Raw genomic sequence first — 72,089 nt, forward strand, 5'->3', positions numbered from 1 at the left:
GTTTCCAGCTTGTGGATCTGCTACTTTTGATACTTTGGTGTGACGCTGTAGTGTGATCAAGTAAGGCACTAATTTACTAAAAAATTAAACGTTAAAATACTTGTGATAAGAGGTTTCTGCCCGACATAAACTTTATGGATATTAGGGGTGTCGGAAAAAATCGATACGAATCGCGATTCTACTGTTGGACGATTCAGAATCGATTCTCATTTTTTAAAAAATCTATTTTCAAAAATAAATAAACATTTTTTTTTTATTTTTTTTTAGGATCTTGGATTTACCTTTGTGTGTTTACATTATTATCAGTTGATAAAACCTTTACAATTGTAAAAGCTACATAAATGTACTCTGTTCTCATGCCAGCAGATTGGAGTAGATCCTGAAATCCTATGTTTTGCATCAAGAATCGTTTTGAATCGAGAATCGTTTTGAATCGAGAATCGTTTGAATCGGAAAAAAATCGCTTTTGAATCGGAATCGTTTATTTTGAAAAAATCGATAAAAATCGGAATCGTGACCCCAAGAATCGGAATCGAATCGATTTGTGAGATAGCAGACGATTCACAGCCCTAATGGATATATGTAATGATGTGTCTCTCTCCTTCCAGGTTTGTCTTCTCTGCTGCACAGTGTGACTAACCCCTCCTCTGCCCCTCCCACCCGCCCCTCCCCCGAGTCGACAGCCGCTAAAACCCCGCCCACCCCGACCACCCCGACCACGCCCTTGTCAAAGGCCAAACTCATGGCCGCCCTGGGCACCAACAGCCTGAAGCGAACCGCCTCTGCTGCGACGCCCGCCCGAGACTGGCTGAAAGACAGAGAGTCGTCCCCGCCCCCTCCCCCGCCTCCCTCCGGCTCCGCCCCGCCTCCTCGGTCCCGCCTCTCGGCCCCGCCCCCCGTCGTCGTGGCCTCCTCCCCCAGCCTGGAGTCCAAGATAAACAGTTTCCTGCAGGGCAACCTGGGCTTCAGCCTGGGCCTGGGCGACGGCAGCCCCGACGCCGCCGCCGTGGACGGGACCCCCGTCAGGGACGAGGCGGCCGGGACCCCCACCCAGGACGAGATCATGGACACGCCCCCGCACGACGGGGGCGACGACGACGGCGGCGGCGGCGGGGGCGTGTCGCCCACGGCGTACCGCAGCGATCCCTGGGACGCCGTCATCACGCCGACGGGAAGCAACGCCGACGAGGACTTCCTGTCGCCGTCGTCGGCGTCTTCCCGGTACGGAGCAGCGGCGGCGAAGAAGAAGAAGAGCGCCCCCTCCAGGCCGAAGGACTCGGAGACAGAGCCCATGGTGAAGAAGGCCAAGAGAGACGGGCGGACGACGGAGGGAGGAGGAGGAGGAGGAGGGGGAGGAGGTGGGGGGAAGGGGGAGGAGCAAAAGGCTAAAGGTCACGAGGGAGGAGGAGAGGAGGCCCGTTACCACCGCATCGAGACGCTGGTGTCTCCCTGCTCCAACCGGCCGGCCTCCACCGGCGAGCGCATCCAGACGGTGGAGGGCATCCGCATGGTCGGCCGGGGGTCTCGGCGAGGGGGCGGGGGGGCCGGCGGCCGGGTGGGGCCGGCGGGGGGGGGGCGGGCCCATGTGGTACGAGGAGGAGGAGTACATGGAGAGCCAGCGAGGCCCCCCCTCCCCCTCGCCCTCCTCCGCCCCCCCCAACGACATCCACACGACGCCTCCCCCCTCCCACCCGCCCCCCCCCCCCGCAGCAGCAGCACCACCACCTCCCCCCTCCCCCCCCCGCCGCACCACCACCTCCTCCCCCCTCCTCCCCCGCCTCAGTTCCACCACCGCCCCCCCACCTCCCCCTTCTTTGCCAACGCGCCGCCCATCCCCCGCCCCCCTCCCCCTCCCATGATGCTCCAGGGCGCCCCCCCTCCCCCCCACCAGCACCCGCACCCGCACCCGCACCCGCACCCGCACTCCCACCCGCACCCCCTCTCCTTCCCGGGCGCCCCCCTGTCCGCCGTCATGGTGGGCGGGGTGCTGGTCCCCGTCGACCGCCCGCTGCCCCCCCCTCCTCCCCCCCGGGGGGTGGAGGGAGGGGGCGGAGCCAGAGGAGGCGGGGCCGGCGGCGGAGTGGGTAAGGCGGGCCCCCCTCCGCTGATGGCGTCGTTGCTCGGGGAACCGCCCAAGCTGCCCCACCCCCACCCTCATCCCCACCCCGTCCCCCACCCCCACCCCCGCCCGGGCACAGTCAAAGAGCCCCCCCTGCGCCACGCCCCGCCCCTCCACCGCCCCGGGGCTCCCGGCGCCCCCCCGCCCCTCCTGGGCCGGGTCAAGGAGCCCCTCCCTTCCCCTACCCCGCCCTCAAACTCCTCCCCCACCCCTCCCTCTCCCTCCGTCGACTCCGCCCCGCCTCCCCGCTCGCCGTCTCTCCAGAAACCCCCGCCCGCGGGCAAGCAGGCCGCTCAAGCCGCCGCCCCCCCTGCCCCCTTGCTCCGCCTGCCCACCCCCCGCCCCCCCATCCTGTCCGTGCCCATCCCCCAGAGGCCTTTGCTGCAACGCGGCGGCCGGCCCCCCCAGCACCACCACCAGCAGCAGCAGCAACAACACCACCACCACCAGCCCCACCCCCACCGGCCCCTGCCCCCTCCTCCCCCCCGCGGAGGGAAGCGCCCCGGGGCCCAGTTTGGCGGAGGGTCCTTCCACGCCAAGAGACCCTTCATGCCCCCCCGCTACTGATCGGCTTCACCACAGCTATAGTGTAAAACGTTCTGCTGGTATGAACCCAGTTACTACTACTCCTTATGTTAGCATAGCAACAGCCCACGTATGTCCAGTTTAATCTCAAGCTAACTAGTTAGGCTTGGTTTATCCCATTGAGACCTGAGGCTCATTTTCTAAATCCTAACAGTTTTTCGGAAAAAAATGTAAAAAAAAAAATTTCACGATTTTTCAAAAATAGCAGATCTACAAGCTCGTAGCGCGGCACTCGGTGCCGCGCTATGAGCTTGTATATCTGCTATTTTTGAATAGCCTAAATAAATCTAAAAGTGACACAGATGCGTTCCAGGTATTAATGGGTTATACTTAGCTGTGCATCGCGCACTGAAAATAGCTCCATCTATAAGCTATCTTCGGCGCGCGCAACTACGTATAAATCGCCCTTCATGCCCGAGTTAGTTGTGTGCGCGTGTCGGCACACCAACAATATTTTTTGGTATGTGACACCCGAGTTACAACTTGAGTTACTCGGGCTTTTAGCGTGCTAAAACCTCAACCAGTTAGCCTGTTTCGCTCGTCAGTCAATCAGCAGCTTAGCAGGCGTACAATGTAAAATGTCATTTCAAACGGCTCTAAAAGCTAAATGTAGTTTCAACGCTTCTTACAGAGGAAAGTTAAAGAGGAACCAGCAAACCGACCGACGTCTAAAATGGTCGAAAAGCACGTTAACTGGACTGCTGGTGCCAGGTGATGTCACTATCGGCTCACCTGGCACCAATGGCAGCCAATAGCAGAAGAGCAGGTCAGTAGCCTGCCTTTGGCCTTGCGATGTCAGGCTTTTTTTTTTACTCGGATTTGGTTTCGTTGGTTTTGGTTCCCTTTAAAAAACATTGTGAGTGGTTTACATGCTCCAGTGTCCGCCTAACATCACAATATTTCCAGGGAATTAAAGGGATATTTCACTTTCAAACATATTTGGGGTCTTTGTAACGTCTGCTCAGGCTTTTGTGTGCACCCCAGACCCTTTTTAAGTTGCTTGATTCACTATGTAGATATTTGATATTCATTTGATCAGACACGCCCCCTTCCTATACAAACCCATTGTAACTTCATTCTCCATTTTAACCATGATGATGATAGATTCATTGAAAACACCCGTTCTTGGTTCTTGTGACCCGTATTGTCCTTCTAATACGTGAGTGGGCTGTGTTTTTTCAACTCGATTTTTCCTTTATTTTTATTTTTTTTTTTGGGGGGGGGGGTAGTTTCATATAAAAAAGGCCAATATCAGTAGCCTAAATAAATACTGAATCAAGCAAAAAAACTGTCCGGGGTGCTCACAAAAGCCTGAGGGGACGTTAAAATGACCCCAAACATGTTGGAAAGTCAAATATCCCTTTAATCTCAGTTTATCATAAGCCGAGGTTGGTTACCTGGGATTTGGTGTTTTTAAACTGGCAGTTATGGAGAGCATGTCGACCTCTGTGAGCGTCAGGCAAGCCTGAGGTCAAACTAGGAGGAGAAGGCGAGGAGAATAAACCTAACACACCAGTTTGAATCTCTTATCTGCCTTCCCCAAGAGCAAGCTGTGATCTATGAGAGAGAGAGAGAGAGTGGGGTGGGGGTCTGGGTGGGTTGGGGTGGGATCGTCGTACGAGTGGACGATGAGTGTATCATATTGTAAATAATGTCTCCCACACTTTCTTCTTCAAGCCTGTTCTTCTCTCATGTATGTTTTCCTTTACGCTTTTTAAATATCTAGACTGAGGAGTCGATCAAGTCACCGCTGGAAACCACACCGCTAGATTCCGATTACTAGTGTGTTGTAGTGTGTGCGTGTGTGTGTGTGTGTGTGTGATTCCATTAAGTGTGCATGAGAGTCTGTACCTGTGTGGACTAGTAGTATGTGCACATGTATGTGTGTATGACATGATGTGTGTGTGCGCGTGTGTGTGTGTAAAACCATATAAAGTTATTCTTGGTAGTATATGGGGGAGGGGGGGGGTTCAGTTTGACCTTTGATCCGCGTTAGGCTTTACTGCCGTGAATAAAATCGTCAGTGTGAATTGAACCGTGGGGATCACCGTTTCAACTGAATGCAGAGTTACCCGCTGTCATTATTGAGACATTTCTTTTCTTCTTTTTTTGTGGGGTAGGGGGGATATCGATTTAGTAGAATTACTGATTCTTCTTCCATGTTTCAGCTCCTCGAACACATGAAGGTGTTACGGATCTCGTGTAAACAGGCGATTGGAGATCTCTGCCTACTGATGACACCTGGTGACATTCAACGTAAAACTGGGTGTAAACCATTTGGAAATGAAATTTCTTTGTGGTTTTCCTCAGTATTGGGACGGTGAGATGATTTGGTTTGTCAGTGGATGTCACCAAACGTATCAGTAGGCGGGAGATGGCGAGAACTCTGATTGTCTGGCTACGCGAAACTAACTCGCACACGTGAAGATGTTTTTTTGGGGAATGTCGGCTGTGTCGTTCTCTCTCAAGCCTGTGTGATAGTTGTCTGAGCGCACATGTACCTTTTTTAAAAGTTGAAATTGTACTCCGGAGTTAAACTTAACGGAATGAACACAGTCCTGCTTTCTGCGTTAAATGACGGGACCGACATCACTACCTTACAGCTATAAGGTTTCACCATCTCAATTTTTTGTGTTGTAATTGAGTTATTTGAATAGCACTCAAGTCAAATTTTTATATAAAACTCTGGACGGTAATTTTTGGTGAAAATACAATTTTGGGGTCCATTGTTAATAAATACAAAAAGGTGAGATGAGACCTGCAAGCCTGATTTATACTTTGTTGTACGGCGGTATCATGTGGCGAAAATAGCCAATTTACAATCTCACAACGTGTCACATTTGCAATGCATTGTAAGATGGTACTGTAAATAGGCTGTTTTTGGCACGTGACGCATAACACGAAGCATAAATGAAACCATCTAGCTGTAAGGTAGTGACATGTTCATGTCTCATCTCCACAGCGAGACCAGCTGTTTTCTACAGAACCCATGGGTTCTGGTGTTGGGTTTCTATGTGTCAGTCTCCAGTCTTTACCTTAACCTTCATTTCTCTCTATATTAACTGGTTCTACGACACGATGTGAAGCAATTTTCTCCCTCTGTATTTACTGGTATTGCAACATGTGACATCATTTGGTGTGAAAGTGTCTGCAGAGACTTTGTGTGTAAGGTTTATGATTGGAGACGAAAGCAGAGCAACACCGAAGAAGATGGAAGTAATTACTTTTTGCAACGATGTACTGATCTGTAAAATGACATTGTGTGTGCATTCAGATCGTGGAACAGTGAACAAATCTGCATAAAGGTTTGGTATGTTCATTCAGCTAACATGTTGACTTATGTAAATAACCACAACATAGATTTGTATTCTTCCGCTCGAGGGAGTGTTTTTTTCTTTTCCTTTACTTGTTTTTTTTGTTTTGAAAACTTTTTAGTTTGATGTTTGCTGAAGAAGTGAGCAAGCTGATGTGTGTAAATTGTTCTTGATTAGTTGCATTATTATTATTGCTACTACTGCTGTTCTTCATCAATGATGATACATCACTGGTGTTTGAGTGTCCAATCCTTTCAGGTGTGACTGTTTTCCTCTCTGTCAGGTCAGCACATCATGCAGTCGCTTTAATATCACACTTATTACTTAGATTCAAGTGTTTTATCTCAACATGCACACACTTTAAGACAGCGGACACCTTACCTCATGTACAGAATGTCTGTTTTTGTTTTGTTTTATTTTGACAAACCGCAATCAGCTTAGAGCCTGACCGATGCCGCATTTTTGCGGTCCGACCCCTATTTTGTGTCCTAGACCACCGATTACTGATGTTTTGATATGTATAACTTTGATATGTATACGTTGTAGAAAAATAATACGGCAACATAAGCCGTTTTCTTTTTTTTTTACTTGGAACACATCCGCTGCATAATTGCCGATACAGATGAAAAAATGGCTCACATATCGGTCGGGCTCTAGAACTGCTTTATCACAAGAAACTGTTCTGTAAGGACAAGTTCAACCCTATTCATTTCTGAACGGTTTAAATGTTTTATATCCTGTAAGCACACAGCGATGCACATAATACTCATGTTTTATAGTTGCACTGTTATGTTTTGGCAGAGTGGTATTTTCTACCCAACCGGGGTGCTAAATTGACCCATTTTGACTTTCTTTTTTTAGTTTTCAATCACATAGAAACATCGTTTGAAACCTGAACATTATGAGACTGACTTATCTGAAAGAGGCCGTTTGGAAATCAAAAAGGTCCCGGATACAATCCCTGAGCTGCCTAGTCCGCGGTGTCCCTAAACAAGACACTTAGCCCATACAGTGAATACTTCCCTGGGTGCTGTATTAATAGTTAGGAACAGTGGATGCCATTAATACCCATCCTATTAGTCAAGATTGGGTTAAATGCAGAGGACAAATTTCATGTGCTGTATGTATAAATGTACAGTGACTTATACCCCAACACAAAACAACATTGATATAAGGACATTATGGCATTATGAGAAGTGTAACTGAAGGTGTTTCATCACTTTTCCTACAGAAACGGTTGGGAACAATCCTCAACAACCCTTTTTTTATTTTGTTCTTTAAACACATTTTCTATCATCCAGTTGTTCAGTATGATACACATGAAGTTGAAATATTGTCATATATCAGTACATACATTCAGTTCACTGCTTAACAAGATGTACCTGTTCAACCAACCTTAAATATACCGTACATAGAAGACACATTATATAGACCAGTGGTTCTCAAACCTTTTCACGTCAAGGGCCCCCAAATTGACACATTAGCCCACGGACCCCCATTTGAAAATAAATGCCAGGGACCACCATAAGAGACTATTTTTATGGCTAGCGGTGATTCTGAACCATTTAATTTCAAGGACCTCCAGCATTTGATATGCATTAGACCATGGACCTGAATTTGATACCATTTTGATTTCTGGGACCCCCCAATCTACACTGTAGTATGATCAGTGTTCATTTAACTCTGGGAGCGTACACATGGAACCAAATGGACCCTAATGGGCCCATTTGGTTCCATGTGTACGCTCTTGGAGTTAAAGACCCCATAAGGGTCCATTTCACTCCTAACTATCAATCATTTGGACCCCACTTAGAGAGCCACTGATGTAGACAGTTGTACACACTGCATACAGCAGGTAAAACAGCCTCACCAAGGCAAACAGTAACTAAAGGTTACTTTAATTTAAAAGTCAGCTTAGAATTGTGTAATCTGAAAAAAGTATAACCCATCTATAATTGATGCAGTATGTGATGGGAGATGAAGCTAATATGTTTCATTGTATATGATGACACTGCAGTTGAGTCTTGTAGTCCAGAAGTTAAGCACACGTCAGTTGGTTCTTCATATAAATATACTCTACATCTAATATAACACCATGGCTTAAATATGTATCTCTAAAAGCGTTACTATTTAGGCAATGGAAAAAAATCTGTTTCAATGGTGCTGTTATCATTCAGTCACAAACTCGTTAAAGGTGATTATTTTTTTATAAGGTTTTTGTTAGAAAGTTAAATCCCTATATTCTGATTGTAATCATTGCCATCTATCAGATTTATCCTATCTGGAAGAGAACTCCACAAAGATCATTTATGAGTTTTGGTGTTCCAGCTCCAATTTTGCTGTCCCATTTTATTTTGTCATCACTTCCACTTTCATTTGTTTATCCTGTTTGAGATCAATTTGTCATCCTGACCTGAACATGTATTTTCTGTTTACTGAAAAGCTTGAGAGACGGGGCGACCCCTGTTACTGAACACTATAGCAATGATTATTATCAGAATATAGACCTGTTTAACACTTAATTTAACAATACAATATAATTTACAGCCCCTGTAATAGGCATACTTTTCATTGACCAATGAAAAGTAATAAAGGAACATTAGTAAATTATTATAGGCCTACATATTTTTTTACAAAATGTTGTGAAACCCACAGGCAGACAACTAATTTAAATCTGCTATCCCTGTTTTGGGCATGTCATTTTCACATACACGAAGTAGCAGAGGGCATTCATTTATGGAAGGAAAAAAAAAGTGAAAAAATTCAAATATATGATGTGTACATATATAAATAATGTCCACTAAACTCTTATGTATAAATAATGTCCACTAAACTATGTTATGGACTCTGCTCTATTCATAGGCTCTGCGTTATGATTGAATCTATGAACTGAGACGGTGTAATAGCCTGCTGTAATACACGTGCTTGATAAATCGTTCTTTCACTTAGGATCACAGCTGGTTCACTTTATGAAATGATTAGATCAACTTTAGCGCAACAGTAGTCAACGTTAACGGCCCTGTGCCGTTAGAGCAGCAGCCAGCTCCCCTTGGTGGCCATTTAGTGGTACTGCAGATTTAATAACAAAATGATCGTCTATTCGCCATAAAGTCATCATCACCACCTACTTATTTATTAAACTAAATACCTAAAGTCAGACGATTTGATGACAACTGACCTGTCGTAATGTTTAAAGATAACTACCGAACAGCGGGAAATATGCTACAATACCCCAGTGATTACTATATTATTAGCATCTTTCCTGCCATATAAATATGTGGTGTGGATCATTTGATTAGAACGGTCTATCGATCCATGCATTTATTTTACACGTCAACATATTTAGCAAACTAACCAAATCTAGCCTATTATGACAGTAGATAAAAATTAAAAAAAAGGAAATCACTTCAGATTAAAAACAGGAATTATGGATGAACGTATACTCCGTGGTTGGACGATGTCGCCGACACCGTCTTACGACGAAGTATATTAGGCCTACATTAATACAGTGGTGGAAAGTGCATTTAAGTACATTTACTCAAGTAGCTACTGTACAATTATGAGGTATTATTTATTTATTTGACTTTTTTTCGATTTCGTTATACTGTACTACTCATAGGCCAATATTGTACTTTTACTCCACTGTAATTATTTGACAGCTTTAGTTAGGCTAGTTACTTTGCAGATTGAGATGATCAGTGGTCAGTTTTGAGGTATTTGTACTTTACTTGAGTATTTTCAATACTTTTACTTCTACTCCACTACATCTCGGATCCAAATATTGTACTTCAACTCCACTAAATTTATTTGAAAACTTAAGTTAGTGGTTATTTTGTAGATTTAGATTATTACAAAACATACATTAACCACTTCAGCCCTATATGCATTTTGGCCATTTTGAAAATCTACAAAATCACAGTGTGTAGCATCTTGAGCTTGTAGATCAGCTATTTTCAAAATATTTTTATATTGAAAATACATTTGAAAACTTGGAATGGGTATTCTGCATAATGAGTACTTATATTTTTGGTACTTAAAGTACATTTTGATGTCAATACCTTTGTACTTTTACCTAAGTAAAAAATGAGTAATTTTTCCACCACTGGAGATGATTAATAGGCTACAAAACATATAATGACCACTAAAGCCCCCATTATCCAATATATATATTTGTTTTTAAGAATTGTGAAATTGGATATTCTGCACAATACTTTAACTCGAGTATAACATTTAGAATTTATAACTTTTACTTGTGACAGAGTAGGATATTTCCACATTGGTATTGCTACTTCTTCCACCACTGTTAATCGCAGATAATTGTAGCTTTGTTATTAGTATTTATTGCAATGGTCCTCAAAATGGGGTCCGGGGACCCCAGGAGTCCTTGAGTGGATTCCAGGGGGATCCCCAGTAAATGAGTTAATATAATTTAGCATTAAAATCAGTTTAAAAGGATAGTTAATTCCCAAAATTACTTTTTATGTGATCCAATATTCCAGTAATTGATGAATTGAAGTAAGTAGTAGGCCAACTAAGCTTAACAAGAGCAATACTGTATTTGAAACATTCCCTTATTACCTCCACAGTAGCAGTCTTCCCTGGATTACACAGAGAGTTGTTTTGGAGTTTATAAATGCATTTTCTATGGGTTTTTTTTGCCTTGGCCTGCTATAGGCTCTATTCATAGCAGCCATATTATGAAGACATTCACAGGTGTTACCAATGATACTAATGAAGGCTCTGTTCCATTCTGGTCAAACAGAGTCAAGGTGCTGATATTGTGCATGTTGACTCACTGGAAACACTCTGCTACACCAGTGGGTCTACAGTTGGGGTCCAGGGACCCTCATGGGTTTCCAAATGGCCCCTTACAGGTGTGTAACTGAGAGTGTACAAATGGAACTTACGGGTCCAATTGGTTCCACTTGTACACTCAGAGTTATGGGGTCGTGGAAACCACTGTGCTACACTAAATGGAACAGAGCCTTCATTAGTATCATTGGTAACACCTGGGAAGGAAGTGATAATATGGCTGCTGTGCATAGAGCCTATTTGGATCAGGATGTGACAAATATAAAAATCTCCATGAAGTCAATGCTTCCTGGGGTGTGTATTAATAATGGGGGTGGTGGCGGGGGGGTCATTTAACCATGTATACATTGGCCATTGAATTTTTTTTATAGCAGATCTACAAGCTCAACGCATCACAATGCGTGCTGTGAGCTTGTCGATCTGCTATTTAAAAAAAGAATTTGAAAAATCTTGTATGGGGGTCCCTGGCACAACATATTTTAAGAAGGGGCCCCCGCCAAATACATTTTAATTTGGGGGTCCTTGACATGAGCCACCGCTTTGATGCCCAGACTCTAGTTCAGTGGTGGAAGAAGTACTCAGATATTTTTCTTCAGTAAAAGTAGCAATACCACAATATACAAATACAAGCAAAAGGCCTGTGTTCAAAATGTTACTTGAGTAAAAGTACAAAAGTATTGACATCAAAATATACTAAGTACTAAAATGTTTTAAAATAGCAGATCTACAAGCTCACAATGCGTTGCATCGCGACGCGAACGCGTTGTGAGCTTGTAGATCTGCTATTTTCAAATAGCTTATGTATAAAATTCGGGCTAAGTGGTTAATGTATGTTTTATATTTTTTATCTGCAAAGTAACTAAAGTGTTCAAATAATTGTAGTGGAGTAAAAGTACAATATTTGCCTCAGATGTAGTGGAGTAGAAGTAAAAGTACTGAAAATTGCAAATAATCCACTAAAGTAAAAATACCCCCAAAAAGTACTTAAGTACAGTACTTAAGTAAATGTACTTAGTTACTTTCCACCACTGCTCTAGTCTCAATCCATCCACGCAGTCAGACGTCTCTTCCTGTGTCTATGTGCACGCGCACGCCTCCCAGACGCTCAAGAACGCGCACGCAGGGCGTTAGGTCCCGCCTCTTTCCCTCTAGTCTGACCAATGACCGTCGGCAGCGTCGGTGTGACGTCGTCGTCGTTGGTTCCGGTGTCATGGCGCGTCGCAGTGAAGGAGACACTGATGTGATGTTATGCCATTATTAATGATAATAGTAATGTTATTATAGGATGGTTGCCATGGCAGCGGCTCCGCTTAGGACGCTGCTCAGATGTAAAGCGCACGGGACGCTGCTGCGCGTGCACAGAGCCTACAGCCAGGTGACTCATGCTGGATCTTCATAACTGCTGTTATTATTGTGTGTGTGTGTGTGTGTGTGTGTGTGTGTGTGTGTGTGTGAGTGTGTGTGAGAGAGAGAGATCAGAGACTGTGTGTGTGTGAGAGAGAGAGGGAGATCAGAGACTGTGTGTGCGTGTGTGTGTGTGTGTGTGTGTGAGAGAGAGAGAGATCAATCAGAGACGGACTATGTGTGTGTGAGAGAGAGGAGAAAGAGAGACGGTGTGTTTGTGTCAGAGAGAGAGTGATCTGTGTGAGAGACTGTATAATGCTAGTGCTTCCTTCAGGACTGTGTGTGTGTGTGAGAGAGAGAGAGAGAGACAGTGTGTGTGTGAGAGAGAGAGGGGAGAAAGAGACGTGTCTGTGAGAGAGAGAATGTATAATGCTGGTGCTTCAGGACTGTGTGTGTGTGAGAGAGAGACGGTGTGTGTGTGTGTGTGTGAGAGAGAGAGGGGAGAAAGAGACGTGTGTGTGTGTGAGAGAGAGAGAGAGGAGAAAGAGACATGTGTGTGTGAGAGAGAGAGAGAGAGGAGAAAGAGACGTGTGTGTGTGTGTGAGAGAGAGGGGAGAAAGAGACGTGTGTGTGTGAGAGAGAGAGAGAGAGAGTATAATGCTGGTGCTTCAGGACACTGTGTGTGTCTCTGTGTGTATTATAGGTGTTTTAGGACGGACAGTTGCATTATGGGATGGCAGCCAGGTGAAAATTAATAGCTGTAATATTAATAATGTTCCTGGTGTGGTCAGGATTTCGAGAAACGTGTGTGTGTGTGTGTGTGTGTGTGTGTGTGGTAACATTGGGGTTGTAACACAGACCTACATCATGGGATGTGACGTGTCCACACGGATGGACATTGATGGAAACATGCAGACCCTCCGCCCCCTCGTACCAACTCTCTCTCTCTGTTTAGTTGATTAACAATTTGTGGTTTTCTCTAGTCACAATTTTCTCCTATAATGACATGGCCAAAATAGGGATGCCAGGTTGTGTGTTTTTTACTCTATACTAGGGTGTTTTCTGTTATTGTGGTGAAAGCTTTTGCTGAAAATAGCAGATCGACAAGCTCACACCTTGTCCATCTGCCATTTTCTGAGAAAGCTTTCCCCACAATAAAGAGGCTGGGGCTAACAGGGACGTTTTCATGATGTTATTTTGACAGATCTCTGTCAATCCTCCACTCCCCTCCAAATCTGTCTCCTCTCCTCTCCAGTTGCAGGTGTCCTCTGTTGTGTCAGATCGTCTGAGGCTCTTCGAGTCTCTCAGGGAGAAACGGGCCAACAAGACGAGAGGCGGAGCTACAGAGAGACCCCTCAGCATCCGATTGGCTGATGGCAGGACGGTAGAGGGCAGAGCTGGTGTGACCACGCCCCTTCTCGTGGCACAGAGCATACGGTGAGATCTGATCTCACAGTCCAATCTCTTTGTATCTTTTTCATTAATCAGACAGTAGGACAGCTGAGAGGGAGACTGGTTAGGGGAGACGGACAGTAGGACAGCTGAGAGGGAGACTGGTTAGGAGAGACAGACAGTAGGACAGTTGAGAGGGAGACGGGTTAGGAGAGACAGACAGTAGGACAGTTGAGAGGGAGACGGGTTAGGATAGGGAGACAGCTGAGAGACAGACGGTTAGGAGAGACAGACAGTAGGACAGCTGAGAGGGAGACGGGTTAGGAGAGACAGACAGTAGGACAGCTGAGAGATAAGGCTGCAACTAACGATTAGTTCCATAATCGATTAATTGGGCGATTATTTAAACCATTAAACGGATTATCGCACGTATTTAGCAATTACCTTATCATTTAGATTTTGGGTTGTTATAGGCATGTTCTAACAATAAAGACAGTACAGATGAATAATTAATTAAAACGTACATGTATACAATTTTGCACAGCAAAATAGTTAAATGCATATCAAAATAAATAAAAGCCACCTATGGTACCTTTTCTCTTCTGACTGCTTGATTTGATTTAAAAAACATATTTAGGCTAAAGGGTAACAGTACTCTTTTAAATGGATACAGGATAGGTGGGCACTAGGGACATCTGGGCACCTCGATGTAAAATTGCCTATTTTGTCCAAAATGTTAAAAATAAAAATATTAGAAAAAAATTCTTAAGTAATGTAAAGTATAATTGATGTGAACATGCACGGTAAACATTATCAGACTCAAATTTCTCGTTTATGCCCAAAACGACTGGATATACAGGTTTTGCAGCAATTTGTAGTAATTGTAGCAATATTAGACCTTAATTGTCAAATGTTTAAGCATGTTCTAATCCAGTGGTCTTCAACAGGGGGTCCTCAGAGTAATTACAGGGGGGGGCGTCAAATGTTTGTGATAGGATTTATTTATTTTTTACATTAACCACTTGAACCCTAGTATCCCTATTCTGAGGAGAACTTTAACCAAATATAGCCAATCTACAGTGAGCTTGTAGATCGTCTATTTTCGGCAAAGAGGTTTGGTGTGAAAAAATAACACACCAAGTACAGAGTGAAAGGTCAGGTTTCTAAGTATTGACAGTTTAAAAATTAAAATACACATTAACATGAATCCAACATCATGAAATCTATGAAAAAGTTAAACTTGCAACACAATTTTATACAATATGTAGTGGGGGTCCCTGCTTCATTTCTCTTTCAGCTAGGGGATCCTTGGCCTTGAACGTTGAAGACCCCTGTTCTAATCATGTATACTTTACTTTAAAAACATTTTCCCAATACTAAACTTTTTTTTTTTTGGACCATATAGCCCATTTTAGATCGAGGTGCCCAGATGTCCCACCTATCCTGTTACCTTGCAACCTTGCGGACCCTACAGCAGTTTAACAGACCCCATAGCCTGTGGGGACTGCGACTGCGACTACAGATCCTATGACCACATACCCCATAGCCTGTGGGGACTGCGACTACAGATCGTACGACCACAGACCCCATAGCATAGAGTTAAAAATAATAGAGAGGGCACCCGAAATCTCCTCCCATCCACTTGCATTGAGTTGCTCACCCAGCGCATAGTCCTAAATCACCCCTTCTTCCGGGTTGGAAATTTGGTGGGCGCGGCCTATTTTGGGCCCCAGTGCGTCACTTCTGTGACGCGTTTTGCGTCACAGAAGCGCGCAGCCCCGTGCGCATGCTCGTGAGTCGAGCCCATTGGTCGAAACCGTTTTCGCTCGTTCATGTTGAGGCCCCTAAGCTGCAGTACCATGAATGGCCAGCATGTCCATTTGGCTTCAATGAAACCACTGGGTTCTGGGGGCTTGCCCCATAGTCTGTGGGGACTGCGGCTACAGATCCTACAACCACAGACCCCATAGCCTGTGGGGACTGCGACTGCGACTACAGATCCTACAACCACAGACCCCATAGTCTGTGGGGACTGCGACTACAGATCCCTTAGCCTGTTGTGAAAATAATTTTATAGTAGGTTTAGGTTTTAACACAATTGTTATTCTACCTCTGGCCTGCAGGGTGAAAGGAGCACTGGTGAGCAGAGTGAATGGCGAACTGTGTGGTCTCCTGCGCCCCCTAGAGGAAGACTGTGAACTGCAGCTTCTGGACTTCAACACAACTGAGGGCAAACAGGTATTTCATCTACTGTATTTCACCTCTACATAGAAATATATGCAGTTCAGTTTATAATCCGTTTCGACAGCTCATTGTTCCAAAGTACCGTTGGTCTGACGACACACATAAAAAAATAAAAATAAAAATAAAATCAGAACCCAAGATATCATTATCTGAAGATGTGCAGCTCCATCCACTCTTTGTTTAACTTATAACTGAAAAAGGCTGTGTCTCGCTTCCTAAGCACTTTTTCTTTACTTTGAAAAATAAATAAATAATTGCTGGCAGTTTAGAAAACATATTTTTATTTCATTGGCACTGAGAGAGTTAAAAGACATTTTCGTTATTATATTAAGCCTTTAAATGTCTTAATGGCCTTATGGATCAAAATGATCATGTGAACAGTTGTGGCTGTTTTCTGAGTGTTTCCTTAATTTTAGACAAGTGGGCTAGTCGTTTTTACTGTAAATATTGTTTAAACCAGTGGAATTGCTGCATATGATGCATCCATGTCAAGGGCCCTTTTAATACAAAAACCCACGGCAAATAAAGTCTGTCTACACCAGCCTTCATCAATAGTGTACATTCAGTGGTAAGGTTCGTTCAGAAATCAATTGAAGAACGCAGGAGCGAGCTTTCCATATATAGCCATTTCCCCTCGGGTTTTTTTCGGGCTTTCGGGCCTAACATGATGGTAATAGTCGGGTTCGGGCCAAGCCTCGGGCCGGCCCAGTTGGGCCCAGTTAGGGCCGAGCCTTAATTTTCAGGCCCGTTGAGAACTCTAGCACACGCACAGACCAACACACGCAGTGCCAGTGATACTTCTCTCTGTAATCTGTGTAATGTTAAAGATTACCCTTAGTTCTGTCCATTCATCAATCAACTTCTAAAATTAACATGTTTACATTAAATTAAAATACAAGCAGCTCAACCTGTCTTAAGACTTTTGCATCCCATCTCCCATAGTACAACATACATTACATCCCATAGCCCGAGGAGACGGTCGGGTGCGGTATCCAATAACGGATTTCAATATGACTTACGTCACTCCTTCTGACAAAAATAATACACAAAGGATACACTTGATTTATCCACACTCCAAGCACCTTGCGTAGCCTCCTCTCTCTTGGCTCCTTGAGAAGCAAATGACAACTTGCAACGCGATCAATTTCCGGGTCAAGGCTGCAGGAGGGCAGAGGTGAAATCTGGCTTTTCTGGGTCAGGGCCCACTTGAAAATCTTGGAAGTGTTCGTGGTCCATCTGAACACTTAACACATTGAGCGCCAGAGGTTTTTTAAAACGGGGTACAGCCAGTGCCAGCGTTTTTTACCGTTTATTGGCGATCTTTTTAGAGCTGCAGAAGCCACAACGAAGACCCGGATGTAAACAAACTGTGTCCGGGCGATGGCCAAGGGTCTCGTCTAACGACTGGATCAATAACATTTCTACCGCCATCCGCCATTGCAGAGAGATCGCCCGTTGAAAACGGCTTGTTTTGAACACCAAAAAATACCTTTTTCTCAAGATCCCATCATTGGGGCGGATGCACGTCCGCTTTTTGGGGATGACGTCACATCCATCCATTCCCTTTTTAAAGGGTCCTAGGATCATTCCTAAGTAGCGTTAGAGCGCCCTCTTGTAGAAAAAAATAATTTAATGTTACGTTTGTATTACGGGTGTATTTGCAAAAACGTAACATTAGCCTTTTGGCACTCATTGTGTTAACGTTAATTCTTTAAAATATTAATGTTATATTAGCATTCAAATCTTTGTGTTTTGCCAATTATTTGGAGGCCCACTTGCAATATCCTCACGGGCCCATCAGCGTTCAGAATCACTGATTCAGAACTAGTACCAGGTCGGTCCTGGGCTGTAAAACAGGAGAACTTAAGGTGATGTTTGTGCTCTCTTCCTCCCAGGCGTTGTGGAGGACGGCGGGGTGCGTGCTGGGAGGGGTGCTGGAGGCGGCGCTGGGTGCTGAGCTGTGCAGAGAGGGAGTGACGGAGTTGGGTCTCTACTGTGACCATCTGCTGGAGAACAGGTGACCATGTGATCAGTGTGGCTCACAGGTTCACAGTGTGCTCATAATGTTAACGTCTAATATTTGTATTTAGATTAAGCCTTTTATTCGTTTTTGTGGGGGATGTTTGATCCCTGAGTGGCTGAAGGGAAAAGGGTATTTCATATTCTTTGTGTATGTCTGTACATAGGGATTTATGGCCTGAACAGCAGAGAAAAGGAGGAAGAAAGAAAGAAAATACAAATGGAAATAGATTTTAGTGAATCAGATTTGTACCACATTCCTAGGTGGTTTGAAATGTGATTCAAATCTGAATTTCTAAACGTGTGTGTCAGTCTGGAAACTCACATACCGAAGCCTGATTTATACTTCATATTATGGGTGTTGCCAGCAGAAAATAGAAGATCTGCAAGCTCCCAACAACATGGTGGTGATGTGATGCGTTGTCAGCTTGTGAGATCTGCTATGATAAAGTATAGGGACGGCAGGTTGGAAGGGCTTAAGTGCTCCTCCGTTCCCCTCATGAACACCCCACACTCCTCTCTGAAAGCGTTGACTTTTTAAACGGTTAGCAAGGAGTTTTAATTGCAGCAGCAATAAAAACATTTAATGTTCTACTATCAAATCCAAAATAATGACACTGTGATTTCAGTAAACAAACCTCCTGTTGAACTCAACGATTGCGGTTTCTAAGCATGAAAATGCAGGGTTGTAAAAAATAACCACAACTCTCAATCACTGTTTTATTGCCACACGGACGGCCCCTGGAATGGAGCCCATAACACAACATTAACGTCTCTATATCGTCGCTGTCACGTGGAAACCTTGTATTTCCAAAACTGTTGCTTTTCAGGAAATGGAGAAAAAAAAAACATCTTTGTGCCAAATAGATACAATGTAGTTATTTAGTCACAAGCTCTTTTTAATACTTTTCATTGGTTCCCACTGGTTCCCACTTGGATCTTCTTCTACAAGCTCACAATGTGTCACGATGCAACCCGTTGTGAGCTTGTGTATCGGCTACTTTTGTGTGACACTGTAGTATGACAAAGTAGGGCGTAAATTTAGGAAAAAACATACGTTGAAATATGGAGATACAAGGTTTCTGCCCAACAGCAACGATGTGCTGCTGACAGATGTTTTGAACCTGTACCTTAAACACTATTTTGGGCATGTCTTTACAGGCCGAAATGTTCGAATGTTTTAAAAGAGATTTTCACAAACTTTAAAAAATACCATAATCTGCAAGCTCACAACGCGCCACATTGTGACGTGTTATAAATACGGCTATGAATAAAATAAAGTTCTGTTTTTTCTTTTTTGTATTTACTTGTTAACTCTCTCTCAGTGCCAATGAAATAAAAAAATATGTTCATGCTGTGCCAGCATTTTTTTAAGTAAAAAAAAGTGCTCAGGAGCCAAGATACAGCCCTTTTCAGTAATAAGTTAAACAAGAACTGAATGGAGCAGCAAATCTTTGGATCACGATATATTGGGTTCTGAACATTCTTTTCCCAAAAAAAAAAAAAAAAAAAATATATATATATTTTTTTTTTATTAAAAACTCGGCATAACTCGTTCTTGGCACTGATGGCATTCAGAAAAAACTCAGGATAACTCGTTTTTGGCACTGAGGGCATTCAGAAAAAACTCAGGATAACTCGTTTTTGGCACTGAGGGCATTCAGAAAAAACTCAGGATAACTCGTTTTTGGCCCTCAGAGAGTTAACACATTGACTGCCAGAATTATTTCAGATTTTTTGCAGTTTATTGCCAGAGATTTTTCATTGAAAAAAAAAAAAGTACTCAGGAGCCGAGATACAGACTTTTTAAGTTTTAAGTTAACAAGGAAGTGGATGGGAGTCTAGATCTTCGAAAAATCATATCTCCTTGGTCTTTGGGTCAAATAATATTATTATTATTTTTTAAACAAAAAAAAAACTTTTTTTTCTTTTTTCTAAAAACGAGTTAACTCGTTCTTGGCAATCAATGTGTTAAATGTTCTTTTCATATATGTTTAATATATCCTACTTTATAACATAAAGGAACCTCTGTCAGTCCGTCTGATCTGCATATTTGGGTTGAGTTATTCATCTGAACTTACACACACAGGCATTGACCGTTAGTATGAAGACTGTGAGGAAGTTTTTCACTTCACAATCAAATGAGTTTGATTTATCCGCCGTGTCCACAGACATCCTTTTATGAGCTGAGGGCCGATATCATGTCCATAGCACTAGCACGCACATTGACACGCTTCCGTGCCGGCTCGTAAATGGCCGGGTTGTCACACACACACCACACCACAGGATGAAATGATGAGCAGCACTCATCATCAAAAGTGTAACTATGCAGAATTGAGCGCATAACCCGAAAGCCTGCATATAGTTCAATCCCCGCGTATGGACTAGTATATCATTGCTGTCGGGCAGAAACGTCTTATCTCCATATTTTAACTTTTTGTGTTTTTTTGTAAATTAACGCCCTACTTGATCATACTACAGCGTCACACAAAAACATAAAAAGTAGCAGATCTACAATCTCAAAACTTGTGTATCTGCAATTTTGCTATTTTTTATTTGAACAGTTTTGGACTGGTAAACGTGTATCTTATCAGAAAGTTAATTGTTTATTTTCATTATTAGTTTGGTTATAGGTATAGAAACTTGAATCAAATCTAAATCTAGCAATCAATCGATAGCTAGATTTTGCACCTTATTGTAAAAAAGTTCACAATGTGTTCCCTACGGAGGGGGGGCGGCGTGTGATCGGAACGTTTTTCACATGAACCAGTTGAACCCCCTAGGAGATCTTGCGTAAAACAAACCTGTTGTCTCTCCACACAGCTCTTTGTCTCTGGTGGAGGTGGAGGACAGATGTAAGGAGGCTGCGTCTCTCAGACCTGTCCTCTCCACCCTGGAGCTCCAGAGGCAGGACGTCCAACAGCTGTTCCAGGTCAGTGACGATGAGAAGACCCACTTCTGTACTTTACGACTGTCTACGACTGTCTGCTTTAATTTCCAGAAATATATATATTTTTTAAGTTTAAGAAATGGTGAAAATAGCAGATCTACAAGCTCACAACGCGGCGCGAAGCGACGCGTTGTGAGTTAGGGAACCACTGTCCTGAAATATAAAACTCATACAGTGTAGACTAGGATAAACAAGTGAAATTGACGTGATGAAACCCAAAATAAATGAGCAGACAAAATTGGGAACGGAACGTTCTAACGTTTAAGCTGATGAATGATCTTTGTGGTTCTGTTGGTTTGTGTTAAACTGATGGAGTGTCAGTCCAGGGTGTGATGACTGTTTGTTTTGCTGTAGAGCAACGAGCTGAGACTGCAGCTCATTGAAGAGCAGATGACCGGGCCCAATGTGACAGTGTACAGGCAAGTACACACACACACACACACACACACACACACACACACACACACACACACACACACACACACACACACACACACACGTGAATCCCGTGGCAGAGGTTAACAACATCTCATATTAAAGGAGTAGTTCACCCAAAAAAATTATGTAGTCTCCGTTGACCAGCCACCCCGTCATCGAATTATTGGCCCCAGAATGTGACAAACACAAATAGATCTCCATGAATTCAAGGCTTCATGGGGTGTGTAATTGATAGAAAATAAGTAATTTTTCAACCACACATCTCACATTAACAATACCTCAAATTAAAAACATGTCACCGCTGTCAGGTGGAAACCTTGTGTGTAGTGACGCATATTATTTAGTGACACTCACTCACTCTCTCACTCACTCACTCACTACATGCTGTTCATCACAGACATACTGGCGCTCATTTATCAACGGAGCGTAAAAAACGGCTTATATTTTTCCATAAATGCGGCCCTACACCAACGTCGAAGTCACATTTATCAACGAATCCTATACAGCCAATCCTAGCGTACATCGGGTCGGAGCTTTGATAAATCTCACGTCTAAAAACGAGCGCCATTTAAATAACACGCCCTTAAATATTCTCGAAACACCCCGATTTTACGACATGAAGAACCAGAATACGACCAAACAAAGCATGGAAAGCCAATAAGAAAGAGTTTCGCCGCCTCGCCTCGCTGCCTGTCAAGTCACACACACACACACACACACACACACACACACACACACACACACACACACACACATGCACACGCCTCCCTCTCTCTCTCTCACACACACACACACACGCCTCTCTCTGTCTCTCACACACACACACACACACGCCCAACTGTGTCTTTTCCGTTACGGTACAGTCTTTGTCACGTAGGCTTGTAGCCTACATGAATGACATATTATGATACCAATCACATCGCCATGAATGGAATACGTTTGTATATTTATTTACCCCATACAGAGCAGTGCGCGTTCGAGTTACATTAAAATAAAGCAGTCATGTAGGCTATTCCCCATGAGACTCGGGCGGGTGTGCAGTGATCCCTTGCTGCCACGTTAATAAGAGATTGGAATGTTGGGTTTATATCCTTAACCCAGCCAGGTTGTAGCCTTCATAACTCTCTATGACATAACTCCATACCATAGAACAAGCTACTGTAAGTTTGTAGACCTCACTGTCCATGAAAAGATGGTCGGGAGTCCCGACTCATGGAAAGCGCTCGTATATTTTGAAAATGGCAGATCTACAAGCTCACATGTCAAACGTCATGATGTGACGCTTGTGAGCTTGTAGATCTGCTATTTTCAATGCAGCCAGATCTGCAATCTTATCTGAATGACTGTTAAAGCAGTTTGTTTAAATTACTTTATAAAATGTTATATTTTCACAGGGATTATTAGTGTAGATATACATTTTGGAGTGGATTATGTGTCCAGATGCCTGTCAGACAGTCAGACAATGCTGCTCCGCAGGTCTAGAATGGAATAAACGGGCGCAGCCATCGTCAACAACTGCTATGGACCAGACGTGAGATCTCAGCATACCGTAGGCTGAAACCAACGTCAGGATATATTGATAAATGCCGAAAGTTGTGGTGATCTCGCCGTACGCCCATTATTTGGTCTGCACCGCGTTGATAAATGAGGGCCACTGTGTTCTATGAGCCATGTCATGCTTACTTTGTGTGTGTGTGTGTGTGTGTGTGTGTGTGTGTGTGTTTTCCAGATGTGGAGACAGTGTAGGAGTGTGTAATGGACCTCTTCTTCCTCACACTGGCCTCATCAAGGTCTTCAAAATGTTACAGGTATGTGTGTGTGTGCACACACTGACAGTAGGCCAAGAAATATTCTGTGACCCAGGGGGATAGCGCCCTCTAGCGGCAGTTATGTAAGACTTTGGTGCTCTATAGGCCAAGAAACCAACTCCCAGCATTTTTCCCCATGTTCTATATTTTTTTATATATTGTACTTTTATTTCATAAATAATGTCAATGGCATACATTATTGCATAATTGTATTTTATTATTATTAACTATTATTATACATTTTTATCATAATTGTCATAACCGTCTTTGCATAATTTAGTAGAACGGGGAATCACCTTGGGAAGCCATCTTGAATTTGCCAATAAACAATTAACTGATAGTAATTACACTGATTCTGTCGCATACCTTGAGCTCTAAAACCTAGGGTTAGACTAAAAGAAACACATTTCTAGGTTGAACAGTAACACCAATTTAAAGCTCCCGGCAGCCATCTTGAAAATGACACCTTTCCAGAAGTTAGATTTTCTCAGACTTTTAGTATGCTATTTAGCATGCCCAATAGTAACAGAATCCAAAATATTTTCTACCAATTATTTTTGGGTTCAACCATATTAACAGGCTTTTGACATACCGACTCAGTGGAGTTTAACCTTTGACCAGGCAGGCACCAGGGGCCTAATCAGCCAATCATAGTCTTCGTCACAGAGTCTACTACTGTTGGTGGCGTCTGATTGGTAGACAATAACCGTCTCATCATCTCCCGTCCAGGTGTCTCCCGTGACCTTAGCCAATCAGCCGCAGACGTCGGGTCTGATGCGGTTGCTGGGCGTGGCGTTTCCAGGAGAGCGGGAGAGGAAGGTGTGGGAGGAGGAGAAGGAGGAGGCGAGGAGGAGAGACCACAGACGCATTGGGACGGTAATTATGTCACAATGACATCATAGTAGATAGCGTCGCTGTCGGGCAGAAACCTTGTATCTCCATATTTCATCTTTTTTTATGGCGTGGCTCTGCAAGTAGCTAGCCTTGTGTGTGTGTGTGTGTGTGTGTGTGTGTGTGTGTGTGTGTGTGTGTGTGTGTGTGTGGTGCTAACCTCACAAAACGCTGGACCGCTGAGCGCCAAACTTTGTATGCACACTGCCAGCAGGCCACAGAATACCTCTACAATGTTTATATATATATTATTCATGTATGTTAAATAATTTTACTGTGTGTGTTTTTATTGTTTATTGTTGTTTATGATGTGTTGTGTTTTTAGGACCAGAGTCTGTTCTTCTTCAATGACGTCAGTCCTGGAAGTTGCTTCTTTCTGCCCAAAGGAGCTCATATTTACAACACACTGACTGACCTGATGAAGGTACACACACACACTTTATCAAGGAACACACATGGTCGTTCAGTTGGTCTCTCTCTCTCTCTCTCTCACTCACTCACTCACTCACTCACTCACTCACTCACAAACACACACCCCCCCACACACACACACACACACACACACACACACACACACACACACACAGCCATAGCATCCCCTAAAACTATTAATTTTTTGCAGACATTCTCAAAGACGGCAAAAATAGCCGATCTACAAGCTCACAACGCCTTGCATTGCGACGCATTGTGAGCTTGTAGATCGGCAATTTTTTTGCAGAGCGATATTGTAAAAAATATTACCAGAGAACCTGGGTCATGAGAGTAACCTTAGGGCTTAAAGCTGCACTATGTAACTTTCCTCTTCTACCCCGGATTTGAACCTGGTTTCCTGCGCAAGTGCTGCATTTTAGAGCTAATAGAGCCTGCCTGCTTGCTCAGGGGATAAATTGAATCTTTCTTGACCATCAGGTCAAAATGCGTGTCAGATCCTGTGTCTAGGTGAGACATGAGCTTTGACACCATCTAAATGTCTCAATAGAAGAGCAGGGAGACACAACACAACCACCCCGATTTATATATGTCAGTGGTTCTCAAACCTTTTTAGCCCAAGACCCAAAAGATGAATTAGACGTTTGCTCGTGACCCAAACTAGTGAAAATGGCAGATCTACAAGCTCACAGCGTGTTGCTTTGCGCCGTGTTGTGAGCTTGTAGATCTGCGATTTTCTCTACTTCTCAAACTTTTTTTTCTAATAAATCATATATTTTTTTTCATTGTATTTATGAAATACATTTGAAAAAATTAGGATTTTTTTTTAATTGATGGAACGTTTTGATTTCTTTGGTAAACCATTTTTTTATGTTTTGAAATAATATATCTCTGCTGTCCGGCAGCAACCAGCTAACTCCATTTTGACGCTTTTGCATTTTTTTCCCATAAATCAGGGCCATTGAACACCCTTTACGTCTGTGTGTTGGTAAAAAAAATATTTAATCAATGAAAAGCATTAAAAAGCGCTTCTGACAAAACCAGCTAACTCCATTGGATCCTCAAAATGTCTGCTAAACCAGCAGACTCCAGGCTCCACCCCCTTTTGACCTCCAACCTCATTGTGAGCTTGGAGGTCCATTCAGCTGTTCTTATCAATGATGAACAAAACCTCCTAACTCCACTTTTTTTCATTTGAATGAACACTTTGGAGTTAGCTGGTTTCTGCTGGACAGCAGAGATATATATTTTTAAATGTAGGAAACGGAAAAAAGGAGATATTTCCTTGCGACCGGAACCCGAAACAGTGGTATAAGTTATATTGTATTAACATACTCTACCATGCAGATTAGACAAAATTACATTTTATGCATTAAAAAAAAAGTTACCTAGTGATGCTTTAACACACTCACCGTTAAAGGGGAGAATTCTCCCCTTTTCAGTCAATGGTGTTTACCGCCAAAGGGGAGAATTCTCCCCTTTTAAAAAAAAAAAATTATTTTGTTTTTGAATTTCTAAAAGGTTTCTCAAATTTGAGTATAATTTTCCGTTATTCACAACGAATTAATTAAATTAATTAAAACATTTAATTTAACTGACAAATAATTCACATTTTTTTCGATAAAAAAAATTAATGAAAACCCTGGCAGTGGGTGAGTACATTATGAATAAACTCTGGCAGTCAATGTGTGCAGTTAATCATAATAACATGGACATTACTGCAGTCAGCCTCAGATGAACTGCAGTGTGCTCTCAGATTACATCTACAACAGAACATATTAAGCTCATTGCTTTCATTTCATTTCCTACAAAGTGTTTTTCCCCCTCCTATCATCTGTCCAGCTCTTATCCTCATATCTCTGCAGTACAGTAGGGAGGATTGTTGTAATGGATAGAACATGGAGGCAGCTGGTGTATGTTTAGTCAAACACTTAAGCCCATTAAAAGAGAAATACTATTTAGAAAAGGGGGGGAAGAAATTACATGAAACTGGCACAGCTAAAATATTGGAAGATCAATTTCATATCCACCCAGCTTGTGGATAGGCTATTTTCAGCCAATGTTCATCCCTGAATAGGGACAAGGGTTCAAGTGCTTAATTAATTATTTTATAGTATGATTTAGTCATGTAATTAAATTTGTGTTTTACTTAAATTTGTATTATACTATGAGGCTTTATCAGTCTCTCTCTTTTCCTGCCGATGGTATAATTCAGGATGAATTATTATTAATATAATGTATTCTAATTTGTCAAATGAATGTAATCAATCAGTCTCTCTTTCTCCTCTTCTAGAGTGAATATAAGAGGCGGGGCTTCCAGGAGGTCGTGACCCCGACCTTGTACAGCAAGGCATTGTGGGAGCGTTCGGGTCACTGGGAGCATTACTGTGACAACATGTTCACCGTGGCAACCGAGGACAGTCACACCTACGCTCTGAAACCAATGAACTGTCCTGCACACTGGTACACACACACACACACACACACACACACAACTTTTGAATTTTGACCTGGTAATGACCAGTCCAGGTCCATTCGTCCTGAAATGAGTTGTTGCTAATTCTTGATGCGTGTGTGTGTGTGTGTGTGTGACTGTGTCTGTAGTGTGATGTTTGAGCAGGATGTGAGGTCATGGAGGGAGCTTCCTCTCCGCTGGGCAGACTTTGGAGTTCTGCACAGAAACGAGTTGTCTGGGGCGCTGAGTGGCCTCACTCGGGTCCGCAGGTTCTGTCAGGACGACGCCCACATCTTCTGCATGCCAGAGCAGGTACACACACACACACACACACACACACACACACACACACACACACACACCATGCTGTCGTCCATTGTGTCAGTGCAGTGATTCTTTTTCATTTCAAGGGACCCCCATTTGATAAGATGTTGTTTTATCTCTGGGAGCCCAACCCCAAAGAACATTTTTATTGTTAGACAGTTTCTGGAGTCTGGGATTCTGGACCCAATGACAGAGACCATATTGGACCAAATCGTGTCTCTGTCTGTCTGTCTGTCTGTCTGTCGTCAGTGTACTGCAGGTATAGGCATAATCAAAATAGACATTCATGTACATTCTCTGGTACACTAGGCTTGCATAGCCAGACAACTATTCCACAATCTCTGAATGCTATATAGAGTCTGGGAACTACACCTATTTACAACTATTTATATTTACTTTAGGACAAAACCTTGCAATATCCTCACGGCCCACCGGCGGTCCCCGGCCCATAGGTTGGGAAACGCTTCCGTAGAGGCCTCGACAAAACACTGTTTCCGTTCTTTAATAAAAAGGCTGGAATTACTGTGGCCAGAACAAAGGGCACTCAGCTCAACTCCCCTGAATAAATAAGGTAGTGATAGTAAGTTAGTAATAAAGAATAAGTGAGGGTTAAAAAAAGGGACCGGAACAGAGTTAATGTTAGACCAGTGGTGTGCACACGTCACACAATGCTGTGCGGAAGCCACAGTTGATAACATTAACGTTTGTTATCCTCATTGAGTAAATATACACACACACACACACACACACACACGCGCGCACGCGCGCGCGCGCGCGCGCGCGCGCGCACACACACACACACACACACACACACACACAATAGAGCTGTGGTTCGCAAACCCTTAAATTTCAAGGACCCCCGTTTTGTATGCATATTAGGGCAACAGACCCCCATAACTCTGACGATGTACAAATGGAACCAAATGGACCCTTAAGGGTCCATTTGTTTCCATTTGTACACTGTCAGAGTCAAAATATACCCACTTTGACTGTGTACAAATGGAACCAAATGGACCCGTAAGGGTCATATACGTATATTTCAACATGTACAGGTTTTTTGTTGTTGAATAATATAATGTCGAAGCACTGTAGAACTAATCAGGAAAGTGTTGCAAACATTAATCATAATAAAAACTAAAAAAGAGGATATCTTGGGGATCAATAAAGTGCAATCCATGTTAATGGTACAATTAAAAATCATTTAAAAAATACTATACTCTATATCGTTGCCATCGGGGAGATGTTTTTTCCGTATATGAATGCCCTACTTGTCAGACTGCGGTGTCACGCAAAAGTAGCAAAAATAGTAGATCTACAAGCTTGAAACGCGTCGCATAGCTTGCAGATCTGCTATTTTTGCTACTTTTTATTTAGAATTCTGAAAAGTAACATTTTTGGACATAATGGTTTCCACCCGACAGCAGCAATATTTTAAATGGTCAAATGAAATCAACAAAAGTCGTTACTGCAAGTCTAATCGAAATTCATCTTGCATTAAAGAATGTTTGGGAAGAAAATACTATAATAAAACGTTCTAATGTGATTAGAATGTGATTTTATACATCCATAGTGTTGTAGCATAACTTAAGGCTGATTATTTTTAAGACTATAATAATTTTTACCATCAATATATAATCCGTACATCCCTATGCATTGTAGTGCGTTTTGAGCTTGTTAATCTGCAATTTTCTTGTGGTATTTTTGAAAGAATTGTGATTTATTTTTATTTTTATAGAATTGACCTATGTATTGGGAAATGTGGGAACACACGCTACTGATATAGTCAATTAAAAAGTAATTCATAAAATTTTGTGTAGTTTAATATATTGCAATACTAATGTTGTGGTTGTCACACCTGGACCAGCGTGGAAAGTCCCCAGCACTAATAGTTGTCCTGTGTTCTCCTGTTAGCATTGAATCACATGAGCGCTGATGTGTTTACCTCTACTACACTGTGTGTGTGTGTGTGTCTGTCCATCCACAATCATGTTATTATTCTTGTGTCCATTAGGGGGCACTCAATCATCTGAGAGAGTTAAATATTTGCTTAAAGGAAAAATAAATGAATACATAAACTCTTTCAAAGGTGTTTATTTAAGATGCCAGACAGGAACACACATAATCATATCGAGACATGAATTTCAATAAAGTACATTCACAACATGTGTGCATACATAAGACTGTCAAAAGGAATACAATTCAATGAGTAATTGTGTGTGTGTGTCCTTGAATTACTATACTATACAAGTATAAGGGGAGTTAGCCTTGTAATAATTAGGTAAAGATGCAGGTTAGGATTAGAATGATGCATGTAAAAGTCATGTTTAGGGGTTGGGGGTTAGAGTTTTCCCTATTTTATACTTAGTTGTGTTGCTGATGTCACTCACCGAGAAATTGTCGATCTACAAACATAGAAATGTGTCGCAGCGTGGCGCGTTGAGTTTGTAGCTCTGCCATTTGTCCTCTGTTTTTTTTTAGCTATTTACAATGGTGTGTGTGTGTGTGTGTGTGTGTGTGTGTGTGTGTGTGTGTGTGTGTGTGTCCAGCTAGAGGAGGAGATGTCTGGCTGTCTGGACTTTGTGAGGAGTGTTTACCAGACATTTGGCTTCTCCTTCCACTGTCTGCTGTCCACCCGACCTTCACCCTGTCTGGGAGAGCCGGAGCTCTGGGACAGCGCCGAACAGGTACACACACACACAAACAAATTAACCACTTAAACCCCATATGGTTGAGCGGAGTTCCTCTGGGCTCTTTTCTGTCATTGTGGGGAAGGCTTTCGCAGAAAATAGCATCTGCTATTTCCTGCGAAAGCCTGACCCCAAAATAAGGATGCTGGGGGTTTAAGTGGTTAAAGTTCTCTTGGATTCCATAGCGTGCCAACATGTCTTTCTCTTTCCTAAAGGATGATTTATACTTGTTAATAGTTATACCATGTATACCAAGAATAAATCAAGGCATAACCCCTGACCCATGTGGCTGGTCAAGTCAAGCCCTACAGGAATATTAGATATTACAAATATTTGTATATATTTGAACTGGTCAAACCAGCAAGTATAACATGTTCAGAAGCATCTTCCGTAAAACACTTAGTGTCTTGGATATTTCATAAAACAAAGGTTTAAAGCCTCAATCTGTGATGATACCAAAGCATCATAAGTGTACATACTGTGTTTATAGTTTAGGAAACAGAGGGCTAGTGTGGAGGACTCCTTTCACACTGTTTGACTAATCACAGATTGGGACCTTATATAGTCATGAAACATTAAAGGAAAACACACACACGCACACGCACACACACACACACACACACACACACACACACACACACACACACACACACACACACACACACACACACACACACATATAGGGTATTTTAAAGTGCCCTCAGGCCAGCTGGGATTGATTGAATTGGGGTCAGTGTGAAGGTGGTGTTGTCAGAATGAATGATTCATTCTTCTCTCTCTTCCTCTCTATCTCCCCCATCTCTCTCTCTCTCTGTCTCTCTTTCTCTCTCTCTGAGTAGCAGTTGGAGAGGAGTCTCCAGGCGTTTGGAGAACACTGGGAGTTGAATCCGGGAGACGGAGCCTTCTACGGGCCAAAGGTCAGTGGGGGCGGAGCTTAGGCCTCAAACAGCAAGCGCACCCTGGGGTCGCGACGTTGACAATTGATCGGTTCAGAGAATGAACTTTTAGCCTCCTTCACAAGCGCTCTGATCCGCACACATTGGGGCAGCGAGGCCTAAAGGTTAGAGGAGCGAGTTTGTAACCGAACGGTTCCCCGGTTTGATTCCCCCGGACCAGCAGGAAAAACGGATGTCCTGTCATCTGCGTTATTTGCACAAACAGCTTAGCTGAAACAATGTAAAAACATGGACCTCTTGTGGTTGTAGTAATGATTCAACATGGGGTTGTAAATTATGGGGTTTGTCACATTCTGTAACATCAGGAGGATCAAATGACAGGCGCTCCTCTCTAAAAGCTTCCAGTTTCCATCTTGAAGCGCCCCGGGGGCGCTGCACCAAAAACGCCGGGCGTCGGGAGAGCTGAAGTGCGGTGGTCAGCGCTGAGCAGAGGAGCGCACCAGGGCGTCTTTACCTTAGACATACATTGAAGACTGGCGCTGCCAACTCGTTCTATGGTGGCCCCTAACTAGGCCTGTCACAATTATTGCACAAAGTGACGTGTTGTAAGCTTGTAGATCAGCTATTAACACTAGTTTTACACTTTTATGAAAGTATAAAATTATTAAATATGTCTGTAATTTCTTTGTATATTTAAGTTATTATTCATTTGCCCCGTTGCAATTTTTGATTACGAAGCCTAAAAGGCAAACAGAAATTAAAAATGTATTCATAATATGAATCCGCGGACCCTCCATCTCAAAATATTTTGTTCCAGGGACCCCCAGAAGCAAAGATTTGAGTATTTTTTTTTACATATAATATATTCAAACAAGAATAAATATGACTTGACAGTCATATTATTAGCAGCTGCATGCTGTATTGTGTGTGTGTGTGTGTGTGTGTGCGGCTTGTCAGCGTGTGTGTGATTGTTATCATAGACCTGCTTGTTTCTCGCCAAACCTGGCAGCTGTGCGACTAAATGCTAATTATGTTATTTATATAAGTGGTGGCAACATTTTTAGACACCACACAGGTCTTCCTAACAATAGCGAAGATTAAAGTAACGGTGAACATGCAAGGGATAGGTTAATCGTCCTGAAGGGCTTTAAATTTCAATAATGACTACCTCCCCATGCATTATCCCGCTTATTACACGGCTACTTAATAAATACATAAATAAATTTACCCAAAAGTAACAACAAAACAAAGTATTTCCTTGCTTACGGCAATGAAAGTGTTCCATAAGTATTGGGCTGGGCGGACAAGTTCGCCTCGGAAAACAAATGACAAAATAAAAAAAACTCGCCCCAAAACACACTCGCCCCCCATTCTATATACTGCCGATTTGCCTGTAATACCGCCGGATTTGCCCCGGGGCGACTGTGTTTTGGGCGAGCGTTTTGGTATTTCCCCCGTTGTTGAGCCACGATAAACAAGGAAGTGCAGTGGATCAAATAGAATCACTTTTCGGTTATTGCATCGTCTATTTCTCACTTCAAATGTTTTCAAAAACATTCTTGAGAGCAACGTTTAGTTGTAAATGAAATTGGTTGTTTACATGGCTGTCATGTTGGATAAAGCATAAAACCAAGCAGCGCAGGTTGTTATGAGCAGGTGTTCTGAGTCTCTGATTACACAGTTTCCTCGTCGGTCTCACCGGTCATTATCATCGGTCATTATCCAGAAATAATGACCGATGACTGACCAATCAGAATCGAGCATTCAACCAAGCCGTGTAATAAGGCCAAATAATAACTTAATAGTCCAACTAGGTCTGAGGAAGCACGCTAGCATTTAAGCTAACTCTGTAGTCCGCATTCAGGACTGAGGAGCCTTGATTTCCTCAGGGAGGGGAGGGGGCGGAAGGGGTGGTACTGCGGACGACGGGCCGTCTCCCCATTGGCTTAAACGGGGAAGTGTCCCCAATGCTCCCCATTGGCTTAAAGTAGTGAAGGACAGCCAGGACAGCCAATGACAAATAGGTGTCGCGGATGAAATAGGGGTCGCGGATGACGAAGTCTCTGTCTCTTTCTAGAGCAGCTTGCAGCTGCTAAAAAATAGCCAAAGAAATCTAAAATGACACAGTATGCGTTCCCGGTCTTAACGCATTCCATGCCAGAGTTTAATCTCATAATGTACTCACCAGTGCCAGCGTTTTATTGTTGTTTTTTAGTTTTTTTCATGTCGCCACAGACCTCGCTAAATAAGTTAAAAGTGCGCGTTCATTTGGTTCTAAACACACAGCGGATCCGTGAGAAACAACCAGCGAAAACAGTTTCCAAATCCGTGCCGCCATCTTGAAGCTACAGCCGACCAACGGTAAACAGTGATCAGCGAGGAGAAAAACAACAACCAGAGAAAATCGAGTTTTAAACAGGATCCCAGACAGGAAGCGGATACGATCGAAAAAACCGGAACCCGAATAATTCCGTTTCCGACCGGAAACCGGAAACGGAAATGGATAAAAAAAAATCGGAAAGTGCACCTGGGGCACTTAACATGGGAATCGGCGGTTCGCGTAGATCTACGCGACTGGCACGCTGCGGCTTTAAATAGGTTCGCGTAGATCTACGCGACTGGCATGCAATGTGTTAATAATGGCTTAAAATAAAATAAGACTTTGAGAATCACTGATCTAATAACATCAACAATGTGTTGAAAGACGTTGGAGATGGAGATGATAGAAGGAGCTGTTCAGATCTCAGGCCTGGCGGAAGCGCTGATCAGAATGTGAATGAGAGGATGTACTGTTACTGTTAAGAGGGGCTGGAGGGCAGGAGAGCGGAGCCTCGTCTGACATATCACAGCGATACGTTTTCGGAGACAGGAAATTCTATTATATTGAAATTATTCAGAGAAAAACCACAAAAACAAAAGCACCAGATGGGGAGGAGGCGGCGTGTGTCTGTCGGCATGACCAGGACCAGATCAAATGATCCGTAGAGTTCGATCTGTTGCTAAAATCAGATGAAAAGAGGCAGCAAACATGGATGTTAAAAATTCACCGACAAGCTAAAACTCTGTCATATTGAGACGTAAAGATTGTTAAATGCTCTCAACATTGTTCTATAACAGTGGTTCTCAAAGTGGGGTCCAAGGACCAAAATGGGTTTAATACAGCGTCACAATCATTTTAAACCACTTTATCCATGAGTTGGCTATTCAAAAATAGCAGATATACAAGCTCACAGTGACCAAATACAGATCAATTTTGGGGGTCCTTGACATGAAAAGGTTCGAGAAGCACTGTTCTATCAAATCTGAGGAAAGTTTGGGAGGTCTAGTCTGGCCTTTAACCACATGAACCCTAGCGTTGTTATTCTGGGGAGAACATTATTTTGGCTTATCTTCAAGCTCACACGTGTACTTTTCAGTTCTAAATGAAAACAAAAATGTCAAGGTTTTCAAGAAAGAAAAAAAATACTATTTAGTATATATTTTTTAATTAATGTTATATTATCAATAAAATCTTAGCGTTTTGCTAAGTATTTGCGGTATTTGCTCTTGCAATATCGCCACTGCCCGGCCCAGGTAAAATCGCTGTTTTATGGTGTAATTTCATCGCTGTGTGAATTTTGTGATTGTGTAATTAGTGTAGCAATTAGCAATTGTGTAATTAGTCAAACTAGGAACTGAGGCTCGTTGTTCTCACAGTCTGCTGTAGACAGCAAGATTTGTGAGAATAGTATGAGACTGATGATAATTGACCCTTGGGGGACCCCGTAAGTGAGGGAGATCAGGGGGAAGGTGAAACGATATCCTATCTGATCTCAACAGAAATAGGTTCTGTGTTCTCGGTAGGAGAAAGTTTAACCACTTAAACCCCATAATTGTGTCTCTATACTAGTGTATTTTCGGTCTTCTGTTATTGTGGGGAAGCTGGGATGGCTTTCGCTGAAATAGCAGATCGACAAGCTCACAACGTGTCGCCCTGCGACGCATTGTGAGCTTGTCGATCGGCTATTTTCTGCGAAAGCCTTCCCCACAATCAGGATGCCGGGGTTTAAGTGGTTAAAACTTTTCCCGGTGTGCCAACCCCATGGTTGAAGTCCTGAAATTAAAATGTTGTGGTCGACCGTGTCAAACGCAGCGCTGAGGTCGAGCAGCATTGAAATAGCACAGTCACCTGAGTACACAGTTAAAAATCGGTTATTTGTTACTTTTAATAGCACAGATTCACGGCTATGTACTTTGAATGGTAATGGTAAAAAAATAATCCACCTTTTTTTGCCCTTCTCCTTGGTTGAATTATTTTGTAGCTTGAGACTATTTTCTGTTTTGACATAGTAAGCATTGGAGTATTATTTGTCAACTATTCGATTTTGAGTTATGCTTGAAGATAGGGACAGGTATAATAAGATTTCCTTACTCCTGCTCCTTTTCATTAGTGGAATATGAAAAAAGAAAAAAGCTATTAACAAATGAAATCACGTTTGTAAAACCATAAATGAAATGAAAATAAATAAAAAATGAAAAAGCTAAGTAGTGCTCTGAACCCACACTGGAGCACTTGTAGGGATGAGTTATCATCGATAAAGCATTGTTGTTGGCCAAATACAAGCTTTTTTAGAAGTTTTGTCAGTGTCTTTGTGAGGAATGGGGTCAAGGTCTGTGTTTTTAATAATGAGCCGAACCACAGCGTGTTTAAAATATGACAGGACACGGCCCTAGCCAAGACAGCTGTTTATAATCGACTGGACGGACGCCGAGGCCCAAACTGTCCAAAAAGCCTCTTTAAGGAGGCGTGAGGGAACAATGTCAAGCAGGCAGGTTGCGGCTTTCATATCGTTGCTGCATATAACCTCGTCTCCATATTTCAACTTTTTATGTGTTTTTGAAAAAAGAATGCCCTACTTTGTCATACTACAGTGTTACACTAAATAGCCAATCTAGCCAAAAATAGCATGTCGATCGGCTAGTTTTGCTATTTTGAAAGTGAAGGTGAAAGTTTGTCTGTGGGTGTTTATAAGTATTGAATCAATGAAAACTATTCAAAAGAGGCTGTGACTAAATAGCTACATTGGATCCATTGGAACGCAGGTCATGTTATTCCCCCCATTTCCTGGAAAATGTAACGTTTCGGACATGTTCCCACCCAGCAGTGACGAAACGATATCAGGCCACAACAACTGAAATGAGACGGCAGTAGACACAGGGGACACACAATGGTCAATAGAAGAAGCCACTGAAATGAGACGGCAGTAGACACAGGGGACACAGAATGGTCAATAGAAGAAGTCAGGTGAAGTGTGTGATCTAATGTCATCTACATGGATTAAAGTTCTCTGTCGGCATGACTTGATTTCAGTCATTTAGATTCCATAGAAGCCAGCATGTCTTGTATGAAAGCATGTTGCATAGTGAAATTAGAAAATCTACAAGCTCTCAATGTTATGTTCCGTTATGAAGTCGTCAAACTAGCAATATGTTCAGAAGCATCTTCCATAAAACCCTCTAAACGCTAAAGTTAAAGCCTCAATCGGTGATTTTTTTCCACTTGGTTGACAGTATGTAGGTTAGCAGGAACAATATTACAAAAACATAATTTTACATATTGTGGTAATTTTATGCGATTTTATTTTTGCTTTAATCCATCTACCTTCTTTATATATATTTTTTTTAGAAATTGTTCTTAATTTATTTTCATTAAAGGAATAGTTCACCCAAAAAATGACAGACATTTTCTATCAATTACACAGCCCATGAAGCATTGAATCTATGGAGATGTGTTAGTTTTTTACGCATTCCTCAGCCAATAATTTGATGACCAGGTGTATTTCCGGAAGGAGATTCAAAGAGTCTACTTTGAGTTTCCTACCCGATACCGTCTTTCTGCTGGTCATCAAATTATTGGCTTAGGAATGCGACAAAAACAAACAAATATCTATGAATTCAATGCTTCATGGGGTGTGTAATTGATAGAAAATAAGTAATGTTTTGGGTGAATCAGAATCAGAATCAGAATCAGTTTTATTGTCACATCACAGGTTTACAAGGTAAAAAAGTGGGTGAAATTCTTTTTTGTACATCGTTCCCATCGCAACGTTAGTTTCCATAGAAAGAAGAGGGGGGGGGGAGAAGAAGAGGTTGGGGGGTAAGTGGGAAGGAGATCAAAACAAGAGAGCAACAGAAGGCCAGACAAGTTATCTACATATTTACAAATTACCTGAGATAATAAAAACTAAAAAAAACAACTAAACTAAACTAAACTAAACTAAGGTGCCTGAGCATAGCAGCAATGTATTGTATACTGTGCATGTTATACTTTTACTGTGCATGATAGACAATGGACGTTAAGGTGCTTAGAGGAAAAGGAGCACAATAAAAAAAGACCCAAAAAAAAAGTCAGTGCGTTATTCACGGGATTAAGGTGCAAAAGGTCAGTGCGTGTCCACCTAGAGTGGACTGACCCTAGTATAATCCGCAAGTAGCTCCATGAGAGAGTGCAACAAAAAGTCATTTGTACCTGGTGTAGTCCACAGGTGTGTCCGAGGGGGGGCTAAAGTCCAAGTCATTGTCCCTGGTATAATCCACAGGTGTGTTCAGGAAGAGCCAGAAAAAAGTCTGCGCTGCCTGTTGTCAGGCTGCTGAACAAGGCCTATGCCTCATTCAGGCTTATTCCCCATTCAGCATTCTGACAGCTGCCGGATAGAAACTACACCAGTACCTGGTGGTGGAACTCTTGATACTGCGGTAGAGCCCCTTGCCCGGTCGTGGTCGTTGTAGGGGGTTGAACAGTCTGTGACTTGGGTGGTGCTTGTCCTTGATGATGCGCTTGGCTTTGAGCACGCACCGCTTTTTGTACAGTTCCTGGAGCGCTGGGAGCTCGATTCCCATTATCCGCTCTGCCGATCGCACTACTCGTTGTAGGCTGATCTTTTCTCGGGCAGTGCAGTTCCCGTACCAGGCCGTGACACAGCCTGTTAGGATGCCTTCGACAGAACTGTTGTAGTACAGCCTGAGGATGCGACGTCCTACTCCGAGCTTCTTCAGGCGGCGGAGCCAGTACAGTCGCTGCTGAGCCTTTTTCCTCAAGTGTGTGGAGTGCGTCTCCCATTTGAGGTCCTCCTCGATGTGTACTCCGAGGAACTTGAACTCGCTGACCCTTTCCACTGCAGCACCGTCGATGAGGATGGGCGCATGGTCTCTCCGCGGCCTCCTGAAGTCCACGATCAGTTCTTTGGTCTTGTCGACGTTGAGAGAGAGGTTGTTCTCCCGGCACCAGCGTGCTAGAGATTTGATCTCCTCTCTGTAGTCAGACTCGTCGTTGTTGACGATTCGGCCTATCACTGTCGTGTCGTCCGCGTACTTTATGATGGTGTTGGAGACATGTGTGGCTATGCAGTCATACGTGTACAGGGAGTAGAGGAGGGGGCTCAGCACGCATCCCTGGGGTGCTCCGGTGTTGAGGGTCAGGGGGTCGGATGTGATGCTGCCCATTCTCACCACCTGATGTCGGTTGGACAAGAAGTCCTGTATCCAGTCGCACATGCTTGGGTGTAGCCCTAGGTCTCTGAGCTTTTTGTCAAGTATTGCTGGGACAATGGTGTTGAATGCTGAGCTGTAGTCCACGAACAGCATACGTACATATTTGTCCTTCAGCAGCTTGTTGTCCATGTGCGAGAGGACGGTGTGGAGAGCCATGGCAATAGCGTCGTCGGTGGATCTGTTTTTGCGGTATGCATACTGCCACGGATCCAGCGAGGCAGGTAGCGTGGAGCTGATGTATTCCCTCACCAGTTTCTCGAAACACTTGCTGACGATCGGGGTGAGAGCAACAGGTCTCCAGTCGTTCAGGCATGTCACTTTGGCCTTTTTGGGAATGGGCACAATGGTTGACATTTTGAACCCTGCAGGGACCACAGCCAGGGAGAGGGAGAGGTTAAAGATGTCAGCGAAGACACCCGCCAGCTGGTCTGCACATGTCTTAAGGACCCGGCCTGGAATCCCATCAGGTCCGGCTGCCTTGTGGATGTTGACCCGTGTGAAGGCTGTACGCACTTCTCTCTCCGAGATGGTTAGAGGGTTGTCCTCTGCTGGTGCTGCTGATGGCCCCGCTTGGCTGCCGCGGTTGGAGCTGATCTCAAACCGGCCGTAGAAAGTGTTCAGTTCGTTGGGGAGGCAGGCAGGCGGGTTCACCTCGCTTCTGGTTCTTGTTTTGCAGTCTGTCAAGGTGTGTACCGCCTGCCATGTGCTCCTGATGTCGCCATTGCTGAGTTTGTCTTGCATCTTTTTTGTGTAGGCCTTTTTCGCCTTCCTGATGGCGCTGTTTAGGGCCGCGCGCGTCGTGTTGCGTGTTTCCACGTCGCCAGATTTGAAACCAGCATCCCGTTCATGCAGATGTGCACGTACTCCGCTGTCCATCCATGGTTTCTGATTGGGATAGATCCGAACTGTCTTTTTTGGGACTATGTCATCTATGCACTTACTGATAAAGCCAGTGACTGAGTCTGAGAGTTCGTTGATGTTATTCCCAGCGGCGTTCTTAAACATCCCCCAGTCAGTCTGGTAGAAGCAGGATTGTAGCATAGCGTCTGTGTCCTCAGACCAGATTCGGATTTCCTTCTCAACGACCGGCTCCCTTTTTAGCCTCTGTTTGTAGGCAGGTAGCAGCTGGATGGCGTCGTGGTCAGAGCTTCCTAGCGGTGGGCGTCGGAGGGCTTTGTATCCATCCTTGAAGGGCGTGTAGCAGTGGTCAAGAATATTGTCACCACGGGTACTGCAGGCGACATGCTGGTGGAATTTGGGAAAGACCTTTTTTAAGTCTGTCCGGTTGAAGTCGCCTAGGCAGATGACTGCGCAGTCCGGGTGGCGATTTTCTTGTGCACTGATCGCCTGGTGTAATTCCCTCATAGCTGTGTCCTTATTAGCTCCAGGATGAATGTAAACAACGGCTACAATCACAATGCTGAAGTCGCGTGGTAGGTAGAAAGGACGGCAGGCTATGATTAAAAGTTCAAGGTCTGGTGAGCAGTGACTATCTAGGATTTTAACATCTTTGCACCAGTTGTTGTTGATCAAGGCACAAACTCCCCCCCCACGTTGCTTACCGCTCAGTACAGGGTCTCTGTCTTTCCTATACGCGGTGAAGCCAGGAGGAGTGATAGAAGAATCAGATGCTAACTCCGTTAGCCACGTCTCTGTTAGCACCACAATGGACGTGTTCCTTGTCTCACTGTTATACTTTACGCGCGCTAGTAAGTCGTCCATAGTGGTCACAGTTCTTGATTCACACAGAGATCTAACGTTCGCTAGCAGGATTGAAGGCAGTGCAGGTTTATATCCACGTTTTGTTGTCCTTACGAGGAGACCTGCTCTTGTCCCTCGCCGCCACGGTCTTTTTCGTCGTCTCGGGTAACTTTCTGTTCCAGCCGGAACAAAGGGGACCCCTCCCCCCTCCCAGCCGAGTGGAAGATTTTCGGCGAAAAAGTCCGGAATTCTGTGTGTAATCGCTGTGCTGATGTCCATAAGTGCTTGTCTGTCATAACTCCTTAGACACGCGACGGTGTAGGGAAAAAGGAGAAGGCTAAAAAATACTAAAAAGATGGAAAAACGTTGCAGTGTTACAGAGCGCGTACGGATGCGGCCGTCTTTCATGGCGCTCCCAGTACAATGAACTACTCCTTCAATCTTTCCATAACAACCTGTTAGGGACAATTTCACAAGTTGTTGGAGTGTAAATCGTGGCGGTGCAGTAACCAGAGGATTAAGTACTGCATTTATAATTTAGTGACAGTGGAGGTCGGAAAAATAGTTGGCTCTCACAGAGATCAGGATTTTGTGGGCCGATACCGACTTAAAAAAAAGTAGAACATGTTTAACCGGCTGTCTCTTCTTGGAATGGTCAAGGCCATATTATTGTACCCATATAACGACTCTGTCTCAGCATAGACTTTGTTTAAGGTCGTCCATTATTAAACACCCATCCTAAAATAGACAGTCCTAAACAGTCCTTGATTCTGAATGGCAGAATCCTGTTGTAAAATACTCGATAAACACACACCTAGACCACATCTATCAATATCACTACACCAACGTCTTGTTCACAATATTCGTTCCATATAAATTATGCATTACCGTCTGCGGTTGAGCCTTTCCTATGGCAACTTAAAGAGGAGTGCTCCTTTTCATCCTGTGTACAAGATTGCACAACAAATGCATAGTTTTTTGTTTTTTATCACTTCAAAACAAGCCAGTACGGTTCAGTATCTTCCCTGCATTTGCACAGCAAATTCCTTGTTTGTGCAGACAGTCACTGGGACTACTTTCTTGTAGAAATTATTGCAGTGAAATTTATATTAAAAACACTTTTAATTGGGATACGTCTATTTCCACGTTGCCATATCTGATAACCGTTGTAGAAAAGCAGTAATAAGCTATGCAAAGCTGTGGTTTACCGCAATTTTTACAATGGCTGAGATGGTCAGAGTCACTCCGCCCTGCATTGTGCTCCACCACGCCTCTTAGCTGTTCTAAAATCCACAGTCTCTTGTGGCTTGTTGCTTTATTAAACTCTTGAATAGGCCCTCTGAATATTATTCAGTTTACTGTATATAAGCTATATGCTTTGTATATATAAGCCTTTTTATTAAAGGTGCAAAATATGACGGGTAGACTAACGTTTCGATGTCAGTCGTACATCTTCATAAGGCTCATGACTGATGAAGATGTACTTCTGACATTGAAACGTTAGTCATAGAGATGTACCGATTCCGATAACTTCCGTATTAGTTGATACCGTTTACCTGTAACTCTGAGAGCGTACAAATGGACCCTACGGGTCCATTTGGTTCCATTTGTACGCTCTCAGAGTTATTGGGGTCCTTGAAATTAAAAGGTTTGAGAACCACTGATTTAGGAATACATCAAAAATGTCATTAATTGTTAAACTTAGTTAGTAAAAGGATAATGTAAATAGTACGTTTTAAGCAGTATCGGCAGCTTTTCCGATACTAGTTCCGTTATCGGACTAGTATCTAACTCTAGTTAGTCTACCTGTTGTACTAAATAGATTAAAAAGGCTTAAATCGTCAGAGCTGCTACAGTGCCTTCCTTCTCATATACAGTCTCAGGAGGTCATATGATACTTTGAGCTTATACAATTTGTTTTCCTCGTACGCTCCACCCTCCTACAGTTCTCTGCCTTATGGCTTATGGGTGGCGGTGGTGGGAAAAGTACTCGCATGTTTTACGTTTAAGTATAAGTGTCGATACTGCAATGTAGAAATACTTGTAACTATAATAGTTGAAAGTAAAAGTCCAGAATTCAAAATGTACTTAGTATCTGTATCAAAATATAATTAAAGTACACAAGTAAAGTACTCATTGTGCATAATGTCCCATTTCACAAATTTAAAATGTATAACAAATCTTTTGAAAATAGCAGATCTACAAGCTCACAATGCATCGCCGAAATGTATATAGGGCTGTGTGTGTTAGTGGTTAGTGTGTGTGGTTAGTGCGTTTTGCAATACTACTCAAAAAAGTAACTACTAACTAAAGTTTTCAAAGAATTGTTGTGGAGTAAAAGTACAATATTTGCCTCTGAGATGTAGTGTAGTAGAAGTAAAAGTACTGAAAACTGGAAATACTCCAATAAAGTAAAAATACCTCAAAATTGTACCTAAGTACAGTACTTCAGTAAATGTACTTAGTTACTTTACACCACTGATGGGTGGCATCATTGGTCACAACACATTTACACACACACACACACACACACACACACACACACACACACACACACACACACACACACACACACACACACACACACACACACACACACATTCCGTTCCACAACAAACAAACACATACACACACACAGCCAACCCGTGTTTCCATGACCATACATTCCTTGACAGCCATCTTAACACATTGACTGCCTAGAACTCGTTTTTACTCGTTTTTAAAATCCATCACTTGATTGCCTAGATCGAGTTAACTCCTTTTTAAGGAAAAAAAATGTTTTAAAAAAAAATTAAAATTTTTTATTTTAATTTTAATTTTTTTAATTTTTTATTTGACCCAAAGACCAAGGAGATATGATTAGTCGAAGATCTAGACTCCTATCCACTTCCTTGTTAACTTAAAACTTAAACATTTTGTATCTCAGCTCCTGAGTGCTTTTTTTTTTTCAATGAAAAATCTCTGGCAATAAACTGCAAAAAATCTGAAATAACTCAGGCAATCAATGTGTTAACGAGGTTGTGTTCACCACTTATTAGCCAGATTAGCAGCTCTGGGCTGACCGTGTGTGTGAGCGATCTGACCTCAAACATGTAGGCTGACTAATGTTTCTATGAACAACCGAAGCACTCTGTTCTGTTCTGTTTCCTGCAAATAAACAAATAAACAATCTGTGACACACACAGAACCTTACCCCGGTGGCTTCCCCTCCCCTACCCACCCCTTTCTTCTCTTCTCTGTACATGAATCTGTTGGTATTGTTTTTGATATGTAAAGTATTAACGTATTCTATGCCTTTTTCGATGAATTGAGTACAATGGACCACAATGGAAACACTGGGGGCTTATCCTTCTAACATAGCTTTTTATTTTACTGTACTACTGTACCTTTATCAAACGTGTTAATAAAGTATTCAATCAATCAATCACTCATAGCGTAAAGGGAGTGTAAGTCACGTTTATTCGTTAAATAGGAAAAAAGTTTTTGTTTTGAATGCGAGTTCTATATTCTGATCGTAATCATTGCTATGGAGTGTTCAGTAACACAGGCTTTTTAGTAAATATATATATTTGTATTTATTTTTTCAGATCGGGGTATCAATTTGAGAACCCCACAACGATATTTTATCAGCTTGTGTTTTCCATGCTCATTTATTTGTTTCATCATTCCAGTTTCACTTGTTTATCCTGGAAGAGTTCTCTCTCCTGATTGGATTAAATTGTTATCCTGACCTGAAAATGCCTTTTCGGTTTAATAAAGAGGGACCCCTGTTTCTGAACAAACACTGATTACTTTCAGAATCTAGACCTAACGAAATATCACTTACAGCACCTTAACTAGCTAGCTTTAATGTCCAGGATGAAAGAGAAAATTAATTAGATTTAACCACTTATTTAACCCCTCTAGACTTAGTAAAGTAAAGTTGGCTCTGTATTTGGACCGTTTTCTTTCCGTCTACACCAAATCTCTTTGACATAAACCGCCAAACTACAAGCTCACAACAGGTTGTAAAGTGATGCACTGTGAGCTTATAGATCTGTTATGTTTGGCTCCCCCACGGAATATGGATGCTGGGGTTCAAGTGGTTATAAAACAAAACAAAACATGACCTCCCAGTACGCCCAGTTCACCCTCTCTCTACTTTCTTTCTGTCTTTATAGATAGACATCCTGATCAAAGACGCCATTGGTCGACAGCACCAGTGTGCCACCATCCAATTGGACTTCCAGCTGCCAATCAGATTTGATCTGCAGTATGTTGGGTGAGTTGGTTGTGAATTGATTGATTGATTGATTACTTTATTAGCAGTATAAACACAGGAAAGTACAGTTCAATACAAGGTCTGCTAAGAGGATTTTAAACCCAAGAAAGCCTATGGCTTGTTTCCATTGGGGTCAATTCATCGAAACATTGTAGTGGAAAGATTTAGTTTTATTTATTTAGCTGTGTAGGTGTGTAGTCCACTATAAGAGAGAGACGGTCAGCTGAGAGACAGACAGTGTAGGAGAGACAGACAGTGTCGGAGAGACAGACAGTGGACTGGTTAAGAGGTCATCTGTCATTTTGTAAAACATTCTATCAGGGGAACAAAATGTACAAAATGAACAGTCATGTACTGTCATTTGCGTTGATGCTTTTGGCAACAACACACACACACACACACACACACCACACACACACACACACACACACACACACACAGAGCAGGGGAGCCACTTTGCTGTCAACATGTCAAATGTGTTTATTCCAAAAGTGGAGGATAATTGAATAGAGTTGATTGATCATCAATCTGTTTTTTATGACTCGGTACGGCTTAACCAGGATCAGTTTTAGCAGAGTACACACACACACACACACACATATTTCTTATTCGGTAAATAATGCATTGATGACATGAGATGTGTTCATAAACGTGTTTTTTTACATTGTTTACCGTCTATATTTAGAGCATATTAGATCAATTTGACTAATGTGCCCGGCTCCATTTCTCTGTGTGTGTGTGTGTGTGTGTGTGTGTGTGTGTGTGTGTGTGTGTGTGTGTGTGTGTGTGTGTGTGTGTGTGTGTGTGTGTGTGTGTGTGTGTGTGTGTGTGTGTGTGTGTGTGTGTGTGTGTGTGTGTGTGTGTGTGTGTGTGTGTGTGTGTGTGTGTGTGTGTGTGTGTGTGTGCATTAGATTAGACACGTGTGTGCCTGCTTTTAGCTGCTCTCAGATGTGTAATGAGCCTTTTAAGACGGCCTGCGGAGTGACTCTAACCTGATTTCTGTCTTTATTTCATTAACCCATTTAGACCTGAGGCCCATTCTAAAAACGTCTTCTAAATCCTAACCTAAGTTTTCTAAAAAAAAACTCAAATATTTATTCAAAAATTACAACAAATGTATGTTGTTACAGTATACTGTACATAGCAACAACAACCCCAAAAGGGGTTCCCGTCCTGAAAGGTATAGTTACAAATAGAGGTTCCCGCCCAAAATGGGTTAAGCCTCCATGTGCCCTGTTGTCAGGACTATGACCTCTAACTGGTCTTGCTGCTTGTCTGTCATATGGCTCTGTTCCACTATGAAGGGTAACCCAGAACCTTACCTAACCTGAACCTTCCCACAACCTGTGAAGTTCTGTGATTAACCCATTAAGACCTGAGGCGATTCTTTAAAAAAATCTAAATCCTAACAGCTTTTGGAGAAAAAAAATCTAAAATGTTTTTTTTTCAAGATTTTTCAAAAATAGCAGATCTACAAGCTCATAGCGCGGCACTCGGTGCCGCGCTATGAGCTTGTATATCTGCTATTTTTTAATAGCCATATAAATCTTAAAATGACACAGATGCGTCCCCGGTCTTAATGGGTTAAAATAAAATGTGCGTGTGTCTATTATAACCAGAACCATCGCTGAAGTGGGGGTTACGTCAAAATAATCTAACTACAAGCTCACAACGCGTCACATCGACACCGTGTAAGCTAGTAGATTGGGTATTTTCTTTTCCCACATGAATTGTAACATACACATACGGTACATGAGAGTGAGTCATTGTGCCAAACGGATGTGCGAAAGGAGCCAGTGTATATACTGTACGTTGAATGAGTCATTGTCAGTGGTACCGTTCCTTATTGTTTTAGTTTTTTGGATTGTTTGCCCATGTCCTCATTTAGTGCTCTGACGGCTACACACCCCAATGCGTTCCCTACTGCTCTGTCTTAAGCCAGATTCATACTTTGTCGTGAGACGGTGTCGCATGCGGAAAACGGTCGACCTACGAGCTCAACAATGCGTCACGGATGTGACGCGTTGTTGAGCTCGGCCTCGGAGGTCGACCGTTTTCCTCGTGCGACCGAGCAATGAAATGAATTTGTCTTTAATTGGTCTTTTCTTCTCTGCGGGTCTAATTTATCACTAAAGTCATTAACACGTCTGCAGACTTTGGACCAAATCAGCAACTGGACGTGTCCAATATTATCTCTACCTAAATAAAGGACAAAAGTGAGATAATTATGAGAAATTTGAGAAAGAAAGACTGGATGTTGTTGTGCTGTAAGTCTTTCTGTCTTTGAAGCCTAAAATCCAAGTTAGAATAGAAGCCAAGGAGAGTGGCAAGGCGTGTGCGTGTGTGTGTGTGTGCGTGCGTGCGTGTGTGTGTGAGAGTGCTTTCGTTACTACAGGCTTGTTTTTTCTTGACCACAACGTAAAATGTAGATGGAATGTTATTTAGATATTGTTTACATGGTAGTTCAATGTACAGATTATTATTTTGATGGTTGGTTTACCTGTGATCCTAGTTTACTGATGAGGCACTACACTGTCTCTCTGCAGTTGATGTACATGTATGTGTTTACCTTGCTTACTGTAAGTCGCTCTGGTTAAGAGTGTCTGCTAAATGTCAAATAGTAGAGAAAAGCTATGCTGTTTATTTCAATCAGTAAGCTACACTTTATTGCTCATAGAAAATAAATTTCAAGGACATCTCGTCTTTGAAGAATGTTTGGACTCTTGCCCTTCTCATGTTCTGTCAGTCTATAAACATGTTACAGGTAATAATATCGAGTACATTTCCAAAAGGATTGTCACCGCCAATGTACTGGAAATGTATTTATGTATTTTAAAGTTAAAACATGCCCTTTATTAAAATATTTTTGGCGCTAGGAGAATCCTGCAGCCTCTTATTTTGGAACAGTTTTTTAAATACAGCATCACACTATTTTTAAGCATTTCATCCATATTTTATACTTTGGCTATTAAAGAATAGCAGATATACAAACTCACAATTGCGATGTGCTGCGAGCTTGCACTATTTTGAAACAATCTTTTTTAAATCTTGAAAGTATTGGAACATTTTTAATTCTTTTAACTTCTCTGCTTCACAAAGAAAACAAGAAAAGAAAACGGTACAAAAAACAGAACAAAGAAAGAAAAAACAATGCAGAAAACAATGCAGGAATGCACATGTACAAACCACTTTCATATCTGTGCAAGACCAGCGGAGATGGACTAGAATAATCGACTAGGAGTGGGCATTAAAAGCTATAAAAGTGGGATTTAAGGAGGGATTTAAACTGATCTCCAGGGGCAGGGCATTCCAATATGTAGGGGCCCTGAAGGCGAAGGCCATGCGACCTTTTGAATTTATTTAACTGACCTTCTGGAATGGCCAGGAGTGCTTGGTTTGAGGATCTCAGACCACGTGCAGGCACATACTGTAGGGGGGAGTAGGTCTGAGATATAGCCTGGGGCAAGACCTAGCCTGGCCTTACATGTAGTGAGTAGGATTTTAAAACTGATTGATTGAACAACCTTCTTGATGTGATGCTGGAAGTTGAGGTCTGGGTCGAAGGTGACACCCAGGTTTCTAACCGTGGGTTTGAGGTTTGGAGCAAGTGGGCCAAGGTTGCTTTCAATCATGACCATGACCTCAAATCAAACCATGACCTTTTGTTATTTGTCTCTCAGACCGGATGGACAGAACCACAGACCAGTAATGATCCACAGAGCTGTGCTGGGATCAGTGGAGAGGATGATCGCCATCCTGGCTGAACACTTTGGAGGGAAATGGTGAGCGGATTAATGACGGTGTAACACCTCCGTGTGCCGATACAGTAATTTCACGAAACGATACGATATTGGGCTCACAACTCCGATACGATTTCGATACGATACGCACTTTTTTATTATGAAAATATATGGGGGAGAAAAAAAGCAAATGTGCAAACAAATAATTCTGTTTTTGCATTATTCAGACATAGTATGCAAACTTGTAGCTTTTCAGCTACAATAGCCGTTTTGAATCCAAATAGGGCAATAGTGTGACACCTGACCCGAAAAAAAACATGTTGTCACCCTTTTCACCTCGGGGCTGTTTGCATGCCTGATTATTATTATTGTTAAAAAAATAAAAAATAAAAAAAAATATATATTTTTCTCCAAAACGATACATATCGTCACGAAAACGTATCGCGATATATCGGCACACCCCTACCTCCATGTTATAGAGAACCGTAGTCTGACATCACTGCCACTAGAGGCCACTATCCCCCTGGGTCACTGAGTACATTTTTCTATTGAAAATCCCATAGGGTCATCTTAGATCGCATCATGTAAGAGTTGTGTTCCAAAAGGAAACAAATGAGCCCTGTGATTGTACTCGTATGGATATGAAGCATCGACTGACGGTGAAAAAGTACTAATTTATCCAACCACAGATGACACAGCAGCCATATTTGTGAAGACCTTCACAGGTGTTACCAATGATACTAATGAAGGCTCTGTTCCATTCTGGTCAAACGGAGTCAGGGTGCTGATATTGTACATGTTGACTCACTGGAAACACTCTGCTACACCAGTGGGTCTAAAATTTGGGTCCAGGGACCCTCATGGTTCGTTAAGGGGTTTCCAAATGGCCCCTTACGGGTGTGTAACTCTGAGAGTGTACAAATGGAACCAAATGGACCCGTAAGGGTCCATTTGGTTCCATTTGTACACTCTCAGAGTTATGGGGGTCGTGGAAATTGAAAATTCTGAGAACCACTGTGCTACAGGAAATGGAACTGAGCCTTCATTAGTAACATTGGTAACACCTGTGAAGGAAGTGAAAATATGGCTGCTGTGCATAGAGCCTATCGCGGGGCTGATATGTTTATTTTTGAAACCCAGTTCTTATACGACGCAATGCTAAGATGACCCTATGGGATTTTCAATAGAAAAAAATACTTCCGTGACCCAGGGGTAGCTGGAGTGATATCAGTACTTTGGTACTCTATTACCCATGAATAAAAATATTTATAATGTATCTGTTTGTCTCTCTCTCTAGGCCGCTGTGGTTATCTCCAGCGCAGGTGATGGTTATCCCTGTAGGGGGCGACAATGAGCCTTATGCCCAGCAGGTCAGTGGATCCATAGATCTAGAAACCTAGATACCTCATTGGCCTCTGCAGTTCATTGGAGCGACTGGTCTCTCAATACAAGGCTCTTCCGCAGGGCTGTTTGACTACTGGCCAATCACATCGCGTTGACTACTGGCCAATCACAGCGCGTCTAACTGACTAGTTGCTGCGCGGCTGCCTCTTAAGAAAAGACCCGCCCCACCTGCCTCTGATTGGCCTACCGAACGCCCCCTTCTGTGACGCACACGGAAGTTTCCAGCTTGCCCTGCTGAAGCGGAAGGAAGTGGAAGCACGGCCGAGATACGCACGCCTCAGAGCCGAAGGAGACCTTTATATGTCTATGAGTGGATCTATTTGATTTTAAACATGGGTTTTCAACCTGTGGGCCGGGGACCACTGGTGGGCTGTGAGGGTATTGCAATTGGGCCCCCAAATAAAACACTAAGATTTTAATGATAATAGAACATTGATATAAAAAGAACATGGTATTTATTTCTTCAAAACCGTGGGAAAAAAATCCTGTGGCCCCTGATACAGAAAAGGTTGAGAACCACTTATATATATAGATATATAGAGAAAAGAGTTCTCAACAGTCCTGAAAATTCAAACCCAAACCGACCTGATTGAGTTGAAGCCCGAGCCCTACCTGAACCCAATCATTCACGTGCACAAACCAGGGGCGTAGCCAGAACGCTGGCAGCAGCTGGGCCTGGACATTTGCGGGTGGGCACTCACGCACGCGCGCGCAGCGTGAGTGCCATGCGCGTTTTTTTTGCCATGCGCGATTTCTTGGGCGGTTTTGTGCGGATTTGGGAGTTTTTGGGGCGGTTTTGTGCGGATTGGGTGAATATATTAGGGTGAATATATATTTAAAAAAATGGGTGGGCACAACAGCCAGGTGGGTGGGCCCAGGCCTACCTATGCCCACCCGTGGCTACGCCCCTGGCACAAACACACACACTCCGGCACGGCGGCACGATTGACAATCGAAGCACGATATAAACCACTAGCCTGGTTCCAAACCATAGACCCCGCCCACTCTCTGAGTGGACTGCTCCTCTTGGTCTGGTGTCATAATGTGAGCATTATGATGTAGGCGGATCCGTGGATCTCTTGTGATTGGTTTAGGGAAATTCTAATCCCCTCCCCCGTGTAATCGACTACACTGGAGCCAACGTCAGACTGAAGCTCCACGTAGCTTCAGGCTGATAATCCACCACTGCAACGGACGATCGAAAGACACAGCATTTCCATAGAGTATGAGCCAAAAACATTGAATGCATTCTTTCGTCAGTTCACTTCCCCACCAGCGAGACAGCTTCAGTAAATAGTGTCAGACTTACAGCTGGTAGCAGCACTTCAAAGTAAGAAAGTTAAAACGGATTAGTACTTACCTGCCTATCTCCGTACATGTGTTTGATTTATGTAACCCCTATACTCCATGTGTTAGACTTACCTGTCTACTGGAAACATTCACGCGGTGCTAGCACTTGTATTTGTACTAGGACTCAATGAATGAAAATATTAAATTGAGAACTCTAAACCAGACTTTTATTGTTTCAAAACAAACATATAAAATCTACTGCTTGACATTATCAATGTGTCTGAACTGTGTGTGTGTGTGTGTGTGTGATCTCTTCAGGTGGTCCAGGACTTCCGTGAAGCAGGCTTCATGGCCAGTGTGACTGAAGATCAGGGAGCCACCTTAAACCGGAAGATCCGTTCTGCCCAGCTGGCCCAGTATAACTACATACTGGGTATGATGGCTGAATAACAGCTTTTATCACTTTCTACTAATGTTTTAACCACTTAAACTGTCTATACTTAGTAAATAATGCTTTGTTGTAATGCGTAGTTTGTGATGCGTTCTGAGCTCGTAGATCGGCAATTTTTGGGCAAATATTCCCCCCAGAATAGGGATGCTATAGCCTTACCTTTTCTCGTCTCCGAGGAGAAAAGGTAACGAACTGATGCAGAGATTGTCTATAAGGCGGGACCTCCCGTCGTATGCACTTCCCCTGGAAGCTTGTTTTTTTCCCGACCAATCGCAACACAGGTTTCATGCACTGAGAACAGCTCTGTAAAGCCTCAATGTAACTTCCTTGGGCCGATGTTCCGCCAAATTCCATTACTTTAGACACTCGACAGGCTAGGTCTTGCCCAGCGTGGGGATACTAGTTGGTCCATGGGTCAGACCCCACATTTTTCCATATCGGTACCATTAGAGGTGGCAAGGTTTGCATGTGATATTTGTATTGCTACATGTATGTACTTTACGAATTTGCATGATAGCAATGTCAACATAGCTGACTACTTGTTATCATCACTCAAATCTGATATACTTTACGATGAAAACATGTGGTGCAATAGTGAATGACATCTCAGCACCTAATAAGTAAATTTGGATGATTTTGATATCAAAGTATGTTTTCTGGTGTCCTGAATCGATTTCTGAGGTGACTGAAGCAATTCAAGGTCAGGGCCACATGTTCAAGGTCGATGTCATGGTCATTTTGGATCAAAAAGTCAATAAAATGCCATATTTTGGCTATTACTTTTATATTGACCTTGCCCTCAGTAATACTTATTTTGTTCCCAATAAACGGCAAACAAGCTTATTATTTCAACACTATGACATTCATTTATCATGGTATGAAAACCTCAGTCTCTTCCTCATCAGAAACTTCCCTTGTCAACTATAGCCACTGAATCTTCTTCAGACACTTTAATTGTTTAATATTAGTTTTGTTTGTGTCTTTCTGTGTGTGTGTGTGTGTGTGTGTGTGTGTGTGTGTGTGTGTGTGTGTGTGTGTGTGTGTGTGTGTGTGTGTGTGTGTGCCCATGCAGTGGTGGGGGAGAAGGAGCGTGTGAGCGACACGGTGAGCGTGAGGAGCAGAGGAGGTCAGCAGCTTGGCAGGAGGAGCAGGGAGGAGGTGCTGAGAGGCCTCACACACCTCCGAGACTCCAGGAGCAACCAGGAGGACTTCTGACCCACTCGAACCCTGAACCCTGACCTCTGACCTCTGACATGATGGACTGTGGTGGGCTGCTGACTTGCAGCCCCTCAACCCCCTCTATCCCCCTCTCTACACACACACACACACACACACACACACACACACACACACACACACACACACACACACACACACACACTTTGTATTACTATACTTGTGATGACTTCAAAGGTTTATGACAGCAATTTTTATGGATTCTATTTAAGCGTTTTGCCTAAGTCTGTCTAATTCATGTCTGAAGCCAAACATTGCCGATCTACAAGCTCACTTTGTGTCGTGCTGTGCTTTTTTTTAGGGGGGGGGGCAGGAAATAGTCCTTGGAATGTCTATTTCTCAAATTCTACTATACTTGTGGGGACATTTGGCCCTCAAGTAATACGCACACACACACACACACACACACACACACACACAGAGTACAAGTAAAGAGTCTTCTACAAACTGAAGTCTAGAACAAACTGAAGTCTTGCTTTGTATTTGTGTCTTAAATGGTGTCCAACAGTCCGGCACTTACTTGAATTAATGAAACTTTATTTTACCCGATTCTGTATGGTAGAGCAGGGTTTGACTCGTGAAGCCTCCGGTCACACGCATCCATTTTCCCACGTTTCCTTGCGGGGCTGTTGTCAGTGCCGACAGGACTGCTGGTTTTGTGGAGTGTAGTTTGTTTGACTTGCGTTGGAGTGTTGACTCTCTGAAAGGAAAACTATAAGCGCCACACAAAAAAAGTGGATCCCACGAGGCAAAAATCCAATGCAAAACAACTACTGAGGAGGGAGACCATTGTACAATATAGTTTGAATGCATTCAAACGTCTATTTTTACCACTTTGGTTTAGGCAAACAAATGGATTAAAATCATGCAGACTACTCTGCACTTAAAGAAAAACTATGAGGGAAATGGCTGCCAACTGGAACCCGAAGCTTCGACTTACACGGTACAGCGCCGCCAAACGCGCCGCAATGGGACGTAGCTGGACGCTCCGCCCCTTTTCTCCCATATAAGGAAGAGGGAGACAACGGATACAAAACATAAAGATTGTTAACTCACTGAGTGTCAAAATTATTTCTGGCTATTTCTGGCCAGTGCGATTTATTATTATTTTTAAGAAAAAAAAAGTGCTTTGGAAGCGAGATTCATAATTTTCAGTTATAAGTTAAACAAGGAGTGGATGGAGCTGCAAATCTTCAGATAATGATATCTTGGGTTCTGAATTTTTAATTTTTTTACTATATTTTTCAAAAACACGTGAAACACGTGATTGGCACGTTGCACCATAGCGGTAAAACACGTGAAACACGTGAATGGCTCTCAGTGAGTTAAGACTATTGAAGTGAGGCTTCATGTATATGTATTTATGTATGTACAGTGTCTCAATAAACTGTATCACTTCATTAGTTCTTTTACCCCCTTTTTTTGTTTTCGTCGTTATGCCAATTAATTCCTCCCCACAAACATTTCTGTGTCGTCTCTGCTGTCGTATCATACTGACTCACCTGCCAGTGAGGAGCCCCCACCGGGAGGACGTAGAGCCTACGTCCTACTCCTCCCACCCAACACAACTCGCTGACAGGTGCCGCCCCCCCAGCCCGTAGGAATATGGGCCGGTTTCCCTCAATCCGAACACGGGCCAAATGTGTTTGTGTAGACGCTCCACAAAGCCAGAGGCACCACCACGGTAGATTTGAACCCACAACCTCCGCGGTGGTGGGCAGGCCCTTTAGCACTGCGCCACCCCGAGCCCCCCCTTCATTAGTTTTCTAATCATCATCTCAGTATCTGGGTTTGAAGTTGGTCACTGTCAGGCAGTGGTGTAAAGTAACTAAGTCCATTTACTTAAGTACTGTGCTTAAGTACAATTTTGAGGTATTTGTAATTTACTTGAGTATTTCCAATTTACAATACTTTTACTTGTACTCCACTGCATCTCAGAGGCAAATATTGTACTTTTACTCCACTACAATTATTTGAAAACTTCAGTTACTAGTTACTTTTCAGATATAAATTATTATATTATGAAACATACATTTACCACTTTAGCCCTATTTTATACCTAGGCTATTTGAAAACAGCAGATCTACAAGCTCTCAACGCGTCGCGATGCGACGCGTTGTGAGCTTGTAGATCTGCTATTTTCAAACATTTTAGTACTTTTACTTTTGGTACTTTAAGTACATTTTGATGCCAATACTTTTGTACTTTTACAAACATTTTAATTTGAATTCTGGTCTTTTTCTTGTTACAGAGTATTTCTATATTGCAGTATTGGTACTTTTACTTAAGTAAAGAATTTGAGGTACTTTTTCCACCACTGCTGTCAGGTGGAAACCTTGTATGTCCTAAACAGTTACTTTTCAGGAAATTGAATAAAGGACCAGTGTTCCAATGGATCCAATGTAGTTATTATTTAGTCACAAGCTCTTGTTAATACTTTTAATTGGTTAGGTATGTATAACAGACACAATTAACCACTTACAACTTGACCTCCCTATTTTGGCCAACATCTTTAATAGCAAAAATAGTCCATCTACAAGCTTGTAGATCTTCTATTTCTGCTAATTCTGGCGAAACACTAAACTTTAATTTATGGGAGGGAGAAAAAAAAAGAAACAATTGTAAATATGGAGATTTATACCAGACTGCAATGATATTGTTTATATTAAAGCTTAGTACAAAAGCGGTCATATTCCTGTGTGAGAAAGAATGTCTGGACTCCAGAACCCATGGCTGCTGACCAGATGTCTGTGGCGTTCGATACGGTATCGGCGTAAGACAAAGCAACACGTGTCCTGCAACGTCCCCCGTCTGTAGAGACCAACCCAACAGATGTCCTGCGACGTCCCCGGCTTCCATCTGAACCATCTGGTCCAGAGGGAACCAGAGAGGAGGATGAAGATGGTGAGAGATGAAGGTCAGTCACCTCTAAACACACTGACCTGTAGGGCTGAGACAGTTAATTTTTTTCAATTCTAAAAAGTTAGATTGTGATTAAATGATTTGATGAAGGTTTTCCAAAATGGCATGTCTAGAAGTGAGATTGTAGATCAGCTATTTATGCATTTTTTTGTGTGCCACTGTGATACAACAAAGTATAAACTAGGTGTATAATGTCTTTGGCTAAGATAGGAAGTTTGCTGGCTACACACAAACTCCTACATCAGCATGCCTGCCAAAGGATGAGGACCAGACCAGGGTTGAAGTTTCACAAAGTATATTTATTCAACCTCTTGGACATCCCCAAAATAAAAAAACGAACCTGGGGTGTCGGGACTTTCTCAGTTGCAGCCCCCTCCCTTTGGAACTCACTCACATCAAAGCCGCCCGACCCTTGCCTTGCCTTGTTCAAAGCCTCCTCAAAACCAACCTTTTCATACTCTTTCACCGCCTAATTCAAATCTCCCTTTCTACCTTTTAGTTTAGTTTTTTTCTTTGCTTAGTTTTTAGCCTTTTAACTGGTTTTCTCTTAATAATGTTTATTTTAATTGTTTTTCAGTAAAGCAACTTTGAGTACTAAGAAAAGTGCTATATAAATTGGATGTATTATTATATTATTATAACATCCTCCCAGTGCAACTCCTCACTGTCAGCTGAGAAGAAACGACTGGAGTCTCCATCTGTATCAGAGGAGGTGTGGTTTGTCTATAGGCCTACTAGTGACTATCCAAACCACTTAGATTTCAAGGACCCTGATAACTCTCAGAGTTTCAGATCTGTAAGGGTCCATTTTTGGAACCCCCTCAAGGAACCCTGAGGGTCCCTGGACCCCACTCTGAGATCCAGTGGTCTGAACCCTCCCCAAGACCAACAGCAGGGGTCAGCAGTACAGCGACTATCGGAGAATCGGGAATTAGCATAACGGCTAAATTGGGGGATTATGTATTTCTTCTTCTTTCGGAACAAACTCCATCCATGATGTGGCAATGATACGCATGGAGACTCATAGAGGAGAAGGTCTTTGTACTATATTATTTATAACTGAAATTAGATTGTGTGTGTGTGTGTGTGTACAGATAAAGTAGTTTTATGTGTTTATGTATTAGCTGAACTTTTGTAATAGAGTAAACTTGTAAAATTGTTACCTGATTTAGTTACACTAGACGCAGGTAGACGGATGTTTTAGGAGAGACAGACAGTAGGAAAGTTGAGAGGGAGACAGTGTAGGAGAGGCGGAGAGTGGGAAAGCTGAGAGGGAGACAGTGTAGGAGAGACAGAGAGTGGGAAAGCTGAGAGAGAGACAGTGTAGACAGACAGTAAGACAGCTGAAAGGAAGACGGTATAGGAGAGCTGAGGGAGACAGTGTAGGAGAGACAGACAACTGGAAAGCTGTGAGGAATACAGTAGGAGAGACAGACAATATAAGCTGAGAGGGAGACTGTGTAGGAGAGACAGACAGTAGGAAAGCTGAGAGGCAGACAGTGTAGGAGAGACAGACAGGTGGGATCTGATTTCAGACCAGCTGGGAACACAGGTCAGAGTTATGAACCAGTGAACCTTTGTCAGAAATAAAAATAAAGAACTTGACCTTCTCTTATATGGAAGAGAGAGTTTATATATAAACTGACAGGCTGTCTGAGAAGCACTATCAGTGTGTGTGTGTGTGTGTGTGTGTGAGAGAGATCTGGTCTTAAATCAGTGAAGCAGGCTGTGCTACGTCAGGCTCGGTGCCACGAAGATGAGCTTTTAAACGAAAGAGGATTTCTGACTAAAATAGGAGAAGTACATGTAGCAGTGATGTGTCCTGGCCCTGTGTGTGTGTGTGTGTGGTGTAAATAGAGAGGTCAGGAGTTTGAATTTTTCCCTTTTTAATTTCTGAACGGAAAGTCGAACGGAACAGTTGTGACAGCTGACAGGATGCGACTTCAAATGTGTCAGTCAGTCCGTTTCCTTCTCAAAGTGGTGGTCCGGGCCTCCCAGGGGCCCTGGAGGGAGGTTCCAAGGGGTCCCCAGCCAAATTATGGGACACGTTAACTTCACCGTTATTTATTATTTCACCAGCTAGACGTTATAATCCAATGAGAGAATGTTTAAGAATGACTATTCACATTCATATCTCCACTGTTATCTCTCCACCTATAGAGAGTTGTAGAATTCTGTACTAAATCCAATGTAATAAACAACCTTCTCTTATGGGGGTCCCTGACCTGATTTCTTTTCAAATGGTCGTTTAATACAGGGGTCTTTCAGGTCTTTCAGTGTTTGTCAGCCCTAAGGACCCCCTAGCTGAGAGATAGATGAAGCAGGGACCCCCACTAACAAATTGTATAAAATTGTGTTGCAGATTAAACTTTTTCATAGATTTCATAGATAGTTGGATTCATGCTAATGTGTATTTTAAGACGGTTAACCTTTTAAACCCTCAATATTAAGCCTCTGTGCTTGGTTTTGTCTTTCTTTCCCTCTACACCAAATCTCCGAAAATAGCCGCAACGCCTACAAGCTCACAACGCCTCGCAGCGCGAGGTGTTGTGAGCTTGTAGATCTGCTATTTTCGGCCAATGGTCCCCATCACACAAAGATTTGGCGGACCCCCTGTAGTAACTCTGAGGACCCCCTAGGGGTCCCGGACCCCTGTTGAAGACCCATGGTCTAATACTTATCCATTTCAGGGTCCTTCACATGAAAATGTTTGAGATCTATGATGCATTTCACATAAGATAATGTTTTCAAATGCACCACAATGGTCAAAACATTTATTTGCAAATATATTTTAGCTACTGGAAATATATTTTCCTCAGGGTCCACCAAAACTCTATTTTGTTTATACCATGTTTGTCTATTTTAAAACAAATTGAATAGGTCTATGCGATCAGCAAAAATCACATCCCTGATTGCTTAGTTAGAAAGGCAATAATTTGATGACCGGCAGCGGTTCCGGGAGGAGACACAAAGAGTCTCTACCTACCGGTCCGCTGGTCATCAAATTATTGGCTTAGGAATGCAAAAAAAAACAAAAAAATATCCATGAATTCAAGTCTTCAAGGGGTGACTAATCGATTGAAAAAAAAGTAACTATCCCTTTAATAACATAATTATATTGTATTGCACCTTAACATTTTCACAGCGGGCGTTCTAAAAATTCTATAGGTCCTGTACTAAACATTATTTAGTGAGGGGTGGCAGTGGCTCAGGAGGTAGAGCGGCCGTTTGCGAAGCGGAAGGTTCTCCGTTTGATTTTCGGTTCCTCCTCCTGCGGTTAGTGTCGAAGTGTCCTTGAGCAAGACACTGAACCCCCGACCTGTTCCTTATGAGCAGGTCGGTGCCTTGCATGGTTTCCTCTGCTATGTACATTAAACGCACCATTTATCGCTTATACCATTTAGATAAACAAACCGTGATCCATTTAGCTTCAATAATGTCTCTGTCTGTCTGTCTGTCTGTCTGTCTCTCTGTCGTCCTATCTGTCTTAAGGATGTTTCTGTCTCTCTTACTATCTCTATACAGTATGTCTCTCCATTCTCCTCTCCTCTCTCACCCACCACCCCTACTGCCTTATCTGTTTTTTCCTTCGCACACACACATGCACATATATGCACACACAGACACAAAGCAATCCTTCATTCGACTGTTGGGGTCGCTCAGAGTTCGTATTATTTTTAGCCAAGGGAGAGAGGGCAGTTTGTGTGCGCGCGTGTGTGCATGTACTTGTATTACTATACTTGTGAGTGCCAAATGTCCAGTAGAATTTGAAAAATAGACATTGTGATCATTTCTCTTGTCCTCACAAGAGAAATGATTGTTTTATGGTTAAAAAACGTTATGCTTTAGAGTTGGGAAGAGATTCAGGTTGGGGTTAGAGTTATGCCCTAATTTATACTTAGTTGCGCACCAATGTCGCACACCAAATATAGCGGATCTACAAGCTCACGCATTGTGAACTTGTAGATTGTAGATATGCTATGTTTGGCTTCAGGGTTAGGGTCAAAACTGGCATTCTTAAAATTGCCATCCTAAAGCGTTGATGGCCTCACAAGTATAGTCAAACGTGCGTGTGTGCGCGTGCATTCTTTTAATACAATGAGACTGTTTAGAGGAGAGACGGATTATAAGATGAGTATTTCCATTAGGAAGTAGTTGCCGTGGGAACAGTGGACTCTTTAAAAAGAGACAGTGGAAACAGCGTACTGTCATGCGACATTGTGTTTATACTAATCATGATGCATCTCGCCACAGACATTAAATGGAATAAATAATGACCACTAGCAATCGTGTGTGTGTGTGTGTGGTGTAATTCATAACAGGGATATGTCATGCCATAGGGCTGTTTTCCAATCCAGACCACCTACAGTCAGTGGTTATTACTTTTTCTACTTAATAGTAGCAATAACATGATGTACAAATATTCCCTTTACAAGGAAAAGGCCGACATGGATCTCCCATTTCACAAGTTTTTCACAAATCTTTTTGAAAATAGTCGATACATACAAGCTCACAAAGCGGCGTGATATGACGCATTGTGAGCTTGTAGATCGGCTATTTTAGAAAAGACGGAGTGTAAAATGGGCCTTAATTGGTTCAAGTGTGTTTTGTAATCATCTAAACTTACAAAGTAACTTGTAACTAAAGTACTTAAAGTTCATGTGTGAAGTGTGTGTTTTCATTACGGCTGTGATCCAGAACTGGGATATGTCATGCTATAGGGCTGGGGTCCAGACCACCAGACGAGAGAACAAGTACGACTGAGACCAGAGGAATTGAGACCATGAGAACATAAGTTCATAGTTTTTTCAAAGGATTTTAACACATTAGCGGAAGCTTTGGAGCGGCGGCAGATGGGAACGAAAATCTTCGATTGACGAGAGAGTGCTACAATGAAACAGCTATTTTCACTATTGACACTCTTGAATAATGAAGTAGGGCCTTCATTTACAAAAGAACGTAAAAAGTTTAAATATGGAGATACATGGTTTCTGCCTGACAGCAACGATGTAGACCATAAACTCGATTTTAATATATTTTTTATAAAGCCCACAGACAGACTTAAAGGACAACTTCACCGATTTTCAACCTATCTTCATATAATTGGTCCTCACTAATACTCATGATAAAATGGTAAAACAAAATTCTACTTGGTCTGTGTCTCATAGGAGGGCTGTGGACAATCCAGAAACCCGTCTACCAGTGACATCATCGTTAAGGATGGAACTCTGACCTGTCTACAGCCCTCATTTGAGACACAGACCGAGTAGAATTTTCTTTTACCATTTTATCATGAGTATTAGTGAGGACCAATTATATGAAGATAGGTTGAAAATCGGTGAAGTCGTCCTTTAACCACTTTCAACCTGGTGTCCATATTTTGGGCATGTCATTATAGGCCAACATTTTCAAAAATCAATCAATCAATAAAATATTAGCCTGCTGCAACCCTCCTGATTTCGTGTATAAAGGGGCGTGTGTATAGAGCCGGCGAGAGACGGCGCCTGATCCCATTGGTTCACCGATCTGTCCGTCAACCCCCGCCCCGTTAACACAACATTACGAGCGACGCCCACTGCACTCTGGTTGGTTGGGAAATGAAACACTTCCTCATACCCAGTACAGGCTATAGTTGGGCCAGGCTTTTATTTTTTAGCAAAACTAAGCAATAAAAGCCTGGAGATCGAGGCTAATAAAATATTGATTAAAGCATTAACAGGGTGATGGTGACCCAGACAGACGAGGTATGTAGTTTGAATCCCTGTCCCGACCAGTGTCACATGACCTCCTGTGTGTGTGTGTGGCGTGGTGAGGAAGGAGGTCAGAGTGACCGTATCGTAACGGAAATGTCGGCGGTTCAATTCCCGTTCACTATGTTCCTCCTCTTCTTCTTATCTGTTGCCGATACAGCCTCCGCAAATAGATTGTGTGTGTGTGTGTGTGTGTGTGTGTGTGTGTGTGTGTGTGGTGTAATTCATAACAGGGATATGTCATGCTATGTTCCAATCCAGACCACCTACAGTCAGTGGTTATTACTCAGATTTTCTACTTAATAGTATAGCAATAACATGATACTCCCTTTACAAGGAAAAGGCCATCATGAATCTCCCATTTCACAAGTTTTTTCAAAAGTTTTACAATTTTGTCAGAATCTTTTGAAAATAGACGATCTACAAGCTCACATTGTCGCGACACATTGTGAGCTTGTAGATTGGCTATTTACGAATATATGAAGTATAAAATAGCACTTAATTATTTAATATATGTTTGTAATAATCAACTTTTAGCTACAGCAACAGTACTTAAAGTTCATGTGTGAAGTGTGTGTGTTTTTATCACTGCTGTGATCCAGAACAGGGATATGTCATCATACTAGGGCTGGGCTCCAGACCACCAAACAAGACCACGTCTAGAGTAAGACTGAGACCAGAGGAATTGAGACCATGAGAAAATAATTCAGTTTTCTCAAAGGATTTTAAAGGGATATTTCACTTTCAAACATGTGTTGGGTTCATTTTAACATCTACTTTTGTGGCTTTTGTGAGCACCCTGGGCAGTTTTTAAGTTGCTTGATTCAGTTAGATATTTGATATTCATTTTTATCAGACACGCCCCCTGCCTATACAAACCCATTGTAGCTTCAAACTCCATTTTAACCATGATAGATTCACCGAAAACACCCGTCCTTGGTTCTGGTGACTCATACTGCCCTCCTAATATGTGATTTTAAATGTATTTTTTACAAAGAATATGCAAAAACACGGCCCCCTCACGTATTAGGAGTCACCAGAACCAGAAGGGTTTGTATAGGAAGGGTTCTTGTCTGATAAAATGAATCGAGCAACGTAAAAACTGTCCGGGGTGCTCACAAAAGCCTGAGTAGATGTTAAAATGACCCCAAACATGTTTGAAAGTGAAATATCCCTTTAAGACAAATACGTAGATGCATCTTAGTACTATTGTCGCTGTAAGGTGGAAACCTTGTATGTCCAAAAGCTAAACCTTTCAGGAGGTGGAATAAAGAACATGTTTTGTCACAAGCTACTGTTAATAATACTTTGTTATAGGTACTTATTGGTTGAATATCTTTCTTTGTTTATCTTATGTTAATCTTATGTTAGAATTGGCCTGTTGGGTTGACAGTGTACATCACTAAAAAGGTGGACGGTGGGCGTCACAAACGTAACATGCCCGTATATGGTTGCTGTCGAGCATCCAAAATCAGTCATTTTTTATTATTATTATAAAATTGTGAAAATAGCCGATCTGCAAGCTCTCAACGGCTATTTTCCCTACTTTTGTGCGACACTCTTGAATGATGAAGTAGGGCATTCATTTGAAAAAAACATTAAAAGTTTCAATATGGAGATATGTGGTTTCTGCCTGACAGCAACGATGAAGACCACTTTAAACTACATTTGATCTTTTTTTATAAAAACCACAGATAGACTTCAACCTGGTGTCAATATTTTGGGCATGTCATTATAGGCCAACATTTTCTAAAATCAATCAATCAATCAATAAAATATTGATGCATTAACTTGCCTGTCATTTGGTGCCATGAGGGCTGACACTCACAAAGAGAAATAGTGTTGCAAAGAAAAGTTGTTAAAAAAAAACACACACACATACTGTATATGTGGAATGGCTATTGTGAAAAATATACCAGTGAAATATATCAAAAATGACTTTTGTTTAATTGAAAATGTTAGGTCTACGGTCTAATTCTTTGCCCTTGTGCAAGGCAGGGTGTTAGTGACCCAGACAGGAAAAGTATGTAGTTTGAATCTCTGTCCTGACCAGTGTCACATGACCTCCTGTGTTTGATGAGGAAGGAGGTCAGAGTGACTGTACCGTAACGGAAAAGTCAGGGGTTCAATTCCTGTTCACTGAGTTCCTCCTCTTCTTCTTATCTGTTGTTTCTATTGTGGTTCTGCTGCCGTCACAGACACAGCCTCTACAAATAGATGCCCTGTGTGTATGAGAGAGAGAGAGATAGAGAGAGAGCGATCACCAGTGAAGCTTTCTGTGAGTCATGTGGGTCTGACAGGACTAATGGCACACACACACACACACACACACACACACACACACACACACACACACACACACACACACACACACACACACACACACACACACACACCATGAGTGCAGCTTGTCTTTCAGTTCAGTGTTGTCATGAATGTACTGCAGCTCTCTCTCTCTCTCCCAGCTATGTGTCCAGGTGTACATGAGCAAGGCACTAAACCCCTAACTGCTCCCCCCCAAACACTCATCAGATCCATCTGAGCAGCCATCTGCCGTGTGAAGCTGAAACTCAATTTTCCCCACGGGATCAACCAGAACCCCCCCCCCCCCCCCCCCTCTCTCTCTCTCTCTCTTTTTCCGTCTACCTCTCATGTTCATGTTGGCTGACCTCAAGTGACTGTAGGTAAATTAATGCACCAACACACACACACCGCCCACACAGACACACACACACACACACACACACACAGGTCAGTGAGTCCAGCGTTACAGTACAGTGCGTGTGTGTGTGCTCACCTGGACATTAAAAGAGGACTCCTGGTACTGGTCCAGAGCCAGCATGTTGACCCGCTCAGCGGAGAGGGAGGGGTCAGGGTAGGGCAGGGGTGTCCAAACTTCTTTTTTTTTAAGGGGGCCATATTTGAAAATAGTAAAATACCTTGGGGCCCACTCAGGTGGCAAGGAAGCTCTGTGCGATAAGAAGCCAATAAGCTTTGGCTTTTCAGCACTGCAGTTCTCATTAACGACCTAGAATCTAGGTCCTAGATAGCGTCGCTATTTCAGTTTACGTGAGTGAAACAAGCGACCAACATTTTCAAAATTCAGGTCTATGAAAACAAGCTCCAAAGTAGCGACCAGTTTTACCACTTGAGCCTACTTCAGCTACTTTTCAAAAATAATCTTGAAAGCAAGCCCAGATAAGCAACTGCTTCAGAAACGAGACCAAACAAAAGCAACCCGCAACTATGAATATAGTTAGCGACGGCTCCGGTGCTGCCAGATTATGTGAGTGAAACAAGCGGACATGCAACCGAAATCTACGACAGTTACACCAACATTGGAGATGGAGAGAGAGACAGAGAGAGAGAGAGATAGATGGAGAGATAGAGATGAAGAGAGAGACAGGGTTCCCCACACATTTTAAACAATGACTTTTCTAAACTTTCCCATAACTTTTCCAAATGATTTTACCCCATTTCCAGGACTATAGAAATCAAACAGGGCAATAATGAGACTCTTAAACCAGTGTGCCATCGATGCCCCAAGACAGACTCGAGCGAAGGTGTCACGTGACAAAAAGAACAGATCTACAAGCTAACAACGTATCAAGTAGCACTGCATGTTACCACATTTTACCCATCTTTCACGTAATGTTAGACAAAAACAATGTATTTCGTTGCTGTCGGGCAGAAACGTCTTATCTCCGTATTGTAACTTAGTTTTTTTGTAAATCATACAGTGTCACACAAAAGCATCAAAAGTAGCAGATCTACAAGCGAAACGCGGCGCGAAGCGACGCGTTTCGAGCTTGTAGATCTGCTACTTTTGCCATTTTAGAATTTGAATCCTGAAAAGTAACAGTTTTGGACGTATGAGGTTTCCACCCGACAGAGACTATAGCCAAAGATTTTCCAAAACATTTGATTAATTCCAAACCTTTTCCAGGGCCTGGAAAACTGCTTTTCTAATTTCAAAATATTTCCAGGAATTTCATGACTGTGGGAACCCTGGAGAGAGACAGTCTGGCAACATCATTTGTATTGATGCAATATTAAATTGAAGGCAAGACAACAGTTACTGAAGGCCTTAACCATGTAGAATTGATTGCCTTAACTAGAACAGTCCTCCTCAGAGCGCAGATCTCTGCTGGGTTGTCTACCACAGGGCCCGCACACTTTGGAAGGCAGTCATAGCACTTGGAATGGGGGAAAAAAGCTTAACTTTTCAAAGAATTTTAACTAATCTTCTTAAAGAAGAATCTGAAAATGTCAATGACAGTTGATAAAACATCAAGTTTATATTATCAATATGCTATGTTAAATGTTGTATTATTCTACATTATCATTTGTTATTATTCAAATAAAAGTTATTCATAATAATAAAAGACACTAATCCTATATTAAAATTGGCTTAAGGGAGGACAGGCGGGCGGGTTGGACCACGCCATCACACTCACGTCACCATGACTCAGCCATAACCATATACTAAGGAGTTCCCAAAGCAGCTACGCCCAAATATGGAGTGTGTTGCCACAAAAGGGGCCATGCCCATTATTGGCATATACTAATGACATCAGGGTTCTCGATTTATGGCCATTAAAAAAAAGGACTGACATATACAAAGATCTCAATATATGGCCGTATCAGTCGGATCGGCGGTGCAACGTATAGGCGTGAGGGCCGTGCAGCGGCCCGAACCTCTAGATGTTCGGGCGGAGCCTCTAGTTGATTATAATGGAGATTTGACTGGACTTAAACACTTGATTTTATTACCTTAGTAATCATTGTCATAAATACTTTATTCGTTCAGTGGCTAGTTTTGAGTCTTCTTTCAATTACCATGAATTTTGTAAAAAATAAAATAAAATAAATGATAAAGTAGTAGGGTATGCTTACTGGCTCTACTGAGTGAAGACCCGCCCTCGCTGCCCTTCCAGCCAATGGCATTCATTTCCGGTTGCTTTTCGGGACCCTAAGTTCACATTGATTGATTGAATGCTTTATTAACAAGATTATTAACAGTAAAGGAAGTACAGTCAAAGGTTATGCCAAAAGATAACTCAAAAAGCCCCAGGGGCCTGTTTCCATTGTGGTCCATTGTACTCAATTCATCAGTAATACATCTAATACAATACAAATACAATACATATTGGAATAAAGCTCAGTAGAATCATAAGGTATATTTACAGAGAAAAGAGGGGTGGGGCGGGGGAGTTAAACTATGTTCACTTGTATTTTGAGGACAGGAATTCTTTTAGGTTAGTTTAGAGTTTGGGTAGGGGGGGGAGTCGAGAACCTTGTATGTCTTTTGGCAGGTCATTCCACATTTTGGTGGTAGCATAGAATGCATTTAAATAATTCGGCGCAGGCCCCAGCGAGATCTTTTTTTTGGTGATTAGTAATTAATTGGATTTTTTACACTTTTTTAACTATACAACAGCCCGAGGGGCTGACACAGAACAACACAAGATAACTAATAACCACATAAAAACAGGTACCTACACAACAACACAGTCAATACACTGAACAATAGAAAACAAAGAAACACAAAAATGAAATCCTGTCCATAAAATAGAACCACCTGTGAACAAGCAAGGATATACAGTATCGTTGCTGTCCGGCAGAAACCAGCTAACTCCATTTGTCCGCTTTTGCATTTTTTTCCCCATAAATCAGTGCTATTGAACACCATTTACGTCTGTGTGTTGATTAAAAAAATATTGAACCAATGAAAAGTATTAAAAAGCGCCTCTGACAAAACCAGCTAACTCCATTGGATCCTCAAACTGTCAGCTAAACGAGCTAACTCCACCAAAGGGGGGGTGGAGTTAGCTGGTTTTGCTGACTCCAGGGCTCCACCCCCTTTTCACCTCCAACCTCATTGTGAGCTTGGAGGTCCATTCAGCTGTTCTTATCAATGATGGACAAAACCTCCTAACTCCACTTTTTGTTTTGTTTTAGTCATTTCCTGAAAAATGAACATTTTGGAGCTGGTTTCTGCCGGACAGCAGAGATATCTGGTATAGTCCGCAGGCCGGACGTTGGACATGTCTTGGGTATAGGGGGGGGTCTCGGCTCGGTCACAGGTCATGTTGACCCAGAACGGAGAGGAGTCAACTTCCTTTAACTACGCATCCCTATTCTGGGACACTGTTTCTCAATGTAGGGTCCAGGGACCACCCGGGGTCCAAATCCTTTTTCACACTCTCAGAGTTACATTATCACATTTTAATGTGTAGATTGGGGGTCCCAGAGATAAAAACAAAGGTATCAAATGGGGGTCCGTGGCCTAATGCATATCAAATTGGGGGTCCTTGAAATGAAAATGGAAAAAAAGGTGTAGAGGGAAATTCTAGCAGCCCTATAGAGTCTTGGGGGACAATGATCAATATATACAGTAGCGGTCAAGTTTCCTCTCCTCTACTCTCATGTACTCCTCTCCTCATATCTCCTCATCTCCTCTCCTCGTCTCCTCTCCTCTCCTGCCAACTGACTGTAAATATTTTTTTAAGGAGGGAGGGAAACGGAGCGAGGAAAAGAGAGAAAGTGAGAGCGAGTGAGAGAGAGAGAGAGACGGGGAGAGAGAGAGAGAGAGCATCGGGTTTGAATTTGTGTGTGAGCCTGTGCCAACGTTTGGAATACTCCTGTGACATCTGATACGTCTACACACACACACACACACACACACACACACACTACACACTACACACTACACTACACTGACACACATAGACAGACAGAGGCCTGAAGAGTTCTGGGAGACAGACTCAGTTTAGTCTCTCACTTTTCACTGCAACACTTTTATAGACGATCCAAACTCAACTAGACTAAACCCAACAAACCTACTGGACCAGGTTAAACTAAAGCTAAGTATACATCCAATGCAACTGAACTAAATTGGTCTAAACTCAATTTCATTCATTTACACTTTTAGCAGACTTTCTTATCCAAAGTGACTTGAAAGTGCAACATCAGAGAGACTGTCATGGTTCACGGTCAAACCGGAGAGGGGCAGACCGGTTTGCCTTGACTTGCCCCTGCCCTCCCTCCCCAAATCGCCCTGTTGCCACCCTCCCCTCTCTCCCCTCTCCTTGATGTCTTTGATTAGCAACTGGCAGGGGTGTAGTTTAGGGCAGGGGTTCTCAAACGTTTTCAGGCCAAGGACCCCCTAGCTGAGAGACAGATGAAGCAGGGACCCCCTCTATATTGGATAAAATTGTGTTTCAGATTATCCTTTTTTTGTTTACCGTAAATTTCGGACTATAAGCCGCGACTTTTTTCCCATTTTTCGACCCTGCGGCTTATATAACGGTGCGGCTTATCTATGGATTTTTACAGCTAACGGCCACTAGGGGACCTCCTAAATCTATGGATTTTACACCCGCGGCTTATAGTCCAGTGCGGCTTATATATGTTCCAAACATTCAATTTAGCTGCTGCGGCTTATAGTCAGGTGCGGCTTATAGTGCGAAAATTACGGTACTTGTTCTGCTCTTTTTTCCCTCAGTCTACACCTTTACCTCTTTGCCAAAAATAGCCGATCTACAAGCTCACAACGCCTCGCAGCGCGAGGCGTTGTGAGCTTGTAGATCTGCTATTTTTGGCTAAAGTTCTACTCAGAAAAGGGATGCTAGGGTTTAAGTGGTTAAGGTAAAACAAAAAAATCATATCACACAAAGATTTGGTGGACCCCCTGTAGTAACTCTGAGGACCCCCTAGGGGTCCCGGACCCCCTGTTGAAGACCCCTGGTTTAGGGGGAGGGCAGGGGGAGAGATGTTCCCTCCAAAAAATATTGGATTTCTAATTTTGGTCAATCGATGAACCACTTGAACCCCAGCATCCATATTCTGAGGGGGAAATCTATAAGCTCACAATGCGGCACAATGTGAGCTTGTAGATCGGCTATTTTTGGCAAACAGATTTTAAGTGTAGGAAAAAAGGCGGTATGGATGCGCTCCCCCAGTCCCCCTCCCTCTGTAGCTGATCTCTCTCTTGATTGGGGCCTCTGTTATGAATGGGACTGTGCTTTGCTGGTCTGTAAAACCATATAAACATAAAACTGGAAAGCCTGTTCATTTCTCTTTTATATGGTGCCCACCACCACTAGTGCTGTGGAACATGCATTTCGCCCTCTGTCGGGTGGAAACCTCATATGTCCAAAACAGTGGTGGAAAGTAACTAAGTACATTTACTTAAGTACTGTCCTTAAGTTCAATTTTAGTACTTTAGTAATTTTAAGTATTTTACTTAAGTATTTCCAATTCCCAATACTTTTACTTCTACTCCACTACATCTCAGAGGTAAATATTGTGCTTTTACTCCACTACAATTATTTATAACTTTAGTTACTAGTTACTTTTCAGATATAAATTATTACATTATGAAACATACATTAACCACTTTAACCCTATTTTATACCTAGGCTATTTGAAAATAGTAGATCTACAAGCTCACAACGCGTCGCATCGCGACGCGTTGTGAGCTTGTAGATCTACTATTTTCAAATGTTTTAGTACTTTTACTTTTGGTACTTTAAGTACATTTTGATGCCAATACTTCTGTACTTTTACTCAAGTAAATTTTGAATTCTGGATTTTTACTTGTAACAGAGTATTTTTATATCGCAGTATTGGTACTTTTACTTAAGTAAAGAATTTCAGTACTTTTTCCACCACTGCGCTGTAGTATGATCAAGTAGGACATTAATTTCCCCCAAAAAATAAAGTTAAAATATGGAGATAGGAGGTTTCTGCCCGACAGCAGCGATTTGTAGGATGAGCGGCAGCAACCCACATGCTGTGCTGCTCATCCCACAAATGAATGCATTCTTCCTTACAAATGGGGCACCATTTAAGAGGGAAATGAGCAGGCTAAGTTATTGCCAAGTAAAATTGTTACAACAGAGAAATAGTTTACCAAAATGTTTTGTTATTATAGAGAAACAAAGTTAAAGGGATAGTTCACCCTCAAAATGACTCTTTTTCTATCGATTAGTCACCCCATAGAGACTTGAATTCATGGATAGTTTTTTGTTTTTGTCGCATTCCTAAGCCAATAATTTGATGACCGGCAGCGGTTCCGGTAGGAGACACAAAGAGTCTCCTTTGTGTCTCCTACCGGAACTGGTGCCTACCGGTCCATTGGTCATCAAATTATTGGCTTAGGAATGCGACAAAAAAAGAAAAAATCAAGTCTCCATGGGGTGACTAATCGATAGGAAAAAAGTAATGTTTTGGGTGAACTATCCCTTTAAGAGAGTCAGAGTTCTCTTTAGTTTTTCCGTGTCCCATGTGTCCAGAGCTACTCTCAAAAACTACTAGACGATAAGCGATAAAAGTTATATACAGGCTGGCAGTAGGCCACAGTACCTTCATTAATATGTATTTGTATACTGAAATATTTAACTTAAATTTTTATACTGGAAGTCAATAGGACTGTGTTCAGGCTGAAACCTTGACCTAATCTGAAGCCATATGTCACGGTCTCACGGATATGTCATAAACCAGTGTAACCTTTTAGCTCATAAACCTTTTAGCTCAAGACCCCCCAAAAAAATGTACGTTTGCCCGGGACCCAAACTAGTGAAAATAGCAGATCTACAAGCTCACAACGCGTCGCTTCACACTGCGTTGCACCGCTTGTGGTTCTGCTATTTTCACTTCTTAAATGTTTTTTTTTTTTATATTTATGGAAATTATTAGATTTTTGGATTTTATTTATGAAATACTTAAATGTTGGAATTGTTCTTAATTGATAAAAAAAAAGTTGAAAAGTGTGACTTTTTATGTTTAAACTTTTTTGAAATATATTATATATTTTGAAATATATTATATATATATTTTATGTAGGAAAAAATTGGGCCGCGTCCCAAACATGGGTCCCGACCCACTGTTTGGGAAACGGTGTCATAAACGACTGACGTCATAGATGACGGTCAAATGGAGTCTGAGATGCATTGGAGCCACACCATTTCCATGTGGATACCTGTTCCTATTTCGTTTTGTTGTTGTCAACAGGACAGTGTCCTATTGTTTCTTTATTCAAATGACAGTACTGTGGTTGCTGAGATGACAGCTGTACTAGTTTAAGACAGGAGTTTCCAAACTTTTCCATGCCAATGACCTTCAAATATCCATAACCTCTGACTGTGCCCTCCCCCCATTGCAAAATGGCCAAAAAAAAGAGAAGAATAGAAAGAAAATAGCTAAAATTGACAATTTGCAAGCTCACCTCACATCGCAACACGTTGTGAACTTGTAAATAGGCACATTTTGCAATTCTTGAAAACTGGGGCTAAGCTGGCACAATCATCTTATTAATTGAATTTGAATTGATTGTTTTTAACATAATTGATATAACAATTTATTTCTTTACGATACCCCCATTTTCCTTCCTGCAGGGGGCCACCACTTTGCACGCACAAGATATTTAGTGATCAGTCCAGCGGGACACACAGACCCTCTTCTAGAGGGCTTGACTCATGCAGAGCCACTTCGTAAAAAAAAAAGAAGGAAAAAACCTTGCGTGCCGTAAAGGATCATAGTTTGCCGCATTTGTTCCACATTGGTAGCTACATTAGTTGACACACATTTTCAAACATGTAAAAAAAGAAAGGGAAAAACGGCATATCTTAAACATTTCATCTAAGCACAGCATTATGACAACATATTTCTAAACACCACTGGAGAGGGTACTGTTATTCTTTAAAAAATATTATTTTGTATCCGTTCATCAGGCCAATATTTTAGGTTTATATCCCTGGTAGTCATGATTTTACAGCATGGCTCTGATAGAGGCTAAACCGTCTATAAGAGCGTCTGTCTGTCTGTCTGTCCAGAGCTAATCTCGCAAACCGCTGGTTTCCCCATTAGGAGAAGGGGAGTGGGCGGCCGTTGCTTTGTGAATATTTGGACAGGTATGGCTTTGACCTTTTCACAGAAAGTAGTCAGGCGTGCGTCTGGTCACTTGGGGCTCGCCCTGGCGCGGGGCGGGGTCAAACTGAACGAACGAGTACTTGAGGCCGTCGTCCAGCTCCATGATGGCCGCTTGGTTGCCACAGCGGTAGCAGTAGTTGGGAGCGCTGAAGACGGTCACCA

The 72,089-nt window shown here is 42.5% G+C and overlaps 3 protein-coding genes across 8 annotated transcripts in view; 2 read left to right on the forward strand and 1 right to left on the reverse strand.

The window, feature by feature from the left end:
- Nucleotides 1-2,855, forward strand: part of rprd2b (regulation of nuclear pre-mRNA domain containing 2b) — a 37,963-nt gene extending 35,108 nt beyond the window's left edge. For all 5 annotated transcript variants that reach the window (XM_080427565.1, XM_080427566.1, XM_080427567.1 and 2 more), the window contains one exon: nucleotides 609-2,855. In XM_080427565.1, the coding sequence (XP_080283691.1) occupies nucleotides 609-2,686 (2,078 nt within the window). In that variant the 3' untranslated portion in view covers nucleotides 2,687-2,855. The remainder of the gene's footprint in view (nucleotides 1-608) is intronic.
- A 9,176-nt stretch (nucleotides 2,856-12,031) lies between these two features.
- tars2 (threonyl-tRNA synthetase 2, mitochondrial) lies at nucleotides 12,032-53,720 on the forward strand. 2 transcript variants are annotated; one of them, XM_080427571.1, is made up of 18 exons: nucleotides 12,032-12,205; nucleotides 13,430-13,611; nucleotides 15,690-15,804; nucleotides 17,706-17,827; nucleotides 20,653-20,761; nucleotides 21,134-21,198; nucleotides 22,947-23,025; nucleotides 23,755-23,901; nucleotides 24,242-24,340; nucleotides 26,639-26,808; nucleotides 26,950-27,112; nucleotides 29,671-29,808; nucleotides 30,651-30,728; nucleotides 44,099-44,199; nucleotides 47,880-47,981; nucleotides 49,237-49,309; nucleotides 50,952-51,066; nucleotides 52,157-53,720. In XM_080427571.1, exons 1-18 carry the CDS (start codon nucleotides 12,116-12,118, stop codon nucleotides 52,297-52,299), a joined length of 2,091 nt encoding a protein of 696 aa, XP_080283697.1. In that variant the 5' UTR covers nucleotides 12,032-12,115; the 3' UTR covers nucleotides 52,300-53,720. The 2 variants fall into 2 exon arrangements, with proteins under 2 accessions (XP_080283697.1, XP_080283698.1); XM_080427572.1 differs by having other exon boundaries at nucleotides 13,436-13,611.
- An 18,205-nt stretch (nucleotides 53,721-71,925) lies between these two features.
- Nucleotides 71,926-72,089, reverse strand: part of LOC308083990 (serine/threonine-protein phosphatase 2A catalytic subunit beta isoform-like) — a gene marked incomplete at its 3' end in the record, with an annotated part of 902 nt that continues 738 nt past the window's right edge. Inside the window, exon 1 of the mRNA XM_080426447.1 lies at nucleotides 71,926-72,089. This exon is cut by the window's right edge and continues 738 nt beyond it. Within this exon, the coding sequence (XP_080282573.1) occupies nucleotides 71,926-72,089 (164 nt within the window).

Source organism: Gymnoscopelus braueri, assembly GCF_963280865.1.
Source record: "Gymnoscopelus braueri genome assembly, chromosome: 4".
Lineage (NCBI taxonomy): Eukaryota > Metazoa > Chordata > Actinopteri > Myctophiformes > Myctophidae > Gymnoscopelus > Gymnoscopelus braueri.

Bases quoted from the DNA above. Each gene is read 5' to 3' on its own strand.
- tars2 (XM_080427571.1), top strand. From the start codon at position 12,116: ATGGTTGCCATGGCAGCGGCTCCGCTTAGGACGCTGCTCAGATGTAAA. The intron at 23,902-24,241 runs GTAATTATGTCA...TTGTGTTTTTAG, and splicing joins ACCACAGACGCATTGGGACG to GACCAGAGTCTGTTCTTCTT. The intron at 26,809-26,949 runs GTACACACACAC...CTGTGTCTGTAG, and splicing joins ATGAACTGTCCTGCACACTG to TGTGATGTTTGAGCAGGATG.